We start from the raw sequence: 72,089 nt of genomic DNA, 5'->3' as shown, positions 1-72,089 counted from the left end.
AACATGCTTAACTAAGAAAGTCAATAACACTATCCCAAATTCTGATCTCCCCCAGAGACGCCAATACCTCTAAACTACAAAGGAAAAAGTGAGATGCCAAAACTGTTCAGAAGCAAAAAGCTACAAGTCCCGCTCATGTAATTAAATTAATATTCATTGATATTTTGGACTTTATAGTATATTCTCTTCTTTTTATCCTATTTGATTTTCAGTTGCTTGGGGACAAGCAACAATTTAAGTTTGGTGTTGTGATGAGCGGATAATTTATACGCTTTTTGGCATTGTTTTTAAGTAGTTTTTAGGATGATTGAGCTACTTTTAGGGATGTTTTCCTTAGTTTTTATGTTAAATTCACATTTCTGGACTTTACTATGAGTTTGTGTGTTTTTCTGTGATTTCAGGTAAATTCTGACTGAAATTGAGGGATTTGAGCAAAACTCTGAAAAAGGCTGACAAAAGGACTGCTGATGCTGTTGGATTCTGACCTCCCTGCACTCGAAATGGATTTTCTGGAGCTACAGAACTCCAATTGGCGCGCTCTCAACGGCGTTGGAAAGTAGACATCCAGGGATTTCCAGCAATATATAATAGTCCATACTTTATTCGAAGAATGACGACGTAACTTGGCGTTGAACGCCAAGTTCATGCTGCTGTCTGGAGTTAAACGCCAGAAAAACGTCATGATCCGGAGTTGAACGCCCAAAACACGTCATAACTCGAAATTCAACTTCAAGAGAAGCCTCTACACGTGGATTGATCAAGCTCAGCCCAAACATACACCAAGTGGGCCCCGGAAGTGGATTTATGCATCAATTACTTACTCATGTAAACCCTAGGAGCTAGTTTATTATAAATAGGATGATTTACTAATGTATCAATCATCTTTGGTCTCATCTTTGGTCTCAGTTTTGTTTTATTCTTCATCCTAGGAGATCATTGATCACGTTTAGGGGGGCTGGCCATTCGGCCATGCCTGAACCCTTTTCTTATGTATTTTTAACGGTGGAGTTTCTGCACACCATAGATTAAGGGTGTGGAGCTCTGCTGTACCTCAAAGATTAATGAAGTTCTATTTTCTTTTATTCAATTCCTCTTTTATTCTTATTCCAAGATATTCATTCGCACTCAAGAACATGATGAATGTGATGAGTTAATAACCCTCATTATTATTCTCACTTATGAACGCGCGTGATTGACAACCACTTCCGTTCTACATGCAAAGAAGCTTGAATGTGTATCTCTTAGATTCCCCAACAGAATCTTCGTGGTATAAGCTAGATAGATGGCGGCATTCATCTGGATCCGGAAAGTCCAACCTTGTCTGTGGTGTTCCGAGTAGGATCCTGGGAATCCGGAAAGTCTCACCTTGTCTGTGGTATTCCGAGTAGGATTCCGTTCATGAATGACTGTGACGTGCTTCAAACCTGTAACCTGCTGGGCGTTGGTGACAGACGCAAAAGAGGGATTCTATTCCAGTAGGGGAGGGAACCAACCGGTGATTGGCCGTACTGTGACAGAGTGCGTGAGCATTAGCTTTCACTGCGAGGATGGGATGTAGCTATCAACCATGGGTGATGCCTCCAGACTGGTTAGCTGTGCGAGTGACAGCCGCACAGGTTATTTCCCCGTGAGGAAGAAAGTAGCCACAATTGATGGTGAACCCCTATACAAAGCTTGCCATGGAAAGGAGAAAGAAGGATTGAGTAGAAGCAGTAGAAAGGCAGGCGTCCGAGAGCTCTACAGCATCTCCACTCCGCTTATCTGAAATTCCCACCAATGAATCTGCATAAGTATTTCTATCCCTTTTTCTTTAACTTCTTTCTATTTTATTTAAACCCATACACTATTTTAATCTGCCTAACTGAGATTTGCAAGGTGACCATGGCTTGCTTCATACCAACAATCTCTGTGGATTCGACCCTTACTCACGTAAGGTATTACTTGGACGACCCAGTACACTTGCTGGTTAGTTGAACGGAGTTGTGAAGGAAGGCCAATTTCTAAAAGGAATAATCTCTACTCAGTGCCAATTCCTATAATCCAAATTACAATGAATCAGATCTAAAAAAAGAGGAATCACAATTTCGTCCACCATCCACTCTGAAAGCATGTCAGAAAGACACTTTTTGGTCAACTGCTTGTATCTTTCCCAAGCTTCATAGAGGTATTCACCATCTTTTTGCCTGAAGGTCTGAACATCCACTCTAAGCTTGCTCAGCTTTTGAGGAGGAAATAACTTGGCCAAGAAGGTCGTGACCAGCTTATCCCAAGAGTCCAGGCTATCTTTAGGTTGTAAGTCCAACCATGTTCTAGCACTATCTCTTACAACAAAAGGGAAAAACATGAGCTTGTAGACTTTTGGATTTACTCCATTAGTCTTAACAGTATCACAGATCTGCAAGAACTCAGTTAAAAACTGATAGGGATTTTCTGATGGAAGTCCATGAAACTTGCAGTTCTGTTGCATTAGAGCAACTAGTTGAGGCTTCAGCTCAAAATTATTTGCTACAATGGCAGGGATTGAGATGCTTCTTCCATAAAAGTTGGAAGTAAGTGTAGTATAATCACCAAGCATCCTCCTTGCATTATTATTTGGTTCGGCCATGTCTCCTTCTTTTTTGAGATTCTCTGTAAGGTTTTCTTTGGATTGTTGTGCTTTAGCTTCTCTTAGCTTCTTTTTCAGAGTCCTTTCAGGTTCAGGATCTGCTTCAACAAGAATGTCCTTGTCCTTGCTCCTGCTCATATGAAAAAGAAGAGAACAGAAAAGGAAGAGGAATCCTCTATGTCACAGTATAGAGATTCCTTTATGTGAGTAGAAGAAGAAAAGAATAGAAGAAGGAGGAGGAAAATTCGAACACAGAGGAGAAGAGAGGGTTCGAATTTTTAGATGAAGAGAAGAGTTAGTAAATGAATAAATAAAAAGAAGGAGGTGAAAGAGAAGAGTTTTCGAAAATTATTTTTGAAAAATATTTAGTGATTTTCGAAAATTAAGAGAAGAAATAAAATTAAAATTAAAATTTGAAACAATTAGTTAATTAAAAGAATTTTGAAAAAAATGGATAATGATTTTCGAAAATTAGAAAGAGAAAAGTGGTTAGGTGGTTTTGAAAAAAATAAGAAATAAACAAAAATTTAATTAGTTAGTTGAAAAAGATTTGAAAATCAATTTTGAAAAGATAAGGAGTTAGAAAAGATTTTTGAAATTGATTTTGAAAAAGATATGATTTGAAAAAGATATGATTAATAAGATATGATTGAAAAGATATTTTGAAAAAGATTTGAAAAGAAAATAAAAAAGATTTGATTTTTAAAATTAAAATTGATTACTTGACTAACAAGAAACTAAAAGATATGATCCTAAAATTTAAAGATTGAACCTTTCTTAACAAGAAAGTAACAAACTTCAAATTTTTGAATCAATCATATTAATTATTAGTAAAGTTTTCGAAAAATAATAAGAAAAATGGAAAAGATTTGATTTTTGAAAAAGATTTTGAAAAGATAGGATTTTTAAAATTGAAATCTTGACTTGACTAACAAGAAACAACTAATTTTAAAAATTTTTGACTAAGTCAACCCAAAGATTTCGAAAATTATGAGTAAAATAAGGAGAAGATATTTTTTGAATTTTTTGAATTTTTAATGAGGAGAGAGAAAAATAACAAAATGACTCAAGACATAAAAATTTTGTATTAAAACAAATGATGCATGCAAGAACACTATGAATATCAAGATGAACACCAAGAACACTTTGAAGATCATGATGAACATCAAGAACTTATTTTTGAAAAATTTTTAAGAAAAGAAAAACATGCAAGACACCAAACTTAGAAATTTTTCATGTTTAGACACTATGAATGCCAAAATGCATATGAAAAATAAGAAAAGACATAAAACAAGAAAATATAAAGATCAAACAAGAAGACTTATCAAGAACAACTTGAAGATCATGAAGAACACCATGCATGAATTTTTCGAAAAAATGCATAAAATTTAAAAAATATGCAATTGACACCAAACTTAAAAATTGACACTAGACTCAAACAAGAAGCACAAAATATTTTTGATTTTATGATTTATTAAATTTTTTGTATTTTTTTGGATTTTTTTCGAAAACTATTTTTAGAAAAACGAAAAAGAAGAAAAATTTTGAAAAGATTTTTGAAAACTTTTTGAAAATAAAATAATGGTTAAAACAAAAAGAAAATTACTTAATCTGAGCAACAAGATGAACCGTCAGTTGTCCAAACTCAAACAATCCCCGACAACGGCGCCAAAAACTTGGTGCACGAAATTGTGATCTCAATGGCGCCAACAACTTGGTACGCACAATTGTAATATCACCCTTTTTCACAACTTCGCACAATTAACCAGTAAGTTCACTGGGTCGTCCAAGTAATAAACTTTACGTGAGTAATGGTCGATCCCACGGAGATTGTTGGTATGAAGCAAGCTATTTTATGGGAACATTTGGTGCCGTCTGTGGGAAAATCGTACTTCACTAAGAATCATGGCCGAATATCGAATTTAGTCCACAATCAATTTAGAAACTCCATTAAAGGGTGATAAACCACTATTTTATGGTTTATCTTGTGTTTAATTGAGTGGTTCCATCATATGATTTGCATGGTTTTACAACCCCTTCCTAGTCTTGATCTATGATTGAAAGCTTGCTTCCTAGAGTCTTTAATTTGTGTATTTTAATCATCTCTTATTACCATTCGATGCCTTGATATGTGTGTTAAGTGTTTTCAAAGATTACAGGGTAGGAATGGCTTAGAGAATGGAAAAGAAGCATGCAAAAGTAGAAGGAATATAAGAAACTGAAGGAACTACTAAAGCTGTCCAGCCTGGCCTCTTGGTACTAAATTGACCATAAATTGAGCTACAAAGGTCCAAATTACGTGATTCTAGTTGCGTTGGAAAGCTAACATCCGAGGCTTCGCAGTGATATATAATTAGTCATAGCTGCTTTGAAGATAGGTGATGCGCACGTGTGGATTATGCGCACGTGTGACCTGGAGAAAACTCAATCCACGCATACGCGTGACTTTGCCGCGTGCTGGACGTATCAGAAATCGCTGGGTTTAGGATTTAGGAGCGATTTTTGGGATTTTTTTACCCAGTTTTTGGCCTAGAAAACACAGATTAGAGGTTATAAAGTGGGAGAATGCATCCATTCAAAAAAGAATACAACATTCATTATTCACAATTTTAGTTTTAGATGTAGTTTTTATAGAGAGAGATAGGCTTTCTCCTCTCTCTTAGTTTTTAGGATTTAGAATTTCTCTTAGGTTAGGTTTACTTCTTCTTCATTCCAGGTTCAATGTTCCATTACTTTGGTTTCTCTTCTACTTTTATTTTTCTATTACTCTAGTTGTTCATTTTCTCAATATGGTTTAAGAACTCTGTGTTGAATTTGATTTTCTTATTTAATACACATTGAGGTATTTCAGATTTATGATTGCTTTCTTCTATTTAGGATATAAATAATTTAGATTTTTCTCCTTCCTTTGCTCTGGTAGAGTAATTGGTGACACTTGAGTTATCAAACTCAGCTGTTGATTGATATTTGAAGTTTACTGGTTGATTTGGATCCCTCTAAAGCTAGTCTTTCCTTAGGAGTTGACTAGGACTTGAGAAATCAAATTAATTAGTCCACTTGACTTTCCTTTATTTAGTAAGGGTTAACTAAGTGGGAGCAATAAACAATTCTCATCACACTTGATAAGGATAACTAGGATGGGATTTTCAGTTCTTATACCTTGCAATGGTGTTCATGATAATTAATTTACTTTATTGTTAATTTATTTCCTTGTTCCATATTTCAAAAACCAAAAAATATATTTGTTTCTATAACCAATAATAAATACACCTCCCTGCAATTCCTTGAGAGACGACCCAAGGTTTAAATACTTCGGTTATAAATTTTACTGGGTTTGTGGTGCTGTATTTGTAACCTACTAACTTACCGGCAAGTGCACCGGGTCGTACCAAGTAATACCTTACGTGAGTAAGAGTCGATCCCACGAGAATTGATGGACTAAGCAACAATAGCATTTGATAGGATTAGTTAGACAAATCGAAAATAGTGTTGGAAGTTCAAAAGCATTAACAGTAAATTTAGAATTTTAGAAAGCAAGCAGCAATGAGTTAGGAATAAAATATTTGAGAAAGCAGTTAAGGGTTCAGAGTTATCTATTTTCCGGATTAACTTTTATTACTAATTAATTTAATCATGCAAGATTTAATTTCATGGCAAATTATATGTGACTAGACCCTAATTCCTTAGATCTTCCTAGTCTCCTCTAAAATTCATTAACTGCCAATTTCTTGGTCAATTAATTCCAATTAGAGGGTGATAATCAATTTCTAGTTTATATGCTAAAAGAATCCTAATTATCCAAAAAAATAAGGGGATTATATGTCACGTATCCCGTTAAATACAAACAATTAGAAATTCAGTATAATATATTTTCAAGCTATTGTTCAAGTAAAGAGCTTTTCCAAGTTTGACGAGAACTCAATTAGAACATGGGTCATACTTCCGTTCCACCCATATTCATAAAATAAAGAATAAAAACAATTATTGAAATATAAATCAAGACATGAATTAAATTAAAAAGATCAAACGAATAAATCCATACAAATAGATAGAGCTCCTAACCTTAACAATGAAGGATTAGTTGCTCATGGTTCAGAGAAGAAAAATAAGGGTTCTGGTAACAAATCTCCCTGTCTAAATGTACAAAGTCCCTATTTATAACTAATCCTCATAAATTTTAAAATCTAACTCTCTAAAATTAGTATCTTTTCCTAAAAATAAAGATTTGAATTTAAATTTGAATTAATTAACAAGTCTTCAGCTGATGGGTGGGGACCACTTGATTTGTCCATTCTGCAGCTTCTAATTTGTGTTTTCTGGGCTAAAAACTGAGTTAAAATGCGGCCCAAAATCCACACCAGCGATTTCTGTAAATTCTGCAGATCGCGCACGTCACGCGTACGCGTCGCTGGTCTTCTTCGCAAGTCACGCAGACGCGTCAATGAGCAAATCTCCAAATCACGCGTACGCGTCGCCATGGATACTTCCAGATCACGCGTACGCGTCGGGCACGCGTGCGCGTCGCTCCTCGCAGCCATCTCCTTTGATTCTTTTGCTGCAGAAACTCCGTCAAATTCTGCCGAATGCTACCTAAAATAAACAGTATTGCACAAAACTCAAAATAGCATCCATAGTGGCTAAAATATAATTAATTCTTTATTAAATTTAACAAATTAGATGCAAATTCACTAGGAAAAGATAGACAAGATGCTCACACATCACAACACCAAACTTAAACTGTTGCTTGTCCTCAAGAAACCAAAACTAATATAAGCTTATGATGTGAATTTGCATGAGAATGAGAGTTCGATTAAGCTCGTGTCTCTTCTTATGGTGGGGTTTACAACTGCAATCCTGAATAGGTTTGGCATCTCACTTTCCTTTGAATCAAAGGAATGTTGATGCCATTCGGAATTAGAATCCGGATAATATTATGAATTCTCTAATCTTTTATATTTCAGTTTAATCCTTGAACACAGCGAAATTCACTTTAATTTATTTTTCTTTGGTGATTTGCACCTTGAGCCTAGCCGTGACTTTAAATGTTTTGTCTCAAGGATTACTTGACACAGAAATACCACAAGCACTTAACTGGGGGACTCTCTTTGAGTCCTAATTTTTCTTTCAGTTACTTCTAGACAGTGGTGCTCAAAGCCATTGGCATACTCTGTTAAACGCACTTGGTCTCGACTCTAAGTGTTCTATCTCAAGGATTACTTGACACAATCACACCACAAGCATATGACTAGGGAAACAACTCTTTGAGCTTTAAATCATGTCTGACCTCCCTAGTCATTGATACTCAGAGCCTTGGACCTTGCTTTTATTTATTGATTATTATTTTTTTTCTTTAGTTGTTTCTTTTGCTTCAAGTTTTAAATTTTTCTAAATTTCAGAGAAGTCAAAATAATTCTCTAAATTCCTATTCCTTATACATTAACATCCTTTATTCAAATTCAAATATGCATTGTTCATATCATGCATTCAAAAATCACAGAAAATACCACCACCTTTAAGTAAATCAGACTATTCTTAAAATTAACTCAATTTTTCATGCAATACATCACTTTTTTTTCTTTTCTTTTTAGATTCAAGTTCAGTGAGTGGTACATGAAACATCTGCAATTAAAATAAAACTAAACTAGTCCTAGGATTCTAACTAATAAAGGATCATGCAACAGACAAAGTAAAATAGCAGAAAACCGGAACATAACATAGAAAAAGAGGGAAGGAATAAAAATGAAAGGAACTCAACCACTTTAGTTATCCTAGCGGTCGCTTTATTCTTCAAGTTGTGTTCCTCAGTAAAGATGATTCGCCTCTCTTTTGTGCCAAAAAACCCATAAGTGCAGCGTCAACACCAAACTTAAAGGTTTGCTTGTCTTCAAGCAAAGAAGAACTGAAAACAAGAATAAATAGTGAGAGAAAAGAGGAATATAAAGATAAAAGAATAAGAGAGACTTAGGATTGGGAGAGAGAGAGAAAGAAAAGTGAAAATGGTGCGGCGATGGCAACGCGTACGCGTGCAGCATGCGTATGCGTGGGTCACAAATTTTTCATAATGGCGTGTAAGCATCAGGCACGCGTCCTCGTGCCCTTGATTCTGTGTGATTCGCGCGAAGCCAGCCGAGCGCCCGCGCGACTCTCTGTTCGCATGGCTTGGGAGCCAAATTTTCATACGACGCGTTCGCGCCGTGCTTCAACCTCTGGCCATTCACTATAAATTTTCTGTCAGAATTCTCTTCTTGTATTTCCACATGACCATATGGTGAAGCTCTGGTAACCACAAACGGTTCTGACCATCAGGATTTCAGCTTCCCGGGAAAGAATTTGAGCCTTGAATTATATAGAAGCACTCTTTGTCCTGGCTCAAAGACTCTGATGGCAATCTTCTTGTCATATAGTAGTTTAGTTCTTTCCTTATAGAGCTTGGCATTCTTATAGGCTGAATATCTGAATTCATCAAGCTCATTCAGCTGAAGCATTCGCTTGATTCCTACAGCTTCTGAATCAAGGTTCAGGTATCGGATTGCCAAGTAAGCTTTATGCTCCAGCTCAACTGGCAAGTGACAGGCTTTGCCATAGACCAACTGATAAGGGGACATGCCAATGATAGTCTTGTACGCTGTTTGGTATGCCCAAAGAGCATCATCAAGCTTCTTAGACCAGTCCTTTCTTGAAATACTGACTGTCTTCTCTAGAATACTCTTAAGTTCCCTATTGGAAACTTTAACCTGTCCACTTGTCTGAGGGTGATAGGGGGTTTCCACTTTATGACAGACTCCATATCTCTGCAGAAGAGAGTCCAGCTATCGATTGCAGAAATGGCTTCCTCCATCACTAATGAGTGTCCTTGGAACACCAAACCGGCTAAAGATGTATCTCTGAAGAAAGCTCATTACCACTTTGGCATCATTGGTGGGTAAACCTACAGCTTCCACCCACTTGGACACATAGTCAACTGCCACTAGAATATAGTTGTTTGAATGTGAGGGTGGGAAAGGTCCCATGAAATCAATACCCCACATATCAAACAACTCAACCTCAAGAATCCCCTGCTGTGGCATTTCATGGTTGGTAGAGAGATTTGTAGCTTTTTCACATCTGCCACAGTGCTTCACAAATGCTCTTGAGTCCCTGAAGAGAGTTGGCCAGTAAAACCTGCTCTGAAGAACTTTTGTAGCTGTCCTCTCACCACCAAAGTGGCATCCATAATCAGACCCATGACAGTGCCAAAGAATCTGCTGTTTTTTCTCATCCGGTACACATCTCCGAATTATTCCATCTGAGCACCTTTTAAAAATGTATGGTTTTTCCCAAATGCAATACTTTGCATCAGTCAGTAGCTTCTTCACCTGTTGCCTACTGTACTTCCTTGGGATAAAATTCATGGTCTTATAATTTACAATGTCTGTAAACCATGGTGCCTGCTGAATGAGGAACAATTGCTCATCCGGGAATGTCTCAGTCACAGCTGTGGGTGGTTGTACTCCTGCTTCAGGCTCAATTCTAGAGAGATGGTCAGCTACTTGATTCTCTGACCCTTTTCTGTCTTTTATCTCAATATCAAACTCCTGAAGGAGCAATACCCATCTGATTAATCTTGGTTTAGAATCCTGTTTGGTTAGAAGGTACTTCAAAGCAGCATGATCAGTATAAATAATAACCTTAGAACCAAGTAAATAGGACCTAAACTTATCAACAGCATACACAACAGCTAATAATTCCTTTTCTGTAGTTGTGTAATTCTTTTGGGCATCATTTAACACACGACTAACATAGTAAATGACATGTACAAGCTTACCATGCCTCTGTCCTAAAACAGCTCCTATAGCAAAATCACTAGCATCACACATTAATTCAAATGGTAGATCCCAGTTAGGGGGAGCTATAATGGGAGCAGAGGTAAGGTTTGCTTTCAGAGTTTCAAAAGCATGCAAACAATCAGAGTTAAAGACAAAAGGAACATCGGCAACCAAGAGGTTGCTTAGAGGTTTAGCAATTTTAGAAAAATCCTTTATAAATCTTCTATAAAATCCTGCATGACCCAAGAAACTCCTGATTGCCTTAACATTAGTTGGTGGTGGTAATTTTTCAATTACCTCCACTTTTGCTTTATCAACCTCAATTCCCTTACTTGAAATCCGGTGTCCAAGAACAATACCTTCTGTAACCATAAAATGACATTTTTCCCAATTTAAAACAAGGTTTGATTCTTGACATCATTTCAAGACAAGAGATAAATGCTTAAGGCAGGATTCAAAAGAATTACCAAAAACAAAAAAGTCATCCATAAATACCTCAATAAACTTTTCAACTATATCAGAAAAAATTGAAAGCATACACCTCTGAAAAGTTGCTGGAGCATTACAAAGTCCAAAAGATATTCTTCTGTAGGCAAATACTCCAAAGGGGCATGTGAATGCTGTCTTCTTCTGATCTTGAGGGTCCACTGAAATTTGATTATATCTAGAATATCCATCTAGAAAATAATAAAATGCATGACCAGCTAACCTCTCAAGCATCTGATCAATGAAAGGCAGGGGGAAATGATCCTTCCTTGTAGCAGTGTTGAGCCTCCTGTAGTCTATACACATTCTCCATCCCATGACGGTTCTTGTGGGAATAAGCTCATTCTTTTCATTTTTGATCACTGCCATCCCTCCTTTCTTGGGAACTACCTGCACAGGACTTACCCAAGGACTGTCAGAAATAGGATAAATAATTCCTGCTTCCCATAGTTTTATTACCTCTTTTTGGACCACCTCTTTCATGGTTGGATTGAGTCTCCTTTGTGATTGCACAACTGGTTTAGCATCATCTTCAAGGAGGATCTTGTGCATACACTTGGTTGGACTAATCCCCTTCAAGTCACTAATGGTCCACCCAAGAGCTATTTTATGACTCTTGAGCACTGAAATAAGCGCCTCTTCCTCTTCAGGCTTCAGGGAAGAGCTAATGATTACTGGATACGAGTCATTCTCACCCAAGAACATATATTTCAGAGAAGGAGGTAAGGATTTGAGCTCAAGTTTGGCGGTTTCCTCCTCTGCTTTAATCGTGTGAACCATAGTCTTCTGGGGTGGTGAGTTATCAATTTCAACTAAGTCATACTCAGAGATAGGATCCAGAATGTCATCAAGCACCTCAACCTTCAGTACCTCTTGAACAAGTGGTTCAATAACATCTATTTGACAAGTTCTATGAAAAGTTTTCACAAAAATCAATTGGTGCCCTATAGATAGAATTCTTGAAAAATTTCATTATTTGACTAAGCTTATTGTGTATACATATGCAAAATTAGGAAAATGAAAGTAAAAATCCTAAAAAACCTAAAATGAAATGCAAAAGTGTTGAGATTAGAAATTTGTCACCCAAAATCGCCGATCGGTCGGACAACCTCCCCACACTTAAAAGTTTGCACCGTCTTCGGTGCACTCAAAGATGAGTAAGGGGGTACGACGACTCTCCAGATTGCCACCTTCAGTTGGTAGATCAATCGGTCGCTGCGTGTTCTTTGTTTTGCTTCCATTATTTTATCTTGCAGTGTATTGTTCATGAAAAATAGAAAATAACACCATAAGAAGAGAAGATATAAAAGCAAGGAAGCATACGTTATTGGAATGAGGTAATAATCCATAGAGTTGAGTGAGTGAATTAGTGTGACATTAAGAAATATTAGGTGTGTGAATTCTAAATTGCGCGGTTTAGAACACACATTAGCATAAAAAGCTATGTCACACAAGAAGCGTGCACTTCACTTATTCTAGTGTGCTTGAGATGCTTTAAGTAAACTTGTAAGGTAAAACAAGCATTAAAGAAGCATGAAAGCATTCAAGCTAAAAGCCTATGGATGCATATGAACAAGAAATACAATGCATTGAGGTAAATGCACAACATCATCCATCAAGAAATTGCCCAATAGAGGAAAAAGATTCCAATTACATGATGGCTAGCCACAACATACAATTCAAAAGGGTCACAAGCTCGAAGGCAATTCTCATCACTTGGTATTTTTCAAAAGGTAAGCATGAAAATTCAAAACCAAGAAGCAAAATATAACCTTAATAATAGAATCCAACAAAGATTATAAACACAATGATGTTAAGATAACAACCCTTTTTAATACTCAACAGCAATTAGTGGTAAACAAGAATAACAATCCAACACTTATAATGAAAAAGAGACAATGAAATGAAAACTAACTAAAACTAACTAAGCAAGCTAACTAACTAACTAATTAGTTAACTAAAATAAATGGATATCAATGGTGTTTGGGAGTGTTGGATGAGATGTAGAAGAAGGGAAGAAGAAAGCAGAAGGAAAGAAATGGAAAGAGGAGAAGAAAAGAAATGTAGTGAAGGAAGGGAATACGCGCGTGCGCACGCATCGTGCGCGCGCGGGTGGTGGTGCAATGGAAGTGACGCGGACGCGTACAGAGTGCGTCCGCATCGATGGATTATTCCGAGAGTGGCGCGTACGTGGCATGTGCGCATATGTGCGAGTTGGTTTGTGCCTTAGGCCCAATTTCTGCACAGTGCAGGCCTAACTCTCGAGTTTTGGCTGGAAGGTGGAACTTCTCAATCCACGCGTGCGCGTGCATTGCGCGCGTGCGTGGATGGTCAAAAATGCTGGAGGTGCGTGGACGCGCCATGTACGCATACGCGTGGATGGTGCTCTGTTTTTCAAAATTTTTCTATGTTTTTTTTGCATCAATCCAAGCATTCCAAACTTCCAAATAGCTACCAAAACACCCTAAAACCTTATTTAACATGCTATACTACCAAATATACTCAACTAACTAAACAAAATATGAAATCAACTAAATTCTACCAATATTTACAAAAGAGAAAATGAAAAGATATTACCATGGTGGGGTGTCTCCCACCTAGCACTTTTGTTTATTGTCCTTAAGTTGCACTTATGGGGATCTCCTCATCAAGGTGGCTTGTGCTTGTATTCATCTTGGAACTCCCACCAATGCTTGGTTCTCCATTGTGCCCCAAGATTTCCTATGGGTTGAGCCAAGTGTTGATGGAGTTCTTCACAAGCTTGGGGCTCCCAAAGTTGGTCCTCTTTTTCTAATCCGGGATCCCACACTTTATTTTCACACCCATCTTGAAGTTGATCATCATTATTAATCCATCCGGGTGGTAAGCAAGATGAATTCTCAAGGTGATACCAAACTCTCCTTTTAGACCCATTCAAGTGAGCACTAGCCCAGCCCTTGCATCTAAGCCTTGAGGTATCAACCAAAATAAGCCTTGATTTGCAACGCCAACCACTAAATATTCTTCTCTTACGCTTTATCCCACAAATCATCCTAAGTTGACCATCTGTTTCAAGCAAACTATACTCAAGTGGGACAATGAAGCTAATAGAAATGAGTTTTACCCACTCAAGTGAAGGAATAGATGACAACCTAGGCAAAGAAGCTTCCAAGGATCTTAACAAAGCATATTCAACTTCCGTTCTTCTTTTTCTAAAGGCTTCCACCTCTTCACAAGATTTTTCAAATTCAATCATTTGTTCATCAATTTTATCTAACTCTTCTCTATCACTTAAATCATAAATGGGAGGTTGAGAGAAATCTACCTCCACATCGCTCTCTTCTTCATCGGGAGAAGGTTCTTTAATTTCAAAGGATTCACCACCATTAGGATTTGATGCTTGATCTTCATCTCCAAGGGAACTCAACTCTTGCTCCATTCCTTCCAAGTCTTCATATGGGATATGCCTTGGAGGTTGTACACATCCCTCTTCAACATCAACTTCAATCTTCTTGGAGGAGTTTTTTTCAACCCTTGGTTCCCATGGGGGTTCCGCATCTCCTAAGTCTTCAACCACTTCTTCCTTTTCTTCAATGGTCAAAGGTTCCTCCAATTGTTCTAACACAAAGTAGCATTCCTCCTTTTTCATCGAAGTTTCCAATCTCTCCTTCATGCTATATTCCTCTTTAGATTCTCCACATATAGCCATGGGAGTTCCTTGAGTGTCCAAAAGTTGGGATGCTAGCTGGTTTACCACCTCATCCAAGGCGGTCATGAATTGTTGCACATCCCTTGTCATCTCCTCTTGTCCTTGAAGAAGAACACCAAGGGTTTCATCCATTAGAGGTTGGGGTGGATGGGAGGGTTCGTTATATTGGGGGAAGTATTCATAATAGGAAGGTGGTTCATTATAGTAATGATGTGGTGGTTCTATGTACTCCATTTGTTCCATTTGTTTCTCAACACACTCCAATCTATTGTTCTCAAGTTGAGATTCTACAATCCCCTTCATACTTCCCTCTTCGGTTGCTCCTTCACAATCATCCTTGGACATATGGTATGAGTCCCATGCATCTAACTTTTCATGGACGGTTGCTTGAAGTCAATCCATTGCTTCCTTGAAAGATGGACATGGAAATTCTTCCATGGAGGGTTGTGGTGGAATGTAGAATTCATCTTGTGGTTGAAAGTTCTCATACATTGGGGTTGGTTCATCTTGGTCATAATATGGGGAAGGTGGCTCTTGGAAGTATTGAGGTTGGAATGGTGGTGGTTCAATATGTGGCTCACATGGCACAAAAGGTGGTTGGTATGGTGGATAAGGATTAGGGTCATATGAAGGTGCTTGGTGGTAGAGGGCTTGTGAGCATGGTAGTTCAAAGCTATGTTGAGGAGGGGGTTCATAGACATATGGTGGTGGTTCTTGAAAGCCACAAGGAGATTCACCATAGCCATTGGATTGGTATGCATCATAGAATGACGTTTCTTCATAGTACATTGGTGGAGGTTGTTGCCAAGAAGATTGATCATTTGCATATGGCTCCTCCCACCTTTGGTTATCCCATCCTTGATACATCTCTTCATTGTAATCTCCACTTCCTACAATATAGTTGTAATCACACTCATAGCCAAAATGAGAATTCATAATGGAAAGAGAAAACAAAAATCAAAAGATAATGGAAAACAAGAGAAATAAAATTCTACAACTAGCAAATAAAGCAAAAAGCAAAATATTTACACTATTCACATATGTACAATAACCAATAACATAACACCATTGCAATTCCCCGACAACGACGCCATTTTGATGATTAGATTTTTGATGGTTTAGAATTTCATTAATGAATTCTTGTTGCAAGTATAGTTCCTAAACCAAACAATAATCTTTTCATATAAAAAGTTGTTTGTCACTAAAACAAACCCCTAAATTTATAAACCGAAGTATTAGAACCTCGGGTCGTTCTCCCTAGGAATTGTAATAAAGTGTCTTGTTATTGGTTGTGAGTTATTTTGGGGTTTTTTGAGATTTTAGACAAGAAATATAAATAGCAAAGAAAATAAACTAACAACTAACAAAGCTCATGGCAAGATATGAGAACTAGAAGTCCTATCCTAGTTATCCTCCTCAATTGTGATAACAAATTATCCATTACTCCCACTTAGTTAACCTCTAACCATGGAGGAAAGTCAAGTGGATGAATCAATTTGATTCCTCAAGTCCTAATCAACTCCTAAAGGAAAGACTAGCTTTAGAGGCATTCAAATCAATTAGCAACTTCTAATTATCAATCAACAAAGGAATTAGATAACTCAAGAGTCACTAATTACTCAACCAAAGCCAAGAGGAACAAAAGCTACACTAAAATCCTACCAAGCATTTCATCAAACACTTGGAAGGTACAAAAGAAAAGCAAAGCAAATTGATAACAAGAATGGAATCTAACAATAATTAATGAAAAGAATTAACAACAACAATCAAAAGAAACACATTTATTATGAATTACCTTGATTGAATTGAAATAGAGTAGAAGAAACAAGAGTAGATCTACAACAAAACACAAGAACAACATAAAAGAGATTACAACAAAAGAGTGGAAGAAGAATGAATGTAACAACAAGAAATTGAGAAGATAGAAGTAGAAGAAGATGAATTAAAATCTAGATCTAAGAACTAAACCTAATCCTAATCCTAATTCTAGAGAGAAGTGAGAGTTTCTCTCTCTAGAAATTACCTCTAACTACTAAACTAAGCTAAAGTAAACTAATGGTAACTAACATGTTTATCCCTCTTCAATTCTTGGCTTAAATAGCATCAGAAATGAGTTAGATTGGGCCCACAAGGCTTCTAAAATCACTGGCCACGAGTTGCATTAAGTGGATCATGTGCCACCATCGGTGCGTCCACGTACCGTGCGCATGCGCGCCCCTATGCACGATGCAACTATGGCAAATATTATATCATTTCGAAGCCCCAGATGTTAAATTTCCAACCCAACTGGAACCGCATCATTTGGATCTCTGTAGCTCAAGTTATAGTCGATTAAGTGCGAAGAGGTCGGCTTGACAGCTTTTGCGATTCCTACATTTCTTCATGAGTTTTCCATTTCTACATGCTTTTTTCTTCATTCCCTTGGTCCAATCATTGCCTCCTAAATCTGAAATCACTTAGCAACATATCAAGGTATCTAATGAAATCAAGGTGAATTAAATTTAGCTATTTTAAGTCCTAAAAAGCATGTTTTCACTCTTAAGCACAATTAAAGGAGAAGTTATAAAACCATGCTATTTCAATGGATAAATGTGGATAGAAGGTTATAAAATCCCCTAAATCAAGCACAAGATAAACCATACAAATGGGGTTTATCATGCATCAGTTTGCTTTAGTGACAAAGAAGTTTTTTGTACGAAAGGATTTTTGTTCGTTTAGAAGCTATACTTTCAACAAGAGCTTATTTGTAAAATTCTAGACCACGCAAGAATTCGTTCGTCAATATGGCGCCGTTGCCGGGGAATTACAAATGTGTCCCTTATTATTGGTTATTGTAAATATTTTCTTTTTATTAATTTTTGTTTTTAATTTCTCTCACTACTATGAATTCTCACCCCTCTGGTTTCAAGTTTGGTTCCAATGTTGTTGTAGGGAATGGAAGCTCTAATAGAAACATGCATCAAGGTTGGAAAAATCAAAGATGGGAGGAGCCACAGGGATTTGATCAATCCTCTTGGCAACAGCCTCCGCCAATATACTATGACCAAGAGCCATTCCAAGAAGCTTATCAAGATAATGGCTATGGTGAGCGCTCTTTTGATTATCAACAACCACCACCATACGCCTATGAACCCTGTAACAACCCTAATTTTCGAGTACGCGAGATCTTTTCTAAAGGCACGGAATTCTCCGGAAGATCAGTAAAGGGAACACCTCTGTTATATCATCAAGCATCTCAATCCTCATTATCATTATGTCATCCTTAAGCTAGAACCTCCTCTAAGGCAAGCTCGATAATGCAATCGCGAAGAACCTAGTTTTTGAACCGTATCGGTTAGGAGTTTTGATTCGATCTTTCGTAAATTGTCTCGGTTTGACGAACCGGACTCGATTCATGAGAGGAGATAATAGTATAATATTATCATTATATTAGTATTATAAAATGCTTGAATGATATTATAAGGTTACCTGGTCTATTTTTGTTAAAAATAGAAAATCGGTTTAACCGGGTTTACGGTTTACTAGTGCAGCTTAGCACCAGCACTCTCTGATGACTTTAGCAATGCTAAGGCCTTATTATACATGTTCTATTATCATAATAAATATGTTACTAGTGTCATTTATGCTAGTAGCTCAGAAAATAATTTTTAGAGATGTTTTTACGAGTGTTCCGATACACCTAGTTTTAGTAGTTGTACACCAGAGATATTTTAATATTATTTTAATCCACCTCCAAGCCAACCAATCACAACTCACCCTACACCCCCAAAACCCCCAAGGCTGCCTCATTTGCTCATTGTGGCCGAAAATCACCAAGAGAAAAAGGAGAGAAAGTTCTTGGTTCATAAAACTTCAAAGCTTGATTTCTTCTGAACTAAAACTCAAATCAAAACTCCGATTTCACCAAAATGATCCTCTCTTCTTCCTCTACATAACCATATAACATATCAAGGCTGGAAATAAGGTGAGATGGCTGTCTCCCTCCCTCTTCAATTCGGTTTTCAAGGAAAACCATGTAAACATGTGTTTTCTTGATGTTTTTCCTTAGGAATCATGCTTAACTTGACTTGAGGGCCAAGAAACGTGAATTTCCAGCAACTCTAAGGTGATATATCTCTTCCTAACATGCTGAGTGAGATTTGGTCAGTTGAGAGTTTTTGGATTTAAAGTTGTTCTTGATGTGATTTAGGAGGAAAAAGTGCTAAAGGATCACCTGAAAGCCTAACTGAATTAGGAGCAGTAAAACCAGGTAGGGTTTGACGAATTTAATCTTGATTGATTGTGTTTGAGTTGTGTGATTATGATATGGTTTGGCTGTGCTTGAAATTGATTGTTTGTATGAGTAATTCTTGTTGAAATTTTGGTGAAAATTTGATGAAATTTGATGAAATTCAAGCTATGAATGTGTGTTCTTATGGCTGCTGGAAAAACGAACCCTAGGCCTTAAATTGAGGTTCAATTTGTGTTAAAATCATGTGGAAAAGATGGGGTTTTAGTGGCTGGGAATTTATTATGAATTTTGGTAAAAATCGGTTGCTGAAAAGATTGAAAAACGGGTAAAAACAGAGAAAGAATCTGAAGAATTTGTGAAGAACACGAAGAACACTTTGAGTGTGGTGAAGAACAATGAAGAACACCTTTTTGATTCATAAAAGGGCAAAGAAGTAATTATTTTGGTGTTTGAGGGGTTATTTTGTAATTTCTGAAAGTTAGGGTGGTAAAAGTAGAAATATTAAAAGTTACGGGTGGTAAAAAGTGAATTTTAAAGGTTAAAAGTAAAAGTGAGTTAATTTTCGAAAATTTAATAATAAAATAATAAATAATAATAAAATATTAAATAATAATATTTAATTAAAAATAATATTTTAATAAAAATAATAAAATGCAGAAAAGGCAGTTTTCTGTAAAAGCTTTAGAAAGACAACTTTAAGTGCAGAATCTCATAATTACCTTCATAAAACACTTAGGGAGTGGTAATAACATGTTAGTGAGGAAAAGATAAAGAAAAGATAAAAGTTAAAGAAAAGATAAAAATCGAAGAAAAAGTCTGTAAAGTTTTAACGACAGAAAAACAGACAGAGACTAGTGAACAAACTAGGGCAACTTAGTTAGTCCTTGAGTTGCGACTAGGGTTAGGTATTATATGAAAAGTTAAACTGTTTCAGTATAGACTTAATGAACCTATACTTGGGACAAGCTAACTATTCATACCGAAATTTACATAAGTCTTAAAAACACACGTTAAGCAGAGAAAAGAGTAACCAGAGCAGAGTAAAGAGATACAGAGAACAGAGTAACCAGAATAGAGAAAAGAGATCAAGAGAAAAGAGTAATTTGATAAAGATGGTTTGAATTAAGATGTTGTAAAAGTGAAAGATGTAAAGTTTGTACAGAATGATTGAACAGAGAAAGAAAGAGGTACTGCATAAGAATGTGAAAATGATGATGATTAATGAGAATGATGATGAATGATGATAATGAGAGTGATTATGTGATGATCTGTTGCTTGAGGCAACCCAAGAGCTTCTGTAGGGAAACTAGGATACCTACAGCAATTTTCCGTTCACAAGAGCTTCTGTAGGGAAACTAGGATACCTACAGCAAGTTTCCGTTCCCAAGAGTATATTTCCTGCGAGTAGAACGCAGAGGCTGTCTCAATAGAGCTGCTAATAATTACATGCGCATTTATTTGAACGGAAAATCGTATCCGGGAAATCGTGAACTCGTGACCGGATAAATGTCGGGAATGCAGGTGCTAACCGACACATGAGCTCATGGCCTGTGCTAGGATTAGACATGCATCATTCTTGTCTGCGCATCATTCTCTGTTGCATTCCTTTCTTTGTGTGATCTATTTCCTTGTGTTTGTCTGCTTGTATGCTATTTCTATGTTTTATTTGCTTGTATTCTTTTGTTTGTGTTCTGCTTTCTATTGTCTTTACTTTCTCTTTCTGTCTTTGTCCTTTGTTTACTGCTTCGCTATATTCTACTATTTGCCTGCTAATCGACCCCAAATAAATGAATATAACTAATAACCCCGACCCTACTAAGAACTCCCCAGTTCTTACCCCTTCTCTCTCCCTTCCCCTTCAGATGGAAGTAAGAGTACCTTACCGTAGTTCGCTGATGACCGTTCGCAAGAAGAGGATTCTGCTCTAGATAGTTTTCTGAGTCTAGGGTGAATATCGTTCTCTGTTTATATGTATATACTGTGAAACCAGCCAACGTCTACACCCCATTCGTATGCGCACTTTAACCTAAATCCTGTGTACGAGATTCCTATTGTGTGGCTACTTCATGAGGTACCAGAGAGACGTCCTGTGGAAAAGTCTGATCGTGCAGAGGAGTAGCAGATGATGTTCTATCTTTTGATGATGTTCCACCTGACTTGAGTTGTGAAGACTTAGAATGTACTTTCCCTCGCTTTAGTAGTTTAGAGGGAGTAGGTGAGTATAGAGTCTAGGCTAGCCTAGGTGCCAGCTTAGGGACTTCTTGAACAGGTCAGGACCTGGGATGTTGTATATATATATGTATATATAGATATTATTTAGCTATATCTAGGGGTGTTCTAACTAAAGGTCTATACTCTAACAAAGGCTGGATAAATGAATGTTTCTAGCTACTCGTGATGTATTTATGTGTGGTTGTTTATAAATGACTTATCTGTTATTACTTGTGAATTGATTATGACTGATTCCGTTTATTAACCCAAATGTTTTCAAACAAAAAAAAATATACCTCGCAAATTAACCACGTTTTTAACAATGAATCAGGCTCATATGATAAATAATAGATAATAATTAGGAAGACAAATTGGTAGCGCTCAGTTTCTGGTATGATCTAGACATATTGAAAATTGGGTCGTTACAATTTGGTATCAGAGCAGTTCGTTCCCAGTAGAGCCTAGGGAGTGGACTGACTATGCTTCATTGCATACTCTATTGTGTGTTTCATGCGTATAGGATATCCCAGTGATATATGTTGCATGATTGTTTCTGTGTTTTCATTCTGGGAATGTTCACACTTGACTTGAAGTGTTAAGACTGATCACCTTAATAATGATTGTTTGGTGTGAACGGGACCACGATGGGTTCACAGAGACAAGGCGTACGGGAAGGAATTCCTAATGTTAACTACGAGAGGGAACAGAAAACGTTTATGGCTACCATGAACGACGTGGCTGAAGTAGTGCGTGAAGCTGCTGTAGGAGCGGCTAGGGCTGTTGAACATCTCGGAGTGAGAAATGGGGACGAGAATGGATACGGAGAAGATAATGGAAACGATGAGAACAACTTAGGGCATCCTGAAAGACCTATGACCCTTGCGACCTTTCTGAAGGTTAATCCGCCTAAGTTCAAGGGTACACTCGTTGCGACTGACGCTGATAACTAGTTTCGAGGTATTGAACGATCACTGAGGGCGCAGCATGTTCCGGAAGGACAACCCGTGGAGTTTGTTACTTATACGCCTGAGGGAGAAGCTGAGTACTGGTGGCAGGAGATACAGCGACTGCTACAACAGAATGAAAATGACATTCCTTAGGATATCTTTAGGGACGAATTTTATAAAAAATATTTTCCGGGAGCAGCACGAGATGCTAGGAAGATGGAGCTTATGTAGTTGAAATAAGGGGATATGACTATTGCTGAGTATGCTCGTAATTTCGATGACTTGTGTTGTTTCTCTAAGATCTGTCAAGGAAATCCTGCTGACCTTGAAGAATGGAAGTTCTTGAAGTTTGAAGGAGGCCTTTGTGTTGATCTGATGAGTTCAATAGTTTCGCTGGAGATATGTAATTTTGCCGAATTAGTCAACAAGAGCAAGTTAGTGGAAGAATGTATTAAGAAAGTGACTGTGGCTAAAGTGAGTCGCCAAGGATTTCCACCAAGGCGTCTTAGCAATCATCAGACAGCTGGGAGAAGGGTGCATTTTAAAGCACGTGGCATACGACAGTGTAAGAACCTACAAGTTGGTAACATTACTGATCGCCGTATGGGTAAGAATGGAGGTAAAGTAAGGCAAGGTAATGGTAAACGAGCCCATCAGGCTTACATAAACACTGCATGTAAGTAATGCGGAAAAGAGGATGATAACAGGTCTTGCCAGTTTGGATCACCTAACTGCTATGCTTGTAGAGAACTTGGACATATTGCCAAGGATTGTCCAAAGGGATTTACTCGAAATCCAGTTAGCACTCAACAACAAGGACGAGTGTTTGCTATCACTATTGACAATGTTGTGCAATCGAACACCCTCATTCAAGGTCAGGCTATGTCAAGAATCGATTTCTAACTGTACTGTATGATTCGGGTGCATCGCATTCTTTATTTCTCTAATTATTGCTCACGAGTTAGGATTATATTTCTTTAAATTGAATTTTTACTTGATTTTCCATACACCTGCATCCCAAAATGCTTTGACTAGTTTAGTGTGCCTACAAGTACCACTCGCTATTAGGAACAGGACTTTTATACACGATCTAATCTGTTTATCTCCATCTGGTTTAGAAGTTATTTTAGGATTAGATTGGTTATCTAAGTATCATGTTTTCTTTGATTATTTTAAAAGAACTACTGTTATTCCATCTAATAGTCTATGTACTAAACCATTTTTGTTCCACACCTTATATCTGAATTCTGTAAGAGTTACCTTAGGCGGGAGTGATTGTGAGGGGTACGTTCTGTTAGCGGCTAGCTCGACTGATAGTGAATTAAGCTTAGAACGAATCCAAATGGTGAAAGAATTTCCTGATGTTTTCTTGGACGACATACCTGAGTTTCTTCCTCAGCAAGAGATAAAATTCAGCATTGATCTAGTACCTGGAACCGGATCGATTTTCATAGCACCGTACCGGATGTCACCATTGCTTGCAGAGCTGAAGCAGCTATGAGATAGGATCGTAGTGGCCTATGGAGGTACAAGAACAGAATTTGTGTGCCTAACTCCGGAGAATTGCAACAAAAGATTCTTACAGAAGCTCATCGAAGCAGGCTTTCTATGCACCCTGGAGTGACAAAGATGTATTGAGACTTGAAACAAATGTTCTGGTGGCCAGGCTTAAAGAGAAAAGTAGCTGATTATGTCTCAAGATGTTTAACCTGCTGGAAGGTGAAGGTGGAACATCAGAAGCCGTCAGGAACCCTGCAACCCTTAGAAATACCACAATGGAAATGGGAGCAGATTACTATGGATTTTATCACGAGATTTCCAAGAACCTCAACAGGACGTAGTGCCATTTGGGTGATTGTGGACAGGCTGCCAAAGTCGGCGTGCTTCTTTTCGATTCGAGTTGACTATACCTCAGAAAGGCTGGAATGAATATATATTCAAGGAATCGTACGACTACATGGGATACCTTCGTAAATTATCTCAGATCGAGTTTCGAGGTTTACTACTAGATTTTGGGGAGCTTTTTAAAAAGCGTTGGAAACAGAATTGCACACGAGTATAGCATACCATTCTCAGATAGACGGACAATCAGAGCAGATAATCCAGACGTTAGAAGAGATGTTACGATCATGTATGATAGACAACCAAAGCAGCTGGGATAAGTATTTGCTTTTGGTCAAATTCATCTACAACGACAGTTTCCAATAAAGTATCGGGATGGCACCATATGAAGCTCTCTATGGAAAAAGATGTCGGACACCATTGTGTTGGAATGACGATGGAGAAGCTAGTGTCTTAGGTCTAGACTTAGTGCAAGAAACTACTGAGAAGATAAAGGGGATTCGTCAGAAGATCCAGACAGCACAAAGTCGTCAAAAGAGCTATGCCGATAATAGACGTAGACCCTTAGAGTTTAGTGACGGAAACCGTGTCTTACTAGAAGTAACTTTGATTACTGGAATAGGTAGAGCCCTTAAGACTAAATGGCTTAACCCGCAATACATGGAACCTTTCCAAATACTTAAAAGAGTCGATCTAGTAGCTTATCAAATAGTCCTTACTCCTTATTTATCAAACCTTCATGATGTTTTTCATGTCTCACAACTTAAGAAATATATTCCCGATGAGAGTCACATTTTACGACCAGAAACAGTACAGTTATGAAATCATTTGACATATCAAGCATCACCGGTTCAGATCGTAGAAAGAAATGATAAGCAGCTAAGAGGCAAGACTGTTCGCTTAGTCAAAGTAACATGAGAACCAAGGGGAGAAGAAGAGCACACTTGGGAACTAGAAGATAAGATGAAAGCTAATTACACGCATCTATTCCTAGGTAACTGAAATTTTGAGGGCAAAATTTTCTTTTAGGAGGGTAGAATGTAACAACCCTAATTTTCGAGTACGCGAGATCTTTTCTAAAGGCACGGAATTCTCCGGAAGATCAGTAAAGGGAACACCTCTGTTATATCATCAAGCATCTCAATCCTCATTATCATTATGTCATCCTTAAGCTAGAACCTCCTCTAAGGCAAGCTCGATAATGCAATCGCGAAGAACCTAGTTTTTGAACCGTATCGGTTAGGAGTTTTGATTCGATCTTTCGTAAATTGTCTCGGTTTGACGAACCGGACTCGATTCATGAGAGGAGATAATAGTATAATATTATCATTATATTAGTATTATAAAATGCTTGAATGATATTATAAGGTTACCTGGTCTATTTTTGTTAAAAATAGAAAATCAGTTTAACCGGGTTTACGGTTTACTAGTGCAGCTTAGCACCAGCACTCTCTGATGACTTTAGCAATGCTAAGGCCTTATTATACATGTTCTATTATCATAATAAATATGTTACTAGTGTCATTTATGCTAGTAGCTCAGAAAATAATTTTTAGAGATGTTTTTACGAGTGTTCCGATACACCTAGTTTTAGTAGTTGTACACCAGAGATATTTTAATATTATTTTAATCCACCTCCAAGCCAACTGTTCATACCCTGACCGAGCTCTCCTAACTCGGCTAATCCACAGAAGGTCCGACCTCGTCCCAAAGGCCCACGCCTGAGGTCGGACCTCGGACCAACAAAGGAAAAGGCCCATCAAAAGGAGCGAAGCCCAAAACCTAAAGGCCGAAAAGGCCTAGGAAAGGCGGTTCCACAGAGATAAAGATAAAACTCCCAAAAGATAAGATAAGATAAGAATATCTTATCCAGGGATGATCACGACCAACTACTATAAATACACTGGAGCACCCAGGTATAACTCATACTCTAATTCTACTCGATATCTGCTTGGACCCATGCTAACTTAAGCATCGGAGTGTCATTGCAGGTACATCCCCCCGCCGTTCAGCACACCAAGCTCGGGTCACAGACCCCTACCTCGGACCTTGCCTGAACGACCGAGCTACACATTTCAGGTAACCCTCGGAACATTGGCGCCGTTGCCGGGGAACCTGGAAGTCATCCCTTTACATGGCGGACGACCCTCCCAACAATAACCACGCTACGTCAGAACAAGAAGAGGAAGTTGACACCGGAGAACGGCCGGACAGCCCTCTATCACCACGCACTCCAGGGGGAAACAAACAGAATCGCCCAAAGACATCACCCCCAGACAAAGATCCACAAAATCCCGAAAAAGAAAAGAGTTCGGAGATTCTGGAAACAGTTCGGGCACAACAAAACCGGCTGAAACAACTCGAAGAGAACATAAAAAAGCAGAAGGAAACTGAACAAGATCTGAGAAGGGAGGCTCGCAAGCGCAGAGAATTAGAAGAAAAACTGCGGAGAATAGAGGCCAACCTGAAAGACCGGACGGAACGCGGCACCACCCCCGAAAACAATCATGACCCCTTCACACAAGAGATCATGAAGGAGAAAGTACCGCGAAACTTCAAACCACCAGATATGGACCTCTACGACGGCACCACCGATCCAAGTCACCACCTCAGCAACTTTAGAAGCAGAATGTACCTCGTCGACGCCTCCGACGCAATTCGGTGCAAAGCCTTCCCCACCACTCTCACCAAGTCAGCCATGAAGTGGTTCGACAACCTACCACCAGGGTCAATCTCCAGCTTTGAGGACCTGACCAAAAAATTCTTAACAAGGTTCTCTATTCAAAGGGACAAGGCAAAACATGCCCCCAGTCTACTCGGGATCAAACAAGGCAACCAAGAAACCCTCCGAGAATACATGGAGCGATTCAACAAAGCCTGCCTGGACATACAACACTTGCCCACTGAAGCAGCCATCATGGGACTAGCAAACGGCCTAAAAGAAGGACCGTTTAGCCAATCCCTATCCAAACGATACCCAACCTCCTTATACGAGGTGCAAGAGCGGGCAGAAAAATATATCAACATGGAGGAAACCTCCCAGCTAAGAGACTCTTCCAGGAAGGAGTCAACCCACTCATTCCGAGATCGAGATCGGGAACAGAAAAAGAAAGAAGAACCCAGCTCGGACAGGCCACAGAAGTACCACAGCTACACCCCCCTCCGAGTTTCTCTGGTGGATGTCTACAGAGAAGTGTGCCACACCGAAAAGATCCCACCACCCAGGCCTCTAAAGCATAAAAGGGCAGGAAGAGATCGGTCCGAGTACTGCGAATATCACAGACTCTACGGCCATCCTACTAACGACTGCCACGACCTAAAGAATGTTATAGAAAAGTTAGCCAGAGAAGGAAAACTCGACAGATACATAGCAGAGAAAGGAGAAGAGACCAGGAAGAGAAGGAGAGGAGATAACGAAGATCGGGACGAACAAGCCCCACGAACCCCTGAAAGGCACATACACATGATAAATGGAGGTTTCGCAGGCGGAGGAACATCCAGATCCTCACGAAAAAGACACCTCAAAGAAATCTACCATGTCCGAGAAGGCGGTCCCTTGCCCGAGTTACCTACTATCTCGTTTACCGAGAAGACGCTCTTGGAATAATACCCGGGGACGACGATCCTATGGTGATCACCATCATCCTAGCCAATGCCAACTTACATCGAACCCTGATCGATCAAGGAAGCTCAGCAGATATCCTATTCAAAGCGGCCTTCGACAAGCTCGGACTTGAAGAAAAAGAGCTAAAAGCCTACCCCACCGACCTGTTTGGACTAGGAGATACCCCGATCCGTCCCTTGGGATACATCTCGTTACACACTAGCTTTGGAAAGGGCGAGCAAACCAAAACAGTAAACATCGACTACATTGTAGTCGACGTCACTTCAGCGTACAATGCCCTCATCGGACGACCAACCCTAAACAGACTAGCAGCTATAGTCTCGACCCCACACCTCTGCATGAAGTTCTCTACCGCAAAGGGAATCGCTACCCTAAAAGGCGACCAAAAACTAGCCCGGCGATGCTACAACGAAAGTCTGAGCCTAAAAGGGAAAGAGGTCAACACAATAGAACTCGGGCGAGTTCAAACCCGAGAAGATCTTCGGCCACAACCAGAAGGGGAAACCGAAAAGATCCAAATCGGGAACACACCCGAAAAAATAACAAACATAGGGGCAAACCTTGAAGCAGGCCTAAAGGAGGAGCTCACAAACCTCTTAAGAGAGAATTCCGACCTCTTCGCCTGGAAAACCTCCGACATGCCAGGCATAAGTCCCGACCTCATGTGCCATAAGCTATCGGTGTACCCGGGATCCCGACCTGTCCAACAAAGACGCAGGAAACTCGGGCCCGAACGCATACAGGCAATAGAGGAACAAGTACAGGCGCTACTAGATGCAGGGTTCATTAGGGAGGTAAAATACCCCCTATGGCTAGCAAACGTGGTTCTGGTAAAAAAGCCCAATGGAAAATGGAGGATGTGCGTCGACTACACAGATCTCAACAAAGCCTGTCCCAAAGACCCATATCCACTACCAAACATCGACGCCTTAGTCGATGCAGCTTCAGGCTACAGATACCTCTCCTTCATGGATGCATACTCGGGATACAATCAAATCCCGATGTACGGACCCGATCAAGAAAAAACCTCGTTCATAACCCCAAAGGCGAACTACTGCTATGTAGTAATGCCCTTCGGGCTGAAGAACGCAGGGGCAACCTACCAGAGGCTAATGAACAAAGTGTTTTCAGAACACATCGGGCTACAGCTAGAGGTGTACGTCGATGACATGCTGGTAAAGACACAGGAAGACAGAAACTTGGTGGCCGACCTCACCAGTATCTTCGACACTCTCAGGAAACACAACATGAGACTTAACCCGACAAAGTGCACCTTCGCCGCAGAAGCCGGAAAGTTCTTAGGTTTCATGCTAACTCAAAGAGGCATCGAAGCAAACCCGGACAAATGCCAAGCAATACTCAATATGAAAAGCCCGACGTGTGTCAAAGAAGTACAACAACTGAATGGGAGGCTAGCCGCCCTATCAAGATTCTTGGCAGGATCAGCGATAAGATCACTACCTCTCTACTCACTCCTAAAGAAAGGGAAACCCTTCTCATGGACCCCGGAGTGCGAAAAGGCCTTCCAAGAATTCAAGGAGTTCCTCGGGCAGCCACCAATCCTGACCCGACCTCTAAAGGGGGAAGAGCTCGTACTATACCTCTCGGTCGGACATCGGGCAGTCGCTTCGGCACTAATACGAGAGAATAACCAGGGGCAACACCCCATATACTTCGTAAGCAAGGCGCTACAAGGGGCCGAATTAAACTATCAGAAAATAGAGAAATTCGCCTACGCACTAGTGTACACAGCTCGAAGGCTCCGTCCCTACTTTCAAGCCCACACCATCAAAGTCCGGACAAACCAACCCATGAGACACATCCTACAAAAGACAGACATGGCAGGACGAATCCTACAATGGGCGGTGGAACTGTCCGAGTTCGACCTCCACTATGAAGCCCGGACTGCTATAAAGTCTCAATATCTAGCCGACTTCGTCGCAGAATACACTGAGACCCCGGGAACCCCACTCTCATGGAATCTGTACGTCGACGGGTCCTCAAACAAAACAGGAAGCGGAGCCGGTGTTATACTCGAAAGCGATCAAGGAACACGGATAGAGCTATCCCTAAAATTCGAGTTCCAGGCTTCGAACAACCAAGCAGAATACGAGGCCCTACTAGCAGGACTAAAGCTAGCCGAGGAGGTCGGAGTCAAGAGAATCACGATCTTCAGCGACTCCCAGGTCGTCACATCACAAGTAAATGGAAGCTACCAGGCCAAAGACCCTACTATGAAAAAATACCTGGACCAAACACAGGCGCAATTACGACAATTCCCGGAGATACAAATCCGGCACATACCTCGGGAGCAAAACGCCCGGGCAGACGCCCTCTCAAAGCTGGCTAGCACCAAGCCCGGAGGGAACAACAGAAGTCTCCTCCAAGAAACTCTACAATCTCCCTCCGTGTTAAGGGAGGAAGAAATACTAAATATATCCGACCAACAACAAGGGTGGATGACCCCCATACTCAACTACCTGAAGTCGGGAACTCTCCCCGCCAAAAGAAGAGAAGCTAAAAGGCTTACAAAAGACGCCCAGAATTATACGCTAATCCACGACGTATTATACAGAAGAGGATTCTCAAACCCCCTCCTGAGGTGCGTCCCGACCTCAGAAGCAAAAAGTGTCCTCGAAGAAGTCCACGAAGGTATGTGTGGGAACCATCTCGGAGCTCGGGCCCTATCCAAGAAAATAGTCAGGGCCGGGTTCTACTGGCCGACCTTGTAAAGAGACGCAGCGGAGTTTGTGAAAATATGCCCCCCTGCCAAAAACATGCCAATTTTCACAAAGCGCCACCCGAAGATCTCATAAGCGTCACGGCACCATGGCCCTTCGCAAAGTGGGGACTCGACCTACTCGGCCCGTTCCCACAAGGACCGGGGCAGGTCAAATACCTCATAGTAGGGGTCGACTACTTCACAAAGTGGATCGAGGCTGAACCCTTAGCCACTATTACGGCTCAGAAAAGCCGTAAATTCCTATACAAAAACATTGTCACGAGGTTCGGAGTCCTCTACTCCATCACAACAGACAATGGAACACAGTTCACAGACACAAGTTTTCAGAACTTGGTGGCCGAGCTAAAAATCAAACAGCAGTTCACATCGGTCGAGCACCTACAAGCCAATGGACAAGCAGAGGCTGCAAATAAAGTCATCCTGGCCGGATTAAAACGAAGACTCCAAGAGGCCAAAGGAGCATGGGCCGACGAACTCCCCCAGGTATTATGGGCATATCGGACAACCCCGCACTCTACAACGGGAGAATCCCCATTCCGACTAGCTTACGGAATGGAGGCAATGATTCCCGTCGAAATAGACGAAGGATCACCCAGAGCCATCTTCTACAATGAAGGAGGGAACCCTCAGGCACAAAGGGAAGAACTCGACCTCCTCCCCGAGGTCCGAGAAAGAGCCCGAATCAGAGAAGAAGCCTTAAAGCGGCGAACGGCCCTCAGATACAACCAAAAGGTAATAAAGCGAAGCTTCTCCACTCACGACCTGATTTTAATCCGAAATGACATCGGAACACAAAAGTCGAGAGAAGGAAAGCTAGCCGCAAATTGGAAAGGGCCCTACAAGGTAACAGAAGTCTTAGGGACAGGCTACTACAAGATATCCGACTTAGAAGGCAATGAGCTGCCCAGAGCCTGGCACGCCTGTAACTTAAGACGGTACTACAGCTAGAAAAACTTAACCCGAGGTGTACTCTTTTTCCCCACGAGGGTTTTTTAATGAGACACCCGGTTAAGTAAGACACCCAACCTAGTCAAAAGGGTAAACACCTTGTAAATATTCTTCTTTTTTAAATACTAATCAAATTTCTTTATTTTCTCTTCCTCATGATGAAGCATATCCTAAAAAGTACCCCACCAAGGCGCATTAATTTATGCTCGGCAAAACGCAAAAAATCATTTGCCAAAAGACCATACAAGGTCGGCAAAGATAAAGCGACGAGGTTCAAATTAATGTGAGAAGTTATAAAAGTAACTCTGAAATGGCTCGAAAAAGCCAAGTAGAAAAGAAGTTACGAAAATAACTTAAAAAGGCCGACCAAACGACGAAGTCGGACCTGACTAAAGGAGGTACTCAAGGATCCCGATGTCCGAGAATAAGCTCGGACCCAAGAAAGAAGCCTTAAAACGGCAAGAACCAGGACTTCGAGAAAACGCTAGCTAAAAAAGTTGTTACCCGAAAACAACTAAAAAGCACAAAAGCGAAAACGAGAAGTCAAAACGCTAGCTAAAAAAGTTGTTACCCGAAAACAACTAAAAAGCACAAAAGCGAAAACGAGAAGTCAAAACGCTAGCTAAAAAAGTTGTTACCCGAAAACAACTAAAAAGCACAAAAGCGAAAACGAGAAGTCAAAACGCTAGCTAAAAAGTTGTTACCCGAAAACAACTAAAAAGCACAAAAGCGAAAACGAGAAGTCAAAACGCTAGCTAAAAAGTTGTTACCCGAAAACAACTAAAAAGCACAAAAGCGAAAACGAGAAGTCAAAACGCTAGCTAAAAAGTTGTTACCCGAAAACAACTAAAAAGCACAAAAGCGAAAACGAGAAGTCAAAACGCTAGCTAAAAAGTTGTTACCCGAAAACAACTAAAAAGCAGAAAAGCGAAAACGAGAAGTCAAAACGCTAGCTAAAAAAGTTGTTACCCAAAAACAACTAAGAAAGCATAAAAAGCGGAACGAAAAGTCAAAACGCAAAGCACGGCATAATAAAGCTACAGAGTAGCTAAAATAACAAAAAACGGTGTCCAAAGTGTTTGCAGAAAACATCCAAAAAACAAAAAGCCCACAGGCCGGGCAAAAAAGCCAAAAATAAAGAAACTACAGAGGATCAAGGACCTTCCCGGTCTCCACATCAACAGAAGGCTCCGGAGGGACCATCGAAATCGGGACTGCAGGGACAGCACCATCACCCCGGCTTGGAACCTCCACACCAGATCCATCCTTAGCCAAAGGTGAAGTCGGGTTCACAACCGAAACCTCGGGATCGGACGCTGGAGCCTGGGGATCGGACACCGGAACCTCATCCTCGGCAGGAGCAGGAACAATCTTTCCCTCCACAACCATGTTATCAGTACTAAATAGGCTCAAATCCAGATCAGGAGCAAGAACCCGGACTTGATCCCTCAAATTCACAAACATAGCATCCATGCCCTTGGCCACATTATCCTCCAGCTCATAAAAATCATCCCGAGCAGACTGCAACTTCTCCTTCGTCTCCAAAAGCTCAGCATACAGCTTAGTATAGTTCTCCGTCGCCACCCTCACCATCTCCTCAGACGTCTTCGCCGCCGCCACAGCCGCGGTAGCCCTAGTCTTCTCTTCCTCCAAAGACTCCTCCAGCTCGGTAATCCTAGCGTCCTTCAGCTGACTAATCTTATCAAGCTCGGACCGTGCCTTCTCAAGTCGGGAGCTGGTCGCCCCGAGGGGGGCTTTCTTGAACTCCGAGCAATGGCGGCATGAAGACTAGCCATGCGAACACAGCTCCGTGCCATATACTGAAAGTGATGCTCCATGGACGCATCATCAGTAGAAATAAAAGTCTCGGGGAGAATGTGCTGCTCAATCCAACCAAGAGCGTCAAAATCCTTGTCGTTGAAACCGGCAAGCTCCCGGGAGGTCTTCTGTTTCTTGGGGGGAGGACCCGAGGTCGACGACGGAGAAAGGTGGCCGGGTCCGGAGGTCGGAGGATCTTGAGTTATAGCTCGGAATTGAGGGGTAGGAATGGTCTTCGACCGAGTCTGAACACCTATGGTAGTCTTCTGCGGAGAAGATCGGGCAGAGGCCTCAGCCTCAATATTCCGAGCTGCGGCCGACTTCTTCGACCGACGAAGAAACTTCATAGAATCAGCCTGAGAAGACATCTCTGCAGAAACGGAAGAAAGAGATTATCGCAAACAGAAAAACCAAAACGAAGCCAAAATACGAAAATGAAATCTCAAAAAGAGGTCGGGAACTACCTAACTCGGAACGGAGAAGGCTTGGATCTCCCAACATTTTCTTCGTATCCAAGTGAGGTGCCCGACCCCATAAACTGCTCAATACACCGACAAAAGCCTGTTCCACCTCATCTAGACTCTCGAAAGTATACTTAACCGACACTACATTCTCTTGCCAACAAAGAGGAAAAGAAGGCTCCCCACTCTCATCTAGGAAGAAAGGTCAGACATCTCCAACAGCCCGGACTTTGAAATAGTAGTTCTTGAAATCATGAAACGACTCATCATACAAAGTGCAAAATTTCCTCCCCTGGTTAGCCCTAAAAGAAACCCAGGACACCTTCCCAGCACCCGACCCCGGTTTCGTCAACACAAACAGATAAGAAAAAAGAGAAACAGAAGGGGAGACACCCAAAATCTGACACAAAAGTTGGAATAGCTTTAAAAAAGCCCAAGAATTCGGATGGAGTTGCGTAGGGGCAAGATTACAAGACCAAAGGACCTCGGACTCCAAGTCGGTGAAAGGAAGTCGGACACCCAGCTTAGAGAAAAAACAATCATAAGCATAAAAGAAAAGCTTCTCAGAACTCCCTAAAGGCGGGAAACACACCCTCTCCTCGGACTCCGGGGCTACTAGCTCATAATCCCGCTCAGACTCCCTGTTCTCGCAAATATTACACTCCCTACGGAACTTAGCTAGATACTCAGAGTCTACAACGGAAGGAACCCTTAGAGGGACGGGATCTACCCAACCAAGACCACTCGGAACCTTGGTCGACATTGCTTGAAACACCTTTCGAGACATAAAAAAATCTTGCCTACAAAGAAGAACACAAACAACAAGCCAAAAATCACACAAGGGCAGAAAAAACCCATTTCAGCGAAAGCAAAAGAAAGCAAGATTCTTTTCGAAAGAAAATGCAGAAACCCGAATAAAAAGGTAATCGGAGAAAAAAGCCCCCACCACACACATACAAACAAAACAGTGGCGACGCCTCTTTTCGGGGCAACCCTAGCATAGAAGAAAAAGAAACAGAAGCATATGTACAACAGCAAAGTAAAGACGAAAACAAAACCTGGAAGAGAGGAAGAAAACGACGAGCTCCGACGCAAGGAGAACGGCGGCGCAAAAAGAAACTCCGAAAAAGGCGCACAAAAAGAAACGGAGAAAAAGAACAGAGAGATGATGAAGGTGCTCGGAAGAGGGGTGGTGAAAAAACTCAGAAAAAGGGAAACGAATAAACAAAGAAAACGAGGAAAGGGGCAAATATATAATGCCTTCACAGAGCCCGCACGGAAATCAAGGAAGAAACGGTAACAAGCAATAAATGCTGAAACGACCGTTTTCAAATTTCGAAAATACTATGCCCGAGCTCGACCTCTCAAAAGGACGAACTCGGGCAGGGGCACTGTTCATACCCTGACCGAGCTCTCCTAACTCGGCTAATCCACAGAAGGTCCGACCTCGTCCCAAAGGCCCACGCCTGAGGTCGGACCTCGGACCAACAAAGGAAAAGGCCCATCAAAAGGAGCGAAGCCCAAAACCTAAAGGCCGAAAAGGCCTAGGAAAGGCGGTTCCACAGAGATAAAGATAAAACTCCCAAAAGATAAGATAAGATAAGAATATCTTATCCAGGGATGATCACGACCAACTACTATAAATACACTGGAGCACCCAGGTATAACTCATACTCTAATTCTACTCGATATCTGCTTGGACCCATGCTAACTTAAGCATCGGAGTGTCATTGCAGGTACATCCCCCCGCCGTTCAGCACACCAAGCTCGGGTCACAGACCCCTACCTCGGACCTTGCCTGAACGACCGAGCTACACGTTTCAGGTAACCCTCGGAACACCAACCAATCACAACTCACCCTACACCCCCAAAACCCCCAAGGCTGCCTCATTTGCTCATTGTGGCCGAAAATCACCAAGAGAAAAAGGAGAGAAAGTTCTTGGTTCATAAAACTTCAAAGCTTGATTTCTTCTGAACTAAAACTCAAATCAAAACTCCGATTTCACCAAAATGATCCTCTCTTCTTCCTCTACATAACCATATAACATATCAAGGCTGGAAATAAGGTGAGATGGCTGTCTCCCTCCCTCTTCAATTCGGTTTTCAAGGAAAACCATGTAAACATGTGTTTTCTTGATGTTTTTCCTTAGGAATCATGCTTAACTTGACTTGAGGGCCAAGAAACGTGAATTTCCAGCAACTCTAAGGTGATATATCTCTCCTAACATGCTGAGTGAGATTTGGTCAGTTGAGAGTTTTGGATTTAAAGTTGTTCTTGATGTGATTTAGGAGGAAAAAGTGCTAAAGGATCACCTGAAAGCCTAACTGAATTAGGAGCAGTAAAACCAGGTAGGGTTTGACGAATTTAATCTTGATTGATTGTGTTTGAGTTGTGTGATTATGATATGGTTTGGCTGTGCTTGAAATTGATTGTTTGTATGAGTAATTCTTGTTGAAATTTTGGTGAAAATTTGATGAAATTTGATGAAATTCAAGCTATGAATGTGTGTTCTTATGGCTGCTGGAAAAACGAACCCTAGGCCTTAATTGAGGTTCAATTTGTGTTAAAATCATGTGGAAAAGATGGGGTTTTAGTGGCTGGGAATTTATTATGAATTTTGGTAAAAATCGGTTGCTGAAAAGATTGAAAAACGGGTAAAAACAGAGAAAGAATCTGAAGAATTTGTGAAGAACACGAAGAACACTTTGAGTGTGGTGAAGAACAATGAAGAACACCTTTTTGATTCATAAAAGGGCAAAGAAGTAATTATTTTGGTGTTTGAGGGGTTATTTTGTAATTTCTGAAAGTTAGGGTGGTAAAAGTAGAAATATTAAAAGTTACGGGTGGTAAAAAGTGAATTTTAAAGGTTAAAAGTAAAAGTGAGTTAATTTTCGAAAATTTAATAATAAAATAATAAATAATAATAAAATATTAAATAATAATATTTAATTAAAAATAATATTTTAATAAAAATAATAAAATAATGCAGAAAAGGCAGTTTTCTGTAAAAGCTTTAGAAAGACAACTTTAAGTGCAGAATCTCATAATTACCTTCATAAAACACTTAGGGAGTGGTAATAACATGTTAGTGAGGAAAAGATAAAGAAAAGATAAAAGTTAAAGAAAAGATAAAAATCGAAGAAAAAGTCTGTAAAGTTTTAACGACAGAAAAACAGACAGAGACTAGTGAACAAACTAGGGCAACTTAGTTAGTCCTTGAGTTGCGACTAGGGTTAGGTATTATATGAAAAGTTAAACTGTTTCAGTATAGACTTAATGAACCTATACTTGGGACAAGCTAACTATTCATACCGAAATTTACATAAGTCTTAAAAACACACGTTAAGCAGAGAAAAGAGTAACCAGAGCAGAGTAAAGAGATACAGAGAACAGAGTAACCAGAATAGAGAAAAGAGATCAAGAGAAAAGAGTAATTTGATAAGATGGTTTGAATTAAGATGTTGTAAAAGTGAAAGATGTAAAGTTTGTACAGAATGATTGAACAGAGAAAGAAAGAGGTACTGCATAAGAATGTGAAAATGATGATGATTAATGAGAATGATGATGAATGATGATAATGAGAGTGATTATGTGATGATCTGTTGCTTGAGGCAACCCAAGAGCTTCTGTAGGGAAACTAGGATACCTACAGCAATTTTCCGTTCACAAGAGCTTCTGTAGGGAAACTAGGATACCTACAGCAAGTTTCCGTTCCCAAGAGTATATTTCCTGCGAGTAGAACGCAGAGGCTGTCTCAATAGAGCTGCTAATAATTACATGCGCATTTATTTGAACGGAAAATCGTATCCGGGAAATCGTGAACTCGTGACCGGATAAATGTCGGGAATGCAGGTGCTAACCGACACATGAGCTCATGGCCTGTGCTAGGATTAGACATGCATCATTCTTGTCTGCGCATCATTCTCTGTTGCATTCCTTTCTTGTGTGATCTATTTCCTTGTGTTTGTCTGCTTGTATGCTATTTCTATGTTTTATTTGCTTGTATTCTTTTGTTTGTGTTCTGCTTTCTATTGTCTTTACTTTCTCTTTCTGTCTTTGTCCTTTGTTTACTGCTTCGCTATATTCTACTATTTGCCTGCTAATCGACCCCAAATAAATGAATATAACTAATAACCCCGACCCTACTAAGAACTCCCCAGTTCTTACCCCTTCTCTCTCCCTTCCCCTTCAGATGGAAGTAAGAGTACCTTACCGTAGTTCGCTGATGACCGTTCGCAAGAAGAGGATTCTGCTCTAGATAGTTTTCTGAGTCTAGGGTGAATATCGTTCTCTGTTTATATGTATATACTGTGAAACCAGCCAACGTCTACACCCCATTCGTATGCGCACTTTAACCTAAATCCTGTGTACGAGATTCCTATTGTGTGGCTACTTCATGAGGTACCAGAGAGACGTCCTGTGGAAAAGTCTGATCGTGCAGAGGAGTAGCAGATGATGTTCTATCTTTTGATGATGTTCCACCTGACTTGAGTTGTGAAGACTTAGAATGTACTTTCCCTCGCTTTAGTAGTTTAGAGGGAGTAGGTGAGTATAGAGTCTAGGCTAGCCTAGGTGCCAGCTTAGGGACTTCTTGAACAGGTCAGGACCTGGGATGTTGTATATATATATGTATATATAGATATTATTTAGCTATATCTAGGGGTGTTCTAACTAAAGGTCTATACTCTAACAAAGGCTGGATAAATGAATGTTTCTAGCTACTCGTGATGTATTTATGTGTGGTTGTTTATAAATGACTTATCTGTTATTACTTGTGAATTGATTATGACTGATTCCGTTTATTAACCCAAATGTTTTCAAACAAAAAAAAATATACCTCGCAAATTAACCACGTTTTTAACAATGAATCAGGCTCATATGATAAATAATAGATAATAATTAGGAAGACAAATTGGTAGCGCTCAGTTTCTGGTATGATCTAGACATATTGAAAATTGGGTCGTTACAAACCCCCTCCTCAACATAGCTTTGGACTACCATACTCACAAGCCCCTTTTTACCATGCACCTTTATATGACCATAACCCTTATCCACCATATCAACCACCATATGAACCATACATAGAATCACCACCTCAATATACACCATTTCCATATCCTTATCAAGAGGAACCACCTTCGTGTTATGAGCCCTTTCTCCCAACAAATGAACCCTCCTATCCACTTCAAAACTCCATGGAGAACACACTTACCTCTCTCACTAGTCTAACCTCTACTCTCCAAGCTCTTATATCCCGTATCAACCAATCCTCTACCACGAATGCTTAACCCTCAAGCTCTAGTGCACTTCCTCTTCAACCACATAATAATCTTTCCATCCCATCACCACCCTCCATGGAAGAGCACCCACATCCATCAATCCAAGAGCAAGATGATCCCAATTATACTATGGACATGGAATAAGAGAGAAGGGATCGTCTTAGGGACGCAATCACAATGGATCGGTTACTGATGAGCGGATAATTTATACGCTTTTTGGCATTATTTTTAGTATGTTTTTAGTATGTTTTAGTTAGTTTTTAGTATATTTTTATTAGTTTTTAGTTAAAATTCACATTTCTGGACTTTACTATGAGTTTGTGTGTTTTTCTGTGATTTCAGGTATTTTCAAGCTGAAATTGAGGGACCTGAGCAAAAATCTGGTTCAGAGACTGAAAAGGACTGCAGATGCTGTTGGATTCTGACCTCCCTGCCCTCGAAGTGGATTTTCTGGAGCTACAGAAGCCCAATTGGCGCGCTCTCAATGGCGTTGGAAATTAGACATCCTGGGCTTTCCAGCAATGTATAATAGTCTATACTTTGCCCAAGATTGAATGGCCCAAACCGGCGTTCCAAATCAGCTCAAGAATGCCCGGCGTTAAACGCCAGAACTGGCACAAGAATGGGAGTTAAACGCCCAAACTGGCACAAAAGTTGGCGTTTAACTCCAAGAAGAGTCTCTACACGAAAATGCTTCTCAGCCCAAGCACACACCAAGTGGGCCCGGAAGTGGATTTTTATGTCATTTACTCACCTTTGTAATTCTTAAGCTATTAGTTCCCTATAAATAGGACCTTTTGCTATTATATTTAGATATCTTGGTAGCTATCTTTAGTCTTATGCTATCTTAGATCATTGGGAGGCTGGCCTCACGGCCATGCCTAGACCTTGTTCTTATGTATTTTCAACGGTGGAGTTTCTACACACCATAGATTAAGGTGTGGAGCTCTGCTGTACCTCGAGTATTAATGCAATTACTATTGTTCTTCTATTCAATTCAGCTTGTTCTTGTTCCAAGATATCACTTGTTCTTCAACTTGATGAATGTGATGATCCGTAACACTCATCATCATTCTCACCTATGAACGTGTGACCGTCAATCACCTCCGGTCTACCTTAGATTGGGTAGATATCTCTTGGGTTCTTTAACCGGAATCTTCGTGGTATAAGCTAGAATTGATGACTGCATTCAAGAGAATCCGGAAGGTCTAAACCTTGTCTGTGGTATTCTGAGTAGGATTCAATGATTGAATAACTGTGACGAGCTTCAAACTCGCGATTGTGGGGCGTTAGTGACAGACGCAAAAGAATCACTGGATTCTATTCCGACATGATCGAGAACCGACAGCTGGATAGCGGAGCCGTGACAGGGTGCGTTGAACATTTCCACTGAGAGGACGGGACTGTAGCCATTGACAACGGTGATGCCCAACATACAGCTTGCCATGGAAAGGAGTAAGAAGGATTGGATGAAGACAGTAGGAAAGCAGAGAGACGGAAGGGACAAAGCATCTCCATTCGCTTATCTGAAGTTCTCACCAATGAATTACATAAGTATCTCTATCTTTATCTTTATGTTTTATTCATATATCACCCATACCCATTTGAGTCTGCCTGACTAAGATTTACAAGGTGACCATAGCTTGCTTCATACCAACAATCTCCGTGGGATCGACCCTTACTCGCGTAAGGTTTATTACTTGGACGACCCAGTGCACTTGCTGGTTAGTTGTGCGAAGTTGTGTTTATGCCATGGTATTGAGCACCAAGTCTTTGGGGCCTTTACTAGGGATTATTTGAGTTGTGAAAAGTAGTGATCACAATTTCGTGCACCAAGTTTTTGGCGCCGTTGCCGGGGATTGTTTCGAGTATGGACAACTGACGGTTCATCTTGTTGCTTAGATTAGGTATTTTTTCTTAGAGTTCTTAAGAATGAATTCTAGTATTTCAAGGTGATGATTTTATCATCACCAAAGCTGATTGATTCTCATCAATTTAGCACTTGAATGCAATGTCCTGCTGAAGCTTGGCTATCCATGTCTAATTCCTTTTGACTGAAGCTTTAGACTAACATTGCATGATTCCTGGAATTCTCATTAAGAATTTTGATACCTTTATTTTCTTCCACTTAATTTTCGAAAAAAAACCAAAAAAATTACAAAATCATAAAAACCAAAAATATTTTATGTTTCTTGTTGAGTCTAGTGTCTCATTTTAAGTTTGGTGTCTTGCATGCATTGTTTATTTGATCTTGGTTCTGTTTTCAAGTCAATAATACAGGGAACTGAAGATTCAGTACATGCAGCAGAGGAATTATACAGAAAAAGCTGGGTGTTTAAAACGCTCAATGAAGAAGGAAAAACTGGCGTTTAAACGCCAGCCAAGGTGCCTGGCTGGGCGTTTAACGCCCAAAAGGGTAGCATTTTGGGCGTTAAACGCCAGAATGGATACCATTCTGGGCGTTTAACGCCAGGATGGCACAAGAGGGAAGATTGCAAGTTTTCAAAATTTTTCAAAATCAAATCTTTTTCAAATCAAATCTTTTCAATCAAATCTTTTTCAAAATCAATTTCTTTCCTTTTTCAAAAATACTTGCTATCAATTAATGATTTGATTCAACATTTCAAGTATGTTGCCTTTTCTGTTGAGAAAGGTTTAATGTTTGAATCATATCTTTTCTTGTTAGCCAAGTCATTAATTTTTAAAATCAAATCTTTTTAAATTATTTTTCAAATCATATCTTTTCAAATCATATCTTTTTAATTACATCTTTTTCAAAAAAAGTTTTCAATCATATATTCTTCAAAATCTTTTTCAAAATGTTTTTAAAATCTTTACTTAATTTTCAAAAAATCTCTTCCCCTATTCTCACATCCTTTTATTTATGGAGTACCACTCCTCCTCAATGCACAATTCGAACTCTATCTCACTAAGTTCGAATTCTTCTACCTCTTCCTTCTATTTTTCTGTTCCTCTGACACCTCAAGGAATCTCTATACTGTGACATAGAGGATTCCACATTTTCTTGTTCTCTTCTCTTTCATATAAGCAGGAGCAAGGACAAAAACATTCTTGTTAAGGCTGACCCTGAACCTGAAAGGACCTTGAAGCGAAAGCTAAGAGAAGTTAAGGCACAACTCTCTGTAGAGGACCTAACAGAAATCTTTAGAGAAGAAGAACCCATGGCAGCCGAAAACAACAACAATGCCAACAATGCAAGAAAGGTGCTGGGTGACTTTACTGCACCTACTCCCGACTTCTATGGGAGAAGCATCTCTATCCCTGCCATTGGAGCAAACAACTTTGAGCTTAAGCCTCAATTAGTTTCTCTAATGCAACAGAATTGCAAGTTCCATGGACTTCCATTGGAAGATCCTCATCAGTTTTTAGCTGAGTTCTTGCAAATCTGTGACACTGTCAAGACTAATGGGGTTGACCCTGAGGTCTACAGACTTATGCTATTCCCTTTTGCTGTAAGAGACAGAGCTAGAATATGGTTGGACTTACAACCTAAAGACAGCCTAAACTCTTGGGAAAAGCTAGTCAATGCCTTCTTGGCAAAGTTCTTTCCACCTCAAAAATTGAGTAAGCTTAGAGTGGAAGTCCAAACCTTCAGACAGAAGGAAGGAGAATCCCTCTATGAAACTTGGGAAAGATACAAACAATTAATCAGAAAGTGTCCCTCTGACATGCTTTCTGAATGGAGCATCATAGGTATTTTCTATGATGGTCTGTCTGAACTGTCCAAGATGTCTTTGGATAGCTCTGCTGGAGGATCTCTTCATCTGAAGAAGACGCCTACAGAAGCTCAAGAACTAATTGAAATGGTTGCAAATAACCAATTCATGTACACTTCTGAAAGGAATCCTGTGAACAATGGGACAAATCCGAAGAAAGGAGTTCTTGAGATTGATACTCTGAATGCCATATTGGCTCAGAACAAGATATTGACTCAGCAAGTCAACTTGATTTCTCAAAGTCTATCTGGAATGCAAAATGCACCAGGCAGCACTAAGGATGCTTCATCTGAAGAAGAAGCTTATGATCCTGAGAACCCTTCAATGGAAGAGGTGAATTACATGGGAGAACCCTATGGAAACACCTATAATTCTTCATGGAGAAATCATCCAGATTTCTCATGGAAGGATCAACAGAGACCTCAACAAGGTTTCAACAACAATAATGGTGGAAGAAACAGGTTTAGCAATGGCAAGCCTTTTCCATCATCTTCTCAGCAACAGACAGAGAATTCTAAGCAGAATCAATCTGACTTAGCAACCATGGTTTCTGATCTAATCAAAACCACTCAAAGTTTCATGACTGAAACAAGGTCCTCCATTAGAAACTTGGAGGCACAAGTGGGACAGCTGAGTAAGAAAATTACTGAACTCCCTCCTAGTACTCTTCCAAGCAATGCAGAAGAGAATCCAAAAGGAGAGTGCAAGACCATTAACATGACCTACATGGCCGAACTTGGAGAGGAGGAAGAGGCAGTGAACGCCACTGAGAAAGACCTCAATGGGCGTGCACTGACCTCCAATGAGTTCCCTAATGAGGAACCATGGGAATCTGAGGCTCACACTGAGACCATAGAGATTCCATTGGATTTACTTCTGCCATTCATGAGCTCTGATGAGTATTCTTCCTCTGAAGAGGATGAGTATGTCACTGAAGAGCAAGTTGCTAAATACCTTGGAGCAATCATGAAGCTAAATGACAAGTTATTTGGTAATGAGACTTGGGAGAACGAACCTCCTTTGCTCACCAAAGAACTGGATGACTTGTCTAGGCAGAAATTACCTCAAAAGAGACAGGACCCTGGAAAGTTTTCAATACCTTGCACCATAGGCACCATGACCTTTAAGAAGGCTCTGTGTGACTTAGGGTCAAGTGTAAACCTCATGCCTCTCTCTGTAATGGAGAAGCTAAGGATCTTTGAGGTACAAGCTGCAAGAATCTCACTAGAGATGGCAGACAATTCAAGAAAACAAGCTTATGGACTTGTAGAGGATGTTTTGGTAAAGGTTGAAGACCATTACATCCCTACTGATTTCATAGTCCTAGAGACTGGGAAGTGCATGGATGAATCCATCATCCTTGGCAGACCCTTCCTAGCCACAGCAAAGGCTTGATTGATGTTGATAGAGGAGAACTGATCATTCAAGTGAATGAAGAATCCTTTGTGTTTAAGGCTCAAGGATATCCCTCTGTCACCATGGAGAGGAAGCATGAAGAGCTTCTCTCAAAATAGAGTCAAACAGAGCCCCCACAGTCAAACTCTAAGTTTGGTGTTGGGAGGCCACAACCAAATTCTAAGTTTGGTGTTGAACCCCCACATTCAAATTCTAAGTTTGGTGTTGGGAGGTTCCAACATTGCTCTGAGTATCTGTGAGGCTCCATGAGAGCCCTCTGTCAAGCTACTGACATTAAAGAAGCGCTTGTTGGGAGGCAACCCAATGTTATATTTATCTATTTTCCTTTATTATTTTATGTAGGTTGATGATCATGAGAAGTCACAAAATCAATTGAAAAAGCAAAAATAGAATGAAAAACAGAAAGAAAAACAGCACACCCTGGAGGAGAACTTGCTGGCGTTTAAAAGCCAGTGAAGCTAGCAAATGGGCGTTTAACGCCCAGTCTGGCACCATTCTGGGCGTTTAACGCCAGAAAGGGGCACCAGACTGGTGTTAAACGCCAGAAAAGGGCAAGAAGCTGGCGTTAAACGGCAGAAATGGGCACCAACCCGACATTTAACGCCAGAATTGGCAAAAGGGTGCATTTTTGCACGCCACTTGGTGCAGGGTTGAATTTTCCTTGACACCTCAGGATCTGTGGACCCCACAGGATCCCCACCTACCCCACTACCCTCTCTCTTCTTCTTCACCCATTCACCAATCACCTCAACACCTCTTCCCCAAAAAAAAAAAAAACCCTTCACCTATCAAATCCCATCTTTCTCTTCACCACTCACATCCATCCTTCATAAAACCCCACCTACCTCACCATTCAAATTCAAACCACTTTCCCTCCCAAACCCACCCATTTTGGCCAAACCACAAAGCCACCTCCATCTCCTCTATTTCTTCTTCTTCTACTCTCTTCTTTCTTCTTTTGCTCGAGGACGAGCAAACCTTTTAAGTTTGGTGTGGTAAAAGCATTGCTTTTTGTTTTTCCATAACCATTTATGGCATCCAAGGCCGGAGAAACCTCTAGAAAGAGGAAAGGGAAGGCAAAAGCTTCCACCTCCGAGTCATGGGAGATGGAGAGATTTATCTCAAGGGTGCATCAAGACCACTTCTATGAAGTTGTGGCCATGAAGAAGGGTCAACTTTGATCAAAGGTTGGACCAAGTCCTCATAGACATTTGTGAAGAGGGCGCTCAATGGAAGAGAGATTCAAAAGGGAAGCCGGTTAAACTGAGAAGGCATGACCTCAAGTCCTCATTTGTCACCTCTGTTATTCAGTTGGAGTGGACATAGAAGGAGACATCCTCATTGATGAAGACAAGCCCATCACTAAGAAAAGGATGGAGCAAACAAGAGATCCCACTCATCATGAAATCCCTGAGATACCTCAAGGGATGCACTTTCCTCCACAAAACTATTGGGAGCAAATCAACACCTCCCTAGGAGAATTGAGTTTCAACATGGGACAACTAAGGGTGGAGCACCAAGAACATTCCATCCTCCTCCATGAAATTAGAGAAGATCAAAGAATCATGAGAGAGGAGCAACAAAGACAAGGAAGAGACATTGAGGAGCTCAAGCACTCTATAAGATCTTCAAGAGGAAGAACAAGCTGCCAGCACTAAGGTGGACCCGTTCTTTAATCTCCTTGTTCTTTATTTTCCTGTTTTTCGAATTTTATGCTTATGTTTATCTATGTTTGTGTCTTATGATCATTAGTATCTTAGTGTCTATGCCTTAAAGTTATGAATGTCCTATGAATCCATCACCTTTCTTAAATAAAAAATGTTCTTAATTGGAAAAGAGAAGAATTGCATGAATTTTGAATTTTATAACAGATTAATTATTTTGATGTGGTGGCATTACTTTTGTTTTCTGAATGTGTGCTTAAACAGTGCATATGTCTTTTGAATTTGTTCATGATTGGTTGGCTCTTGAAAGAATGATGAAAAAGGAGACATGTTACTGAGGATCTGAAAAATCATAAAAATGATTCTTGAAGCAAGAAAAAGCAGTGAATACAAAAAAAAAAGACGAAAAAAGAATGAGAAAAGGAGAAAGAGAAAAAGAAAGAAAAATAAAGAAATAAAGTTGTGATCCAAGGCAAAAAGAGTGTGCTTAAGAACCCTGGACACCTCTAGTTGGGGACTCTAGCAAAGCTGAGTCACAATCTGAAAAGGTTCACCCAATTATGTGTCTGTGGCATGTATGTATCCGGTGGTAATACTGGAAGACAAAGTGCTTTGGGCCACGACCAAGACTCATAAAGTAGCTGTGTTCAAGAATCATCATACTTAACTAGGAGAATCAATAACACTATCTGGATTCTGAGTTCCTAAAGAAGCCAATCATTCTGAATTTCAAAGGATAAAGTGAGATGCCAAAACTGTTCAGAGGCAAAAAGCTAAAAGCCCCGCTCATCTAATTAATACTGATCTTCATAGATGTTTTTGGAATTCATTCCATATTCTCTTCTCTCTATCTTATTTGATTTTCAGTTGCTTGGGGACAAGCAACAATTTAAGTTTGGTGTTGTGATGAGCGGATAATTTATACGCTTTTTGGCATTATTTTTAGTATGTTTTTAGTATGTTTTAGTTAGTTTTTAGTATATTTTTATTAGTTTTTAGTTAAAATTCACTTTTCTGGACTTTACTACGAGTTTGTGTGTTTTTCTGTGATTTCAAGTATTTTCTGGCTGAAATTGAGGGACCTGAGCAAAAATCTGGTTCAGAGACTGAAAAGGACTGCAGATGCTGTTGGATTCTGACCTCCCTGCACTCGAAGTGGATTTTCTAGAGCTATAGAAGCCCAATTGGCGCACTCTTAACGGCGTTGGAAAGTAGACATCCTGGGCTTTCCAGCAATGTATAATAGTCCATACTTTGCCCAAGATTTGATGGCCCAAACCGGCGTTCCAAATCAGCTCAAGAATGCCCGGCGTTAAACGCCGGAACTGGCACAAGAATGGGAGTTAAACGCCCAAACTGGCACAAAAGCTGGCGTTTAACTCCAAGAAGAGTCTCTACACGAAAATGCTTCAATGCTCAGCCCAAGAACACACCAAGTGGGCCCGGAAGTGGATTTTTATGTCATTTACTCACCTTTGTAATTCTTAAGCTATTAGTTCCCTATAAATAGGACCTTTTGCTATTGTATTTAGATATCTTGGTAGCTATCTTTAGTCTTATGCTATCTTAGATCATTGGGAGGCTGGCCTCACGGCCATGCCTAGACCTTGTTCTTGTATTTTCAACGGTAGAGTTTCTACACACCATAGATTAAGGTGTGGAGCTCTGCTGTACCTCGAGTATTAATGCAATTACTATTGTTCTTCTATTCAATTCAGCTTGTTCTTGTTCCAAGATATCACTTGTTCTTCAACTTGATGAATGTGATGATCCGTAACACTCATCATCATTCTCACCTATGAACGTGTGACCGTCAATCACCTCCGTTCTACCTTAGATTGGGTAGATATCTCTTGGGTTCTTTAACCGGAATCTTCGTGGTATAAGCTAGAATTGATGACTGCATTCAAGAGAATCCGGAAGGTCTAAACCTTGTCTGTGGTATTCTGAGTAGGTGATGAGCGGATATTTTATACGCTTTTTGGGGGTAATTTCATGTAGATTTTAGCATGTTTTAATTAGTTTTTAGTTAAATATTATTAGTTTTTAGGCAAAAATCATATTTCTGGACTTTACTATGAGTGTGTGTATTTTTGTGATTTCAGGTATTTTCTGACTGAAATTGAGGGAGCTGAGCAAAAATCTGACTTAGGCTGAAAAAGGACTGCTGATGCTGTTGGATCCTGACCTCCCTGCACTCGAAATGGATTTTCTGGAGCTACAGGAGTCCAATTGGCGCGCTCTCAACGGCGTTGGAAAGTAGACATCCAGGGCTTTCCAGCAATATATAATAGTCCATACTTTGCGCAAGGATAGACGACGTAACTTGGCGTTGAACGCCAAGTACACGCTGCTGTCTGGAGTTAAACGCCAGAAAAACGTCATGATCCGGAGTTGAACGCCCAAAACACGTCATAACCTGAAGTTTAACGCCAAGAAAGGCCTCTACTCGTGGATAGCTTTAGTCTCAGCCCCAGCACACACCAAGTGGGCCCAGAAGTGGATTTCTGCACCATTATCTTAGTTTACTCATATTCTGTAAACCTAGGTTACTAGTTTACTATTTAAACAACTTTTACAGACATTTCTTGAACCTCATGACATTTTCAGATCTGAATTACATACTTTTGACGGCATGAGTCTCTAAACTCCATTGTTGGGGGTGAGGAGCTCTGCAGCGTCTCTATGATTTAATACAATTCCTTTGTTTTCCATTCAAACATGCTTGTTCTTATCTAAGATGTTTATTCGCGCTTAACTGTGAAGAAGGTGATGATCCGTGACACTCATCACCTTCCTCAATCCATGAACGTGTGCCTGACAACCACCTCCGTTCTACATCAGATTGAATGAATGTCTCTTAGCTTCCCTAATCAGAATCTTCGTGGTATAAGCTGGATTGATGGCGGCATTCATGAGAATCCGGAAAGTCTAAACCTTGTCTGTGGTATTCCAAGTAGGATTCCGGGATTGAATGACTGTGACGTGCTTCAAACTCCTGAGGGCTGGGCGTTATGACAGACGCAAAAGAATCATGGATTCTATTCCGACCTGATTGAGAACCGACAGATGATTAGCCGTGCTGTGACAGAGCATAGGAACGTTTTCACTGAGAGGATGGGAAGTAGCCACTGACAACGGTGACACCCTACATAGAGCTTGCCATGGAAGGAACTCGTGTGTGAGAAGAGGATTTCAAGGAAGAGTTGAAGTCAAAGGACAAAGCATCTCCAAAACTCCAACATATTTCCCATTACTGCACAACAAGTAACGCTATTATTCCCCAGTACTGCATCCTTTATAAACAAATAACTCTATTGTTCAAGTAATCCAAACAATTTTGTTGACATCCTGACTAAGACAAATAAAATAAACATTGATTGCTTCAAGCCAATAATCTCCGTGGGATCGACCCTTACTCACGTAAGGTATTACTTGGACGACCCAGTGCACTTGCTGGTTAGTTGAACGGAATTGTGAAAAGAAAGTAATCAGTTAGTTGAATTAGTTCTCTTTGGCACATGCCAAAGAGTCATTAATTAAGGATCACAATTTCGTCCACCAAGTTTTTGGCGCCGTTGCCGGGGATTATTGAGTTTGGACAATTGAAGGCTTATTTTATTTCTTAGATTAGGAATAATTTATTTTTATTTTTATTCTTATTTTTATTGTTATAGAGTCATTAAATCTTGATAGGATAGTTTCTTTTCAAAAATTTCTTTTCAAAATTTATTATTTTCTTTTAATTAATTGCTAATTTTCGTGAGTTTTAGTGTCTTGTTCTAAGTTTGGTGTCAATTGCATATCTCATATTTTTCTTTAAAATTTTCGACTTGTGATCTTTGTTCTTCATTAATCTTCAAGTTGTTCTTGCTTATTTTTCTTGTTTGATCTTGAGTTTTTCTTGCTTTGTGTCTTTTCTTGTTTCACTTGTGTTCCTTTTAAAGCACTAATTGGAACATCTGCACCAAGTGTGTCATATTTATTCCCAATTGGCTAAAGCATTGGTTTATATTCTTGATGAGGGAGCACCAGTACTTTTGAAAATCTTTTTCAAAAATAATTTTTCTTGATTTAATCTTGTGCCAAACTTTAAGTTTGGTGTTTTCTTGTTAATCTTTTCATAATTTCGAAAATTTTATTAAAGTTTTCTAAAAAATTTTAAGTTTGGTGTTCTTCCTTTTGTTCTTGGTGTTCTTGTGAATCTTCAAAGTGTTCTTGAGTTTTTCTTGTGTCGTGATCTTAAAATTTTTAAGTTTGGTGTTCCTTGGTGTTTTCCCTCCAAAAATTTTCGAAAATTAAGGAGCATTAGATCTAAAAATTTTAAGTCTTGTGTCTTTTGTGTGTTTTTCCCTTTCATCATAAAATTCAAAATTCAAATTCAAAAAAAAATATATCTTTTTTTAACTAATTTTGAACTACTTTTTTTTTTCGAAAATTTTATATTAAAAATTCAATTTTCAATTTCTAAATATTTTCACTTTCTTTTATTTATTTCGTTTTTATTTAAAAAAAAAAAATTTCTTTCACAAAATATCTTCAAAATATTTTTATATCTATATCCCATTTTTTGTTATTCCATTACTATAAAATAAATAATTCTCAACATATAAATTCTCAACTTGTATTCCATTATGGAAGTAAGTATGAATGGACAGTCCAAGAGGACTCTGGGGTCATATGCTAACCCCACTACTGCTTCATATGGGAGTAGTATCTGTATACCCTCCATTGGAGTTAGTAGCTTTGAGCTGAATCCTCAGCTCATTATCATGGTGCAGCAAAACTGCCAGTATTCTGGTCTTCCACATGAAGAACCTACAGAGTTTCTGGCACAATTTCTGCAAATTGCTGATACAGTACATGATAAGGAAGTGGATCAGGATGTCTACAGATTACTACTATTTCCATTTGCTGTAAAAGATCAAGCTAAGAGGTGGTTAAATAACCAGCCTAAGAACAGCATAAAACATGGAAACAGCTGTCAGAAAAATTCCTGAATCACTATTTCCCTCCAAAACGGATGACACAGCTAAGGCTAAGCATCCAAGGCTTCAAACAAGGAGATAATGAATCCCTTTATGATGCTTGGGAGAGATACAGAGAGATGCTAAGAAAATGCCCCTCTGAAATGTTTTCAGAATGGGTGCAATTAGACATCTTCTACTATGGGCTTACAGAAAAAGCTCAGATTTCTCTAGACCACTCAGCTGGTGGATCTATACACATGAGAAAAACAATTGAAGAAGCTCAAGAGCTCATTGATACAGTTGCCAGAAATCAGCATCTGTACCTAAGCAGTGAATCCTCTATGAAAGAAGAAGCTAAAACAGTAACTGCAGAACTCAGTCCAGTGGATCAGGCTAATGAATTTAATCAGCAATTAGATTTTCTAACTCAGCAGCTAGCCGAATTCAAGGAAATATTACAGGAAACAAGAATGGCTAACAGGAACATGGAAGTACAATTAAAGCAGACAGAAAAGCAACTGTCAAAACAAATAACAGAAGAATGCCAAGCAGTTCAATTAAGAAGTGGGAAAACATTAAATACCTCACTTCAAAGCAGCAGAAAACCAAGAAATGAACAAGAGGATACTCAAAATCCCTCTGAGGACAATCAGAGCCTAGAGAGGAACAAAGCTGGCGCTGAATGCCCAGACCATGCTCATTCCTGGCGTTCAACGCCAGAAACAAGCATGGATCTGGCGTTGAACGCCCAAAAGGGGCATGGTTCTGGCGTTCAAACGCCAGTAACAAACAAGGAAATGGCGTTTGACGCCACTCCAGCTCCCACCACTAGCATTCAAATGCCAGTGGGGAATCAGTCACATACAAGTGCTGACCTTTCTAAAAAGGCTTCCCAACCCACTTCTGTAGGTAATAAACCTGCAGCAACTAAGGTTGAGGAATACAAAGCCAAAATGCCTTATCCTCAAAAACTCCGTCAAGCGGAACAGGATAAGCAATTTGCCCGCTTTGCAGACTATCTCAGGACTCTTGAAATAAAGATTCCGTTTGCAGAAGCACTTGAGCAAATACCATCTTATGCTAAGTTCATGAAAGAAATCTTAAGTCATAAGAAGGATTGGAGGGAAACTGAAAAGGTTTACCTCACTGAAGAATGCAGTGCAGTCATTCTGAAAAGCTTACCTGAGAAGCTTAAAGATCCTGGGAGCTTTATGATACCATGCACATTAGAGGGTAATTGTACCAAGCAAGCTTTATGCGATCTTAGGGCAAGTATCAACCTAATACCTGCATCTACTATCAGGAAGCTTGGTTTAACTGAAGAAATCAAACCAACCAGGATATGTCTTCAACTAGCTGATGGTTCCATTAAATACCCATCAGGCGTGATTGAGGACATGATTGTCAAGGTTGGGCCATTTGCCTTTCCTACTGACTTTGTGGTGCTGGAAATGGAGGAGCACAAGAGTGCAACTCTCATTCTAGGAAGACCTTTCCTAGCAACTGGCCGAACCCTCATTGATGTCCAAAAAGGGGAAGTAACCTTGAGAGTCAATGAGAAGGAGTTCAAGTTGAATGTTGTCAAAGCCATGCAACATCCAGACACCCCAAATGACTGCATGAGTGTTGATATTATTGACTCTCTGGTAAGAGAGGTCAATATGGCTGAGAGTCCCGAATCAGAACTAGAGGACATCTTTAAAGATGTCCAGCCTGATCTGGAGGAGTCAGAGAAAATAATGGAACCTCTGAAAATCCCTCAGGAAGAGGAGAAACCTCCTAAACCCGAGCTCAAGCCATTACCACCTTCCCTAAAATATGCATTTCTGGGAGGTGATACCTTTCCTGTAATCATAAGCTCTACCTTAGAGCCACAGGAAGAGGAAGCACTAATTCAAGTGCTAAGGACACACAAGACAGCTCTTGGGTGGTCCATCAGTGATCTTAAGGGCATTAGCCCAGCTAGATGCATGCACAAGATCTTACTGGAAGGTGACGCCAAACCAGTGGTTCAACCACAAAAGCGGATGAACCCAGCCATGAAAGAAGTGGTGCAAAAGGAGGTCACTAAATTACTGGAGGCTGGGATTATTTATCCTATTTCTGACAGCCCCTGGGTGAGCCCTGTCCAAGTTGTCCCTAAGAAAGGTGGCATGACAGTGGTTCATAATGAAAAAAATGAACTGGTTCCTACAAGAACAGTTACAGGGTGGCGTATGTGTATTGATTATAGAAGACTCAATATAGCCACCAGAAAGGATCATTTTCCTTTACCATTCATAGACCAAATGCTAGAAAGACTAGCAGGTCATGAATACTACTGCTTCCTGGATGGATATTCAGGTTATAATCAAATTGCAGTAGATCCCCAGGATCAGGAGAAAACGGCATTCACCTGCCCATCCGGAGTATTTGCATACAGAAGGATGCCATTTGGCTTGTGCAATGCACCTGCAACTTTTCAGAGGTGCATGCTCTCAATTTTCTCTGATATGGTGGAAAAATTCCTGGAAGTCTTCATGGATGACTTTTCAGTATTTGGAGACTCATTCAGCTCCTGCCTTAACCATTTAGCACTTGTTCTGAAAAGATGCCAAGAGACTAACCTGGTTTTAAACTGGGAAAAATGTCACTTTATGGTGACTGAAGGAATTGTCCTTGGGCACAAAATTTCGAACAAGGGGATAGAGGTGGATCAAGCTAAGGTAGAAGTAATTGAAAAATTACCACCACCTGCTAATGTTAAGGCAATCAGAAGCTTTCTGGGGCATGCAGGATTCTATAGGAGGTTTATAAAGGATTTTTCTAAAATCGCCAAACCTCTGAGCAACCTGCTAGCTGCTGACACGCCATTTATCTTTGATAAAGAGTGTCTGCAGGCATTTGAGACTCTGAAAGCTAGATTGGTTACAGCACCAATCATTTCTGCACCAGACTAGACATTACCATTTGAACTGATGTGTGATGCCAGTGACCATGCCATTGGTGCAGTGTTGGGACAAAGGCATGACAAGCTTCTGCACGTCATTTACTATGCCAGCCGTGTTCTAAATGATGCCCAGAAGAATTACACAACCACAAAAAGAGCTACTGGCAGTGGTTTACGCCATTGACAAATTCAGATCCTATTTAGTAGGATCAAAAGTGATTGTGTACACTGATCATGCTACTCTTAAATATCTACTCACAAAGCAGGATTCAAAACCCAGACTTATAAGATGGGTGTTGCTTCTGCAAGAGTTTGATATAGAAATAAGAGACAGAAAAGGGACAGAGAATCAGGTAGCAGACCACCTGTCCCGAATAGAACCAGTAGAAGGGGCGTCCCTCCCTCTCACTGAGATCTCTGAAACCTTTCCGGATGAGCAACTGTTTGCCATCCAGGAAGTGCCATGGTTTGCAGACATTGCAAACTACAAGGCAGTGAGATTCATACCCAAAGAGTACAGTAGGGTGCAATCAAAGAAATTAATCACAGATGCAAAGTACTATCTTTGGGATGAACCATATCTCTTCAAGAGATGTGCAGACGGAGTAATCCGTAGATGTGTGCCTAAAGAAGAAGCATAGAAGATCCTTTGGCATTGCCATGGATCACAGTATGGAGGACATTTTGGAAGTGAGCGAACAGCCACAAGAGTCCTCCAAAGTGGCTTCTACTGGCCTACTCTCTATAAGATTCCCGAGCATTTGTGCTTAATTGTGACAGTTGCCAAAGATCAGGCAACCTACCTCACAGTTACGCCATGCCTCAACAAGGAATCTTGGAGATTGAGTTGTTTGACGTATGGGGTATTGACTTCATGGGACCTTTCCCACCATCATACTCAAACACTTATATTCTGGTGGCAGTGGATTATGTATCCAAATGGGTGGAGGCTATTGCAACACCCACTAATGACACTAAAACAGTGTTGAAATTCCTCCAGAAACATATCTTCAGCAGATTTGGTATCCCTAGAGTGTTAATCAGTGATGGGGGTACTCATTTCTGCAATAAACAGCTTTATGCTGCTCTGGTTCGTTATGGAGTTAGCCACAGGGTAGCTACTCCATATCATCCACAAACTAATGGGCAAGCTGAAGTCTCGAATAGAGAGCTCAAAAGAATCCTGGAACGGACTGTAATTAACCGTAGAAAGGATTGGGCAAGAAGCTTGGATGATGCTCTGTGGGCATACAGAACAGCATTCAAGACCCCCATAGGGACCTCTCCATACCAGCTTGTGTATGGAAAGGCATGTCACTTGCCAGTGGAACTGGAACATAAGGCCTATTGGGCAACCAGATTCCTGAACCTTGATGCCAAGCTAGCTGGAGAAAAACGATTGCTCCAGTTAAATGAGCTAGAGGAATTTAGACTCAATGCTTTCGAAAATGCAAAGATTTACAAAGAGAAAGCGAAAAAATGGCATGATAAGAAATTGTCATCCAGAGTCTTTGAGCCGGGGCAGAAAGTTCTGCTATTTAACTCTAGGCTCAAATTATTCCCCGGGAAATTAAAATCCCGGTGGAGAGGTCCATATGTCATTACAAACGTATCACCATATGGATACATAGAGCTTCAGGATAATGACTCTAACAAAAAGTTCATTGTTAATGGACAAAGAGTTAAACATTATCTTGAAGGCAATTTTGAGCAAGAATGCTCAAAACTGAGACTTGATTAAAACTCAGTAATAGTCCAGCTACTGACATTAAAGAAGCGCTTGCTGGGAGGCAACCCAGCCATTTCCTAAGTATATTTACTAATTAAATAAATTTTCTTTCTTTACAGGTTTAAGTCCAAGTATCTTTAAAGGTAAAATAGCAATTGGTTGAAGTCACAGAGTTACAGGGAAATTGGAAGCTTACTGGCATGAAAAAGCCAGTAAGAAACACTTTGGGCGTCAAACGCCCAAAAGAAGCACCCACTGGGCGTTTAACGCCAGTAAGGGTAGCAATCTGGGCGTTAAACGCCAGAAAGGAGCATCTTCTGGGCGTTAAACGCCAGAAAGATGCACCTTCTGGGCGTTTAACGCCAATCTGCTAGCATCCTGGGCGTTCAGAAAAACGCCTAGTGACGAAGGACTTCCTGGCGTTCAACGCCAGAAAGAAGCACCAAATGGGCGTTGAACGCCCAGGAGAAGCAGCATGTGGGCGTTAAACGCCCAAAACATGCACCATGTGGGCGTTTAACGCCAGGATGGTGGGGAGGAGGTAAAATTCGTTTTTCTTTACAATTTTTCTAAATTTTTATGTTTCAATTCATGATTTCTTGCATAAACATGTTTCAAAATGTCATTATTCAAAATCAAATTAGTTTTCTAAGAACCATAATTTCTAAAATCCCTTTTTCAAAAATATCAATTGTATCTTAATTCATAAACACAAATCTTTTTCCAATCCAATTCTTTTTCAAATATTTTTAATTTCTTCTCATATCTTTTTCAACTCATCTTATCTTTATTTGAAAATGCCTTTCCTTCTACTCCCCTCCTTTCCTTTCTTTTGCTTGAGGACAAGCAAACCTCTAAGTTTGGTGTGATTTGCCATGATCACTGAGTTAAAACTCATTAAGATCATGGCACCTAAGAGAACAGGAAGAGCAAGGATGTGAACTTAAGGGAGTTGAAGCATCAGAAATTAATTCTTGAAGGCACCCCACAGACTAGAGGAACATCCACTTCCCAAAATACAGGTTGTTAAGTTCTAATTCCAGCTTTAACTCTGTGATAGTATTATTATAGGATTTTACCTTAGAAGTTATATAGGAGTAGTAGTAATTAGCATATCTTTTTTGACTTTATTTCCAATTAAGCTATAATTTATTTTTCTCATCATCATCAGGCATGAATAAAGTAGTAGATTTTTTTAGAATTAAGAAGTAATCTATATTTTTCGAGTTCTTAATAATAAAATTTATAATTAATTATATGTGGTGGCAATACTTTTTGTTCTCTGAATGAATGCTTGAACAGTGCATAATATGTACTTTGAATTTGATGAATATTGGCTCCTGAAAGGATGAGGAACACGAAAAATATTATTGATGATCTGAAAAATCATGAAATTGATTCTTGAAGCAAGAAAAAGCAGTCAAAAAAAAAAGAGAATTATATATATATATATATATATATATATATATATATATACAATCAAAAGGAATAAAAGCCAAGCAGCCCTTAAAACCAAAAGGCAAGGGTAAAAAGGATCCAAGGCTTTGAGCATCAATGGATAGGAGGGCCCAAGGAAATAAAATCCAGGCCTAAGCGGCTAAACCAAGCTGTCCCTAACCATGTGCTTGTGGCATGCAGGTCCAAGTTACAAACTTGAGACTGAGTGGTTAAAGTCGTGATCCAAATCAAACAGAGTGTGCTTAAGAGCTCTGGATACCTCTGACTGGGGACTTTAGCAAAGCTAAGTCACAATCTGAAAAGGTTCACCTAGTCATGTGTCTGTGGCATTTATGTATCTGGTGGTAATACTGGAAAACAAAGTGCTTAGGGCCACGGCCAAGACTCATAAAATAACTGTGTTCAAGAATCAACGTACTACACTAGGAGAGTCAATAATACTATCTGAATTCTGAGTTCCTAAGGATGCCAATCATTCTGAAAATTTAAAGATACAGGGGGATGCCAAAACTGTTCAGAAACAAAAAGCTATAAGCCCCGCTCATCTAATAAGAATATGAGCTTCATTTAAAACTCTAAAATATTATTACTTCTTAATTTCTGTCAGAACCTATTTCATTTATCTAGTTGCTTGAGGACAAGCAACAGTTTAAGTTTGGTGTTGTGATGAGCGGATATTTTATACGCTTTTTGGGGGTAATTTCATGTAGATTTTAGCATGTTTTAATTAGTTTTTAGTTAAATATTATTAGTTTTTAGGCAAAAATCATATTTCTGGACTTTACTATGAGTGTGTGTATTTTTCTATGATTTCAGGTATTTTCTGACTGAAATTGAGGGAGCTGAGCAAAAATCTGACTTAGGCTGAAAAAGGACTGCTGATGTTGTTGGATCCTGACCTCCCTGCACTCGAAATGGATTTTCTGGAGCTACAGGAGTCCAATTGGCGCGCTCTCAACGGCGTTGGAAAATCGACATCCAGGGCTTTCCAGCAATATATAATAGTCCATACTTTGCGCAAGGATAGACGACGTAACTTGGCGTTGAACGCCAAGTACACGCTGCTGTCTGGAGTTAAACGCCAGAAAAACGTCATGATCCGGAGTTGAACGCCCAAAACACGTCATAACCTGAAGTTTAACGCCAAGAAAGGCCTCTACTCGTGGATAGCTTTAGTCTCAGCCCCAGCACACACCAAGTGGGCCCCAGAAGTGGATTTCTGCACCAATTATCTTAGTTTACTCATATTCTGTAAACCTAGGTTACTAGTTTACTATTTAAACAACTTTTACAGACATTTCTTGAACCTCATGACATTTTCAGATCTGAATTACATACTTTTGACGGCATGAGTCTCTAAACTCCATTGTTGGGGGTGAGGAGCTCTACAGCGTCTCTATGATTTAATACAATTCCTTTGTTTTCCATTCAAACACGCTTGTTCTTATCTAAGATGTTTATTCGCGCTTAACTGTGAAGAAGGTGATGATCCGTGACACTCATCACCTTCCTCAATCCATGAACGTGTGCCTGACAACCACCTCCGTTCTACATCAGATTGAATGAATGTCTCTTAGCTTCCCTAATCAGAATCTTCGTGGTATAAGCTGGATTGATGGCGGCATTCATGAGAATCCGGAAAGTCTAAACCTTGTCTGTGGTATTCCAAGTAGGATTCCGGGATTGAATGACTGTGACGTGCTTCAAACTCCTGAGGGCTGGGCGTTAGTGACAGACGCAAAAGAATCAATGGATTCTATTCCGACCTGATTGAGAACCGACAGATGATTAGCCGTGCTGTGACAGAGCATAGGAACGTTTTCACTAAGAGGATGGGAAGTAGCCACTGACAACGGTGACACCCTACATAGAGCTTGCCATGGAAGGAACTCGCGTGTGAGAAGAGGATTTCAAGGAAGAGTTGAAGTCAAAGGACAAAACATCTCCAAAACTCCAACATATTTCCCATTACTGCACAACAAGTAACGCTATTATTCCCCAGTACTGCATCCTTTATAAACAAATAACTCTATTGTTCAAGTAATCCAAACAATTTTGTTGACATCCTGACTAAGACAAATAAAATAAACATTGATTGCTTCAAGCCAATAATCTCCGTGGGATCGACCCTTACTCACGTAAGGTATTACTTGGACGACCCAGTGCACTTGCTGGTTAGTTGAACGGAATTGTGAAAAGAAAGTAATCAGTTAGTTGAATTAGTTCTCTTTGGCACATGCCAAAGAGTCATTAATTAAGGATCACAATTTCGTCCACCAGTAGGATTCAATGATTGAATGACTGTGACGAGCTTCAAACTCGCGATTGTGGGGCGTTAGTGACAGACGCAAAAGAATCACTGGATTCTATTCCGACATGATCGAGAACCGACAGCTGGATAGCCGTGCCGTGACAGGGTGCGTTGAACATTTCCACTGAGAGGACGGGACTGTAGCCATTGACAACGGTGATGCCCAACATACAGCTTGCCATGGAAAGGAGTAAGAAGGATTAGATGAAGACAGTAGGAAAGCAGAGAGACGGAAGGGACAAAGCATCTCCATTCGCTTATCTGAAGTTCTCACCAATGAATTACATAAGTATCTCTATCTTTATCTTTATGTTTTATTCATATATCACCCATACCCATTTGAGTCTGCCTGACTAAGATTTACAAGGTGACCATAGCTTGCTTCATACCAACAATCTCCGTGGGATCGACCCTTACTCGCGTAAGGTTTATTACTTGGACGACCCAGTGCACTTGCTGGTTAGTTGTGCGAAGTTGTGTTTATGCCTTGGTATTGAGCACCAAGTCTTTGGGGCCATTACTAGGGATTATTTGAGTTGTGAAAAGTAGTGATCACAATTTCGTGCACCAGTTACACTCGACCTTATTTCCAGAGGAGCAAGAGGAGGACCAAAATGTGAAGGTAGGGGAGACCCTTGAAGATGAAGGAGTAGTTGAAGGGAATTGTCATCGAAAGAAAATCATTAAGGAGGAGTACGCTTTTATACTAAAACAATGGGACGAAGCTGCAATAGTTAAAGAGGAAGTGGTTGAGAACTTAGGAGATGTGGAACCTCTATGGGAAGGTCAAGTCATAGAGCCTCCTTCCAAGACGCTTGAAATTGATGTTGAAAAGGGTGTACAACCTCCAAGGCATATCATAGTTGAAAACATAGAAGAGGTTGATCAAGAGATGGAGATCCAAGAAGAAGAAGCATAACCTCCCATGACCTTGGTAAGCAATGAAGAAGAAATTGAATTGGAAGAAAGCTACCAAGAAGAAGAAGTTGAAATTGAAGAAGCTTACAAAGAGGGGGAAGTTGTCAAGGAAGAATACAAGGGAGTGGAGCTTGCAAGATCACTAGAAACACCTCTCCTAAGGCCATTACCATCCAATACAACATTCAAGTGGGTAAAATTCTTATCCTTAACCTTTACTTTCCCACTTGAATATGGGCTACTAGAGACGGATGGTCAACTTAGAGGTCTTTGTGGCATTAAGAGTAAGAAGAAGATGGTTAGTGGTTGGAGTTGTCAAGCAAGGTTCAATATCGTTGCATGCTCCAAATTGAAGTGTAAGGTTTGGTGTAGAGCTCAATTGAATGGGTCTAGGAAGTTGTTTGGATGCTTCAGTGAAAATTCTAGTTGCTTGCCATTCGGTTGGAGCAATAATGATCAACAAAAAGACGGGTGCAAAAGCAAAGTTTGGGACCTCGAAATTCAGTTCAGCAATCAATGATGTGTGGAAAACGATTCAACACAAAACTCACCGGCAAGTGTACCGGGTCGCATCAATTAATAAAACTCACGGGAGTGAGGTCGATCCCACAGGGATTGAAGGATTGAGCAATTTTAGTTTAGTGGTTGATTTAGTCAAGCGAATCAAGTATTGGTTGAGTGATTTTGTATCCAACAGTAAGTAAATAACAGGAAATGTAAAGTGAAAGGGATAATTTGCAGAAATTAAAGAGACTTGAAAGTAAAGGTACTGAATCTTAAAGAACAAGAAATTAAATGACTGAAACTTAAAGTGCAAGAAATGTAAATTACAGTAACCTAGAGTGCAAGAAATATAAATTGCTTGAATGGAAAAGGGATTTGAGGACTGGGAATTCAGAATTAAGCAAGGGAAATTAAATTGCAACAATTAACCAAGCAAGAGATGAATTGAAATTGACTAGATCTCAAACAGAAAATGAAAATTTAATTGCAGCAGTGGTTCAGCAGAAGAACCAAAAGATAAAATCAGATCTCAGGACTCCAGAGACTAGATAGCAGATTCTAGATCTCAATTGCCTTCCTAGATCCAAGTTCACAAAGCAATTAAAGAGAAATTAAAGATTGCAGCAGTAAAGGAAATGGAATTGAACTCAATTATGCTGTAGAAAAATCAAAGAGATCTTGAAGGGAGATTGAGACAGAAATTCCTCAATTCTTCACACTCAAGACTCAAACAAGACCCAGTAAAGAAAACAAAAGATCAGAGGTAGAAGAAATGAATTCTCTCCTCCAATTGCAGAAAATAGAAAAATGGAAAGTGAGCTCTCAAGTTGACTAAGGATCAAAATTAAAATGAAAGTAAGCTCTCTCCCCCAAAAAAAAACTCCCTATTCTAATCCTAACTAACATCTATTTATAGACTTTCTATTTTGGATCTAAGAATTTTGAGTGGGCTTTTTGATTTGGTGAAGAATTGAACTAAATTGGATTTTTGAGTGAAATTCAGCCCATCTTGCTCCCAGGAGGCTGCCCTGCCCTTGTGGAGGGCAGAGCAGGGAAATTGTGTGATGAAGCATGTTGCGTGCCAAGTGTGGGATAGGCATCAGGATGCTGCCCTGCCCTTGTGGAGGGTAGGGCAATATTGCCATGGTGCGCTTTGCCTCCCTGCCCGTGCGTCAATGTGCGCGCGCCCAAGCTCCTGGCCGTGCCAAAATGCTGCGCCATGCACCAAGAAATACTGCCCTGCCCTCCACAAGGGCAGGGCAGCGCAGGCTTTCCTTGTTCTTGGGTGAGGTCCCAAGTTCGAAACTTACTGGATGGCTTTTGTTGCCTTTTTTTCTTGGTTTTCTTGGTACCAAAGTAGCGCCTAATTCTTTGCTTCCTCAAGGTGCTATGTTCGATCCTTGGAGGTTGAAAACAAACCAATTTTTGCTTTTTTTCCTTGTATTTGAGCGCTACTTCTTTCCTTCTTGTTCTTGGGTTCGAAACCCATGGGTGGCACTTGGAGACAATTTCCTTTGATTTATTTTGTTGAGAGCCCGATATTGCTCTTGAGGTGGGCAGGGCAGAATTTTTCCTTCCCTTGTTTCTTGGCCTAGAATTGTGCTCCGCCCTCAAGGAGGGCAGGGTAGTGAGGCCTTGAGTGCTTGGTTCATTGTTGTGCTCCCTTGGAGGGCAGTGTGCTCTTGAGGAAGGCAATGTGGCTTCCTTCCTTCCATGCGCTACACTCTTTTCTTCCTTGGGCCACGCTTTCTTAAGCCACGCTTTACTCTTTTCTTCTTTTTCTTCACCTTCAAATAATCAAAACAACCAATCAAAGTATCACTAAATTCACAAGGTTTATAAATCAATTAAAATTCAATTAAATTTAGTTTAAACCTCATGATTTAGCATCAATTAAGTGGTGGTTGATTGATTCAAATAAAACATGAAATTCCACTCTAAATTGCTTACTTATGGTGCAAGAAAGTGCATAAAAACTAATGAAACAAGTGAAATTAGCTTGAGAAATGGGTATATAATGACTTGTCATCAATCAACACTCTTGGGACCTTGTCACTTGCTTTAACTTGCTTGAAGGTTTTCTGCGCCTAGTTTGGGATCCTGGAGGCTATTGGAAGTACAAACATTGGTGGAGATTCCTGGATGAGTTCAAGCACAAGCCACCATAACAAGGACTCACAAAATGTCCAACTTAAGGACTTCAACTAAAATTGCTAGGTGGGAGACAACCCACCATGGTATGATTGTTCTTTTCTCTCTTCTTAGTTTTATTTTTAAGTGACTCTTCTCATTATTAGTACATATAGTTTGCATCTTCATCTGTATATTGCATATTGCATAAAAAAAACTGAACAGAAAGTTGTGTGGGAACAGTGCAGAAAGAGTGCCAATCGCACAAGCATCACGCGTACGCGTCCCTCATGCGTACGCATCATCTGAGAATTTGGCACTTCACACGCACGCGTCAATGACGCGCACGCGTGACCTTGCAAATTTGACGTAAAAGGTGTATTGGCCGAAAGTCATGCTGGCTTGGTGCTGGAACTGTGCTAGAAGCACAAACCTACCCACGCATATGCGTCGTTGACGCGTGCGCGTCATTTTCCACTTTTGCACTTCCACGCGTGCACGTGCTTGACGCGCACGTGTCATATGCTATTTTGGCACACACCCCAATGCAAACAGAGAGTTTTGCGCGCGCAAGGCTGCCTTCGCGTGAGTAGCACAAGCTCAGTCACACGTACGCGTGACCGATGCCGACGCATCATATCCCCATTTGCGCGACCCACGCGTACGCGTGGAGTACGCGTGCGCGTCATTCGCGCAACACCACCAGATCCCTATGCCGTCACTTATCTTATCTTATCTTTTCTAATCCTAATTCTTCTTCGTTCTTCCCCTTTTCTTACTTTCTTCTTCTTCATTTATTTCGCTTCTCATCCTTATTCTCTGTCATTCTATTTTTCTTAATTTATTTGCATACTTTCATTCATTGCATTTTAATTTTGTGTATATTTTTATTTTATTTTTTTCTAAAGTTATTCTTTTCACGTTGGTGTCACATGTTCTTATTCAACTGTTGTGTCTTTTCTGGTATTATTTTGGTGTTTAGTGACTTGTTTTACATCGATTGGGTGATATTATTTATTTGTCAACTGCCAATTTTTCTTATACATGTGCTCCTTTTGCATTGACATGAATTTATACTGCCTTTTTCCCATTGTTGCAACTTTTGCACTATTGATATGCCATTTGCTTCTACTGTTTTCTCACTTGCATATTGTAACTACCATGTAATTAAAACCCTTATTATTTGGCATTAACACCCATATTTTATTTGTTATCTTTGTTTCTGGGTTACTTTTCTTCTTTTCCTCTTCTTTCAGAATGGCCACCGGGAAAGAAAAGGAAAAGAACTTCTATATGGGGCGACGAACAAGTTCCTACGCACATTCTTTGGAGAGAATAACATCAGTTGTAGCAGCCCGTCCACTTGCACATCTTAGCATGCACCGAGGACGGTGCAATCTTTAAGTGTGGGAAGGTCGATACCGACTTCCGTAGGTTAGTTATTTCCTTCTTAACACCAATGTTTTATTTTCTTTGTTTGTTCATTGTTGCATTTGCATGTTTGATTGCATATTTGTTTGATTTTGTGCATATTTTACCACCACTTGGTTAAAGTAATATTTTCTTTTTCAAGAAACTTTTTATAGCATTCCACTAATTTGAATTAAAATTTTTGTTGAACTTGTTTGAAGAAATATTATTTTGGAACATGGTTTAGAGCTCGAACACACAAAACCAGTGAGATTTTGAGCTTATTTGATTGGTTGAATCTTATCAACCAATATTTTATTTTTGGTGTGTGTTGTTCTCTCTATAATTGTAATCTATATCTTGCTCAATTCTATATTTCCATGGTTTAATGTATGCATGCACTTATGTGATTGAGGCCTTGTTTCACTAAGCTTACATACCCATATGGCCTTAACCTTTCATTATCCTTTGCAAACCAATTTGAGCCTATTTACCCCTTTTATTCTTTACTTTACCACATCACTAACTCTAAGCAGAAAACAATAATGTCCCTAATTTGAATCCTTGGTTAGCTTAGACTAGTGAGAGTGCTTATGATTTAAGTGTGAGGAAATTGGGTTTGAAAACGTTTGGTTTGGGAATTGGGTATGTTAGACTTTCTGTGAAAATGTGAAAAATGTTGAGAACATGTTTATGCATTCAATACCTTAATCATATGCATTGGGAAAAACAAAAGAAAAAAAATAATACAAGAAAATAAAAGAAAAAAAAGAAAAGAAAAAATATAATAATACAAGAAAATCAAGGAAAAAGAAAAGAAAAAGAACAAATAAATAAAAAGGGGACAAAATGCCCCAAGTTAAAGTAATAATATCAATGCATATGAGTTGTAGGGGTGTTCAAAACCGATCCGGACCGAACTAAACCGACCAATTGAACCGAAAAAACCGAAAACCAAAAAACGAAAAAATAAAAAAAATGTATTTTGCGGTTCGGTTCGATTTTCGGTTCTGACCAGAAAAACCCTAACCGAACCGAACCGAACCAGTAAAGTAAAAAAACCCTAAAAAACCAACCCCACTCCCCCCACCCCCACCCGGCCACCCTACCCCCAAAAGGCCAAACCCCAATTCCCTTGAGCGCGATTCCTGAGCCCTAACCCCACGCCTCCCACCCCCAATCCAAATCTCCTAGTCTCAGCCCCAGCCTCTCACTGTCGCACTCTCCTCTCATCGTCGTGCTCTCCTCTCTGCAGTGTCGCTCTCCTCTCATAGCAGCGAACCCACGTTCCTCCCAGTCTGCCACCTTGTTCTTCGTGGACAGAGCACCACGAAGCCCCAGCCACAGCCTGAACGACCCTCGTCCCTCGTCCCTCGTCCCTTGCACCCAGCGCCAGCAGTAACAGAGGACGACTCTCCTCCTTCGCACCCAGCAGTAGCAGAGCCTGACCCTTGCAGCCTCGCACCTAGCAGTAGCAGAGCCACAACCCTTGCCAGTTGCCACCCACAACACAGCACCCACCAGTCACCGATTCAAGTATCCCGATTCAAGTCAGATACGGAGCCCGAGCCACCGAGTCAGGTATGTAATTTGGTTAAATCGTTGATTCATTGATATTGTTTACTTTATTGCTGACTTGCTGACTTGTTGATTCATTGTTAATTTGATTCATTGTTGCTGGTTATTGATTTATTTTGTTAGGCATTGTTGCTGATTAAATTATTGTTGCTGGTTATTGATGCTGACTTGCTGATTTTGTTCTGTTTGTTGAATTGTTTACTGACTTGGTTATTGATTATTGTTGCTGGTTAAATTATTGTTTGCTGGTTTAACTGTCTAATTTTGAGAATTTGTTGCATAGCATATAGCCTCACTATTTCCTTTCTAACTTCAATGCTTAGTTTGCTTTCGATTCTTTTCTTGTTGATGTTTGCATATAATTTCTTATAACTGTAAGATACTTTTGGTGATTATTGGTTAATATATATTTATTTGTTTTAGAGTTGGTCCATGATGATTAGATTTTTGACGGTTTAGAATTTTACTATTGAAGTCTTGTTGCAAGTATAGTTTCTAAACCAACAATAATCCTTTCATACAAAAGATTGTTTGTCACAAGTAACAAACCCCTAAAATTAATAACCGAAGTATTCAAACCTCGGGTCGTACTCCCTAGGAATTACAATAAAGTGTCTTGTTATTGGTTGTGAGTTATTTTCGGGTTTTTAAGATTTTAGACAAGAATTATAAATGGCAAAGAAAATAAACTAACAACTAACAAAGCTCTTGGCAAGATATGAGAATTAGAAGTTCTATCCTAGTTATCCTCCTCAATTACGACAACAAATTGTCCATTGCTCCCACTTAGTTAACCTCTAACCATGGAGGAAAATCAAGTGGATGAATCAATTTGATTCCTCAAGTCCTAATCAACTCCTAAAGGAGAGACTAGCTTTAGAGGCATCCAAATTAATTAGCAATTTCTAATTATCAATCAACAAAGGAATTAGACAACTCAAGTGTCACTAATTACTCAACCAAAGTCAAGAGGAACAAAATCTACACTAAAACTAAAAGAAGCATTTTGTCAAACACATAAGACGCATAGAGGGAAAGCACATGAAATCTACAATAAGAATAGAATCTAACAACAATTATTGAAAGGAATTAACAATAACAATCAAAAGAAACACAATTATTATGAATTACTTTGAATTGAATTGAAAGAAAATGGAAGGAACAATAGTAGATCTACAACAAAGTATAAGAACAACATAAAGGAAATTACAACAAAAGAATAGAAGAATGATGAATGTAACAACAAGGAATTGAGAAGAAGAAGTAGAAGAGAACATGAATTAAAACTTAGATCTAGAAATTCTAATCTAAACCTAATCCTAATTCTAGAGAGAAGTGAGAGCTTCTCTCTCTAGAAACTAACTCTAACTACTTCTAAAACTAAACTAAAACTAATGATCCAAAGTATGTTGATTCCTCTTCAATCCTTGGCTTAAATAGCATTAGAAATGAGTTGGATTGGGCCCACAAGGCTTCTAAAATCGTTGGCCACGAGTTGTATTAAGTGAATTGTGTGCCACCGTCAGCGCGTCCGTGTACTGTGCATGTTCGCGCCCTTATACGCGATGCAATTATGGCAAATCTTATATCATTTTGAAGCCCCGGATGTTAGCTTTCTAACGCAACTAAAACCATATCATTTGGACCTCTGTAACTCAAGTTATGGTCGATTAAGCATGAAGAGGTCAGCTTGACAGCTTTTGCGATTCCTTCATTTCTTCATGAGTTCTCCATTTCTACATGCTTTTCCTTCATTCCCTTGGTCCAATCCTTGCCTCCTAAATCTGAAATCACTTAGCAAACATATCAAGGCATCTAATGGAATCAAGGAGAATTAGATTTAGCTATTTTAAGTCCTAAAAAGCATGTTTTCACTCTTAAGCACAATTAAAGGAGAATATACAAAACCATGCTATTTCATTGAATAAATATGGGTAAAAGGTGATAAAATCTCCAAAACTCAATACAAGATAAACCCTACAAATGGGGTTTATCAACCTCCCCACACTTAAAGCAAGCATGTCCTCATGCTTAAACTAAGATTGAAGTAAAGGTATGGCATTTATACAATGGAACTAAACTATGTTTAACCTATCTAAATGCAACTATCTAAATGAATGCAATTGCTTGGTCAAAATAAATCAGTTCCCAAGAAGCATATATGCACAAGGGCTAAGGACTAGCAAGTTGATGAGCGGATAATTTGTACGCTTTTTGGCATTGTTTTTAGTATGTTTTTAGTATGATTTAGTTAGTTTTTAGTATATTTTTATTAGTTTTTAGTTAAAATTCACTTTTCTGGACTTTACTATGAGTTTGTGTGTTTTTCTGTGATTTCAGGTATTTTTTGGCTGAAATTGAGGGACCTGAGCAAAAATCTGATTCAGAGACTGAAAAGGACTGCAGATGTTGTTGGATTCTGACCTCCCTGCACTCGAAGCGGATTTTCTGGAGCTACAGAAGCCCAATTGGCGCGCTCTCAACGGCGTTGGAAAGTAGACATCCTGGTCTTTCCAGCAATATATGATAGTCCATACTTTGCCCAAGATTTGATGGCCCAAACCGGCGTTCAAAGTCACCCTCAGAATTCCCAGCGTTAAACGCCGGAACTGGCACCAAAATGGGAGTTAAACGCCCAAACTGGCATAAAAGCTGGCGTTTAACTCCAAGAAGAGTCTCTGCACGAAAATGCTTCATTGCTCAGCCCAAGCACACACCAAGTGGGCCCGGAAGTGGATTTTTATGTCATTTACTCATCTTTGTACACCTTAGGCTACTAGTTTTCTATAAGTATGACCTTTTACTATTGTATTTACATCTTCTGATCTTTGGAACCTTTTTCTTTAGATCTTTTGATCACTTTGGGAGGCTGGCCATTCGGCCATGCCTAGACCTTGTTCTTATGTATTTTCAACGGTGGAGTTTCTACACACCATAGATTAAGGTGTGGAGCTCTGCTGTACCTCGAGTATTAATGCAATTACTATTGTTCTTCTATTCAATTCCGCTTGTTCTTTATCCAAGATATCACTTGTTCTTCAACTTGATGAATGTGATGATCCGTGACACTCATCATCATTCTCACCTATGAACGTGTGACTGACAACCACCTCCGTTCTACCTTAGATTGGGTGAATATCTCTTGGATTCCTGATACACGATGCATGGTTGATCTCCTGACAACCGAGCGCTCGTCTGACAAACGAGCCAGCCATTCCGTGAGATCAGAGTCTTCGTGGTATAGGCAAGAACTGATGGCGGCATTCAAGAGAATCCGGAAGGTCTAACCTTGTCTGTGGTATTCTGAGTAGGATTCAATGATTGAATGACTGTGACGAGCTTCAAACTCCTAGCAGGCGGGGCGTTAGTGACTGATGCAAAAGAATCAATGGATTCTATTCCGGCCTGACCGAGAACCGACAGATGGATAGCCGTGCCGTGACAGGGTGCGTTGAACATTTCCACTGAGAGGATGGGAGGTAGCCACTGACAACGGTGAAACCCTTGCATAAGCTTGCCATGGAAAGGAGTAAGAAGGATTGGATGAAGACAGTAGGAAAGCAGAGAGACGGAAGGGAAGGCATCTTCATACGCTTATCTGAAGCTCTCACCAATGATATACATAAGTATCTCTATCTTTATCTTTATGTTTCATTCATCATCTATACCCATTTGAGTCTGCCTGACTAAGATTTACAAGGTGGCCATAGCTTGCTTCATACCAACAATCTCCGTGGGATCGACCCTTACTCGCGTAAGGTTTATTACTTGGACGACCCAGTGCACTTGCTGGTTAGTTGTGCGAAGTTGTAGTGATCACGATTTCGCGCACCACAAGTCTAATCCCATTTGATTGAGTTATTAAATATTTTTACATCTTGCATGAAAGTTGATTGTAGGTGGAAACATGTACTCGAGCAATCGAACCCTCACCGGATGTGTTTGCACTCTATTCGCTCAAGTGTTTAGGGTTGATTCTCTCAATTCTCCCCTAATCATGCTTTCCAAGATTTGTTTTTCTTCTAACAATCAACATGTATTTCATGCATGCATACAAGTATCATGAGGTCTTTTCTTTAGGTTGTAATGGGGCTAGGGTCAAGGTAGGATGCTTATTTGGTTAAGTGAGCTTGAAACTTGAATCTTTGATAAGCTTAAACTTCCCATCTAATCTATGACATCCTATACAATTAAGTTCTAACCTAACTACCCATTTTTCTCACTTTTTTCACATACTCATGCATCCCTTTTCATTTCACAACACTTATGCATCGATTTTATTGAGCTACACTTTACTTTGGGGCATTTTGTCCCCTTTTTATTTCTTTCTTTTCTATTTTTTCTTTTCTTTTCCATATTGTTTTTCTTTTTCTTTTCTTTTTTTTCTTTTGTTTTTCTCGTTTTTTTCTTTTACTTTCTATATACAAGAACCTCAATGCATAAGGTTTGACATTGGATCAATATATGAGTATGTACCTAATTCTCAATATTTCCAATAAAAATACAAAACTACCCTTTTATTTACCCAATGTCCCAAGGTTCCCACACTTGAATGATACTCACACAAACTAGCCTAAGCCAATCAAAGATCCAATTAAGGACATTTATTGTTTTCCGCTTTAAGGCTTGTAATGTGTTAAATTAAGAACAAAGTGGGTTAATCGTAGGCTCAAATTGGCTAACAATAGATGATAAAAGGTAGGCTATTTGGGTAAGTGAGTTAATGAAATGATGGCCTCAATCATATAAATGCATGAATACACAAAATAATGGACATATAGACTCAAACAAATCAAAGATTACAATCATAGAAAGAGAATAATGCACACAAGAAGGAAAAATAAGTGGTTATAAGATGTAACCACACCATTAGGCTCAAATCTCACAAGCTTGTGTTCTTAGCTCAAAAACATGATCCACAAGATATATAATTCAAGCAAGTTCTGTGAAAAGTTTTCACTCAAATCAATTGGTGTATAGATAATTTTCTCGAAAAATTTCATTATTTTGACTAAGCTTATTGTGTATATATATGCAAAATAAGGAAATGAACTAAAAATCCTAAAAACCTAAAATGGAATGCAAAAGTGTTGGAATGAGAAACTTGTCACCCAAAATCGCCGACCAGTCGGACGACCTCCCCACACTTAAAAGTTTGTACCGTCCTTGGTGCACTCAAAGATGAGCAAGGGGGTACGGCAAATCTCCAGATTGCTGCGTGTTCTTTCTTCCGCTTTCATGTTTGCTTGTGGTGCATTGTTCATAAAAAACAAAAATATAACACCATAAGATGAGAGGATATAAAAACAAGGAAGCATACATTGTTGGAACGAGGTACTAATCACTAGAATTGAGTGAGTGAATTAGTGTGACATTAATGACAAATAAGTGTGTGAATTCTAAATTGCGCGGTTTAGCACACACATTAGCATAAAGATCTGTGTCACAAAAGAAGCATGCACATCACTCATCCTAATGTGCTTGAGATATTTTAAGTAAACTTGTAAGGTAGAACAAGCATTAAAGAAGCATGAAAGCATTCAAGCTAAAGCCTATGGATGCATATGATCATGAAATACAATGCATTAAGGTAAATGTACAACATCATCTATCAAGAAGTTGCCTAATCACAAAATAAGGCTCAAATCACATGTTAGCCAAATCATATAATTCAAGAAGAGTCACAAGCTCGAAGACAATTCTCATCACTTGGCATTTTTTCAAAAGGTAAGTATGAGGAACTTAAAACCAAGTAGCAAAATATAACCTCAACAATAGAATCCAACAAAGATTATCTAAAAACATTCATGCTAAAATGGCATGTAGGCAATAAGGGGTAGCAATGCATAGTAGACAAAATTAGTAATCCAACACTTATAATGAAAGGGAAATGAAATGAAAACTAAACTAAGTTACTAACTAACTAAATGGTTATAAGTGGTGTTTGGAAGTGTTGGATGAGGTGTAGAAGAAGGGAAGAGGAGAGGAGAAGGAAGGAGATGGAAAGAAGAGAAGAGAGAAAATGTATGAAATAAGGGCATCCACGCGTACGCACACATGACGCGCACGCGGATGGTGGTGTAATGGATGCGACGCGTGCGCGTATAAGGTGCATCCGCGTCGATGGCTTATTCCGAGAGTGGCGCGTACGTGGCAGGTGTGCGTACGCGTGACTTGATTTATGCCTTAGGCCCAATTTCCGCACAATGCAGCCTAATTCTCGGGTTTTGGCTGGAAGGTGGAACTTTGGTGCGCGGAATTGTGATCATCAATGGCGCAATCAACATGGTACGCTCAATTGCAATCTCAACTCTTTATCACAACTTCGCACAACTAACCAGCAAGTGCACTGGGTCGTCCAAGTAATAAACCTTACGCGAGTAAGGGTCGATCCCACGGAGATTGTTGGTATGAAGCAAGCTATGGTCCTCTTGTAAATCTCAGTCAGACAGATTCAAATGGTTATGGATGATTTATGAATAAAGCATAAAATAAAGATAGAGATACTTATGTAATTCATTGGTGAGAATTTCAGATAAGCGTATGGAGATGCTTTGTCCCTTCCGTCTCTCTGCTTTCCTACTATCTTCATCCAATCCTTCTTACTCCTTTTCATGGCAAGCTGTATGTTGGGCATCACCATTG

This window comes from Arachis stenosperma, chromosome 9 (assembly GCF_014773155.1).
Source record: "Arachis stenosperma cultivar V10309 chromosome 9, arast.V10309.gnm1.PFL2, whole genome shotgun sequence".
Taxonomy (NCBI): domain Eukaryota; kingdom Viridiplantae; phylum Streptophyta; class Magnoliopsida; order Fabales; family Fabaceae; genus Arachis; species Arachis stenosperma.
The sequence above is the reverse complement of the archived record's forward strand: the minus strand, read 5'-3'. Positions refer to the sequence as shown.